This window comes from Vitis vinifera, chromosome 2, assembly GCF_030704535.1.
Source record: "Vitis vinifera cultivar Pinot Noir 40024 chromosome 2, ASM3070453v1".
Classification (NCBI taxonomy): domain Eukaryota; kingdom Viridiplantae; phylum Streptophyta; class Magnoliopsida; order Vitales; family Vitaceae; genus Vitis; species Vitis vinifera.
The window spans coordinates 9,432,979-9,505,067 of NC_081806.1; the positions used below are offsets into that span (position 1 = coordinate 9,432,979).

The 72,089-nt window shown below is 32.6% G+C and overlaps 1 protein-coding gene across 3 annotated transcripts; it reads right to left on the reverse strand.

The window, feature by feature from the left end:
* Nucleotides 1-6,876: 6,876 nt before the first annotated feature.
* On the reverse strand, nt 6,877-16,086 carry LOC100259175 (alpha,alpha-trehalose-phosphate synthase [UDP-forming] 5). 3 transcript variants are annotated; one of them, XM_010665027.3, is made up of 5 exons: nt 15,717-16,034; nt 15,358-15,420; nt 12,645-14,724; nt 10,333-10,606; nt 6,877-7,498 (listed from the first exon to the last, which is right to left on the reverse strand). In XM_010665027.3, the coding sequence occupies exons 3-5, from the start codon at nt 14,633-14,635 to the stop codon at nt 7,169-7,171; spliced, it is 2,595 nt and encodes an 864-aa protein (XP_010663329.1). In that variant the 5' UTR covers nt 14,636-14,724; nt 15,358-15,420; nt 15,717-16,034; the 3' UTR covers nt 6,877-7,168. The 3 variants fall into 3 exon arrangements, with proteins under 3 accessions (XP_010663329.1, XP_010663335.1, XP_002277503.2); XM_010665033.3 differs by lacking the exon at nt 15,358-15,420 and having other exon boundaries at nt 15,717-16,086; XM_002277467.5 differs by having other exon boundaries at nt 15,358-15,997.
* Nucleotides 16,087-72,089: the final 56,003 nt, after the last annotated feature.

Below are 72,089 nucleotides of genomic sequence, written 5' to 3' on the forward strand. Positions count from 1 at the left end.
TAAAGTCATTAGTTTTTGACAAGAGTTCTTCCATAGTTCTACTTTTACCTACTTAGCATATATTTTTTCCCTATCATGTTGCCTAAATTTTAACTTGGTAAGTTTGTTTGGCACTTATCGTCTTGTGTTTTTTTTCCTTTTTTCAGTTGAATAAATTGCTTATGTCAAAATCAAGAATGAGTTTATAGTTCTATATTTGAATTACCCTACTAAGATATCCCTAAACTTTCAAAGTTTATCTCAAATTTGAGTAGAGTTGGTTGTTGATCACATTTCCTTTGCAAGGAGTTAGGGCATCTATTAAGGAGTACGAGTTATTACACTGTAAATGTAGAAATAGAGTGCAAGTATTGGTTGGAGGAAGTCCCCTGGAATAATCTAAGGTTAAAGTATAAGTAAAATTATATATTTGCTTGTTATGACTGCTTTGCTCCATAGTTGACTAAACACATGGTTTTCATATTTATAAGGTATCTATGAAACTCTACAGGCAATTTTCCATGTACATCACATGTGTCTTAGTATGATTTTATTTTTTATTCATTATATTCTCATATTTGGATAATTTGAATAAAAACATATAATAAAAAACCATAAAAAAAAAAATGAAATTTTTGGGCTTAAACTATTGGGATAGGACCCTTAAAAAGCATGTTGTAACAAAATGAGATTTTATTATAATGATTTCAATTCCCATTATTCTATCCTTATTTATATTAATATTTATCTAAGCATTCAAGGCTACATCATTTGTCTTATACATGAATTGGGTGCATAAGGAGCTACACAAAATATTTAAGTAATGAGTTTCTTATAAGTTGATGAGTTGATCACAACCATTTTTTGGACTTAGGCTATCCATCTAAGCTTCTAGTGCATACTACTTCCTAATTGAAGGTATGACTTACCTTAGTCAATTAGATGAGTTTCCCATGATATGTGTATTAGTGTGTATGGTTACACATTAAATTGGACCTATAATGAATCATGAAATTAACTATTGAATAGTCTTAACTTCAACAAGCTACCATGTTGTATGGTTTCTCAACCTTGAAAAAATATTAAGTCAATGTTTAAGTCTTCAATGACTTTGACTTATGGTTGAGACCCTAAAGTGACTATATATTCCCTATGGATTGATTCACCATTGATTAATCCTAATCACAATAGATATTTTAAATAAAGGCACTATAATATCTCATGGAATTGAAATAATGTGTCCCCCTTGAGTGATTTTAAGAAATTTTGATCATAAAATTTATGGCATCATAGTAATCCTTAAGTGGAATTTGAGATATGTCATTTGTGAACTAGAGTATGTCAATTGATTACAAAATAAGTGATTTGAAACTTAAGGATGATAAAAGTAATCTTGAGAAAAGGTTGGTAGCTTCTAGCTCATTAGATTATTAACATTAATTCATGGGGAGTTTGCATATAGTGGATGGTTCATCTCAATGTAATTCCATGAAGTATTAGAGCGTAGTTAACTCTCTTTAGTGGAGTTTTGAGTCTCCCAATGGTCTTTGTTTGAGCTCATATTCTTTGTTGGCACAAAGTTTTCAGGTTTTGTAGAGAATTAATCATTTATGTGCATAAGGGTCTTTTGGTAGAAGCACAAGATTGCATAGGATTTTATGATGAATGAATTTTGGTTCTTCTAGATTGGGCTAATTAATTAATTGAAGCCTAGTAAGGCTAATTAATTCATTAAGACCTAATAGAGTAGATTAAATAACTCAAGCCCAACTTAAGCCAAACTCACTTAAGTCCATAATGATGTCTATATAAATCTTCTTTAGGGTTTAGGGTTACACACACACTCAACCATTAAATTCAGTTTTCCAAAAAGCCTCCATTTTTCTCTCTTTCTCTCTTTGTCTCTCCTCTCAAGGTGTGTAACCACCTACACAAGTGTCATGGATCTAAGATGGAGTTATCAAGTAGAAGATTAGAAGGATTTCAAGACACCTTCTACAAAAGGATTTGGGTTTGGGAACAATCACACCCTAGGTATGATTTCTAACACACCCTATAGGGTTCAAAGTTTTTATTTTTAATGCTTCCATTATGCTTAAGATCTTAAATGCATGCACCCCAAAGCCTAAATACCATATGCCAACATAAACAACTAGACTACATACTCATCCCACTCTTAGGTAGTTTCATAAATCAAGAACATTAAACTTTTAATTGATATCAAAGCATATTAAATTTTAAAATCAAAAAAAAAAAAATTTGGATTCATACTTGTATTCTTAATTCATATAACCATAATGAATAAGATTGTCTATTAACAATCCTCTTATTTTTACAAAAACGATTATCCTCATTGGAAAGCCCATATGAATTTTTCCTTAAAAATACAAAAATAGCATGTTTGGAATTCAGTTAAATTTAGGTGGAGACCTCTCTCAAAGGTAGATGGTGTTAGGATATGAACTAATGAACTTAAACCTAAACATAAATGGGATATACTTAATGATAAAGATAATGAAGCAAATGTCAAAGCTCTCTATAACATCTTTAATGGTGTGAGTTCTAAGGAGTTTTGAATGATGCCAACATGTAAATAAACTAAAAAGACTTAAGATATTTTTTTCATCACACATAAGAGCATTTAATTGTGAAGTTGTCTATCATCCAAATGTTAACTACCAAGTTTGAAATCATAAGGATGAAAGAAGGTGAAAACTTTCCTAACTTTTACTACAAATTTAGTGATATAGTAAATTCAAGTTTCAATCTAGATAAGAAGATCCTAGAATCTACAATAATTAGAAATATCCTTAGATTTTTCCTTTAGAGATTTTGACTTAAGGTAATTTACATAGAGGAAAACAAAGACATTGACTCTATGAGAGTTGGTGAACTTGTTGGGTCACTTCATGGAGCAACCCTAAAAGTTTCTATGAATGAAGATGTTGAGTTTAAAGAACCTAGAAGGACATGTATAACTCTCTCTAAGCATTCTTTATTTGCTAAGAAATTTAAGAAAACTATGAAAGTTTATAAAAAAATATATATATATTACAAAATCAAAATTAAATAAGGAGAAAAAAATCTTAAATAAAGCAAAGAGAGAAAGAAAGGAGCTCATTTAAAAATAAAAAATTCGGATGCTTTTAACTATGTTGAAAATGCTAACTTACCTAGTAAAATTGACTCTTTGAGTAAAAAAAATAACTTATTTGATAAAGTGAAAATTTTCAAGTATAAGTATAATAAATATCATTCATGAGAAAAATGATGTTATGACGATTAAAATAAACAAAATGATAGAAGAAATTGGTTGTGACTTATGAAATCTTTTATCTTGGGTCAAGGTTCCTAAGTGAAATGATTAGCAAAGGGAAATTAACCCTTATTAGGAGTTGAATCACCTTTTTAAAGGCCAAGGAGGTTGCTTCATCTATAAAGGGATCCTCAAGTGTCAACCTTTTTTGCATTATTTATAATATTTTTAGGCATAATTAGAGTAGCTATTATAGTAGACTATTTAATAGGTTTCAATACCACATAAATAAACTAGTTAATTAGCGCAACTTTTTTAGAAACCAAATTTTGAATTCAGAGAAGGGTAAAACTAGATCTAGGAATAGTCAAGTAGACACATCTCTGAAAGTTAAGCACATTTGGATTAGGAAAAGTAATCCTAAGTGTAATGTCATGTTCACTACACTTAAGGCTAGAACACATAGTAATTGGTACTTTAATTGTTATTGTGTAGGCACAAGATAAGGGATAAGTCATTCTTTAATACTTTGAAGAGTTCGATGGTGGTAATGTAACTTTTTGTGATAGCAATGTTGCCTTTGTTAAAATAAGAAGCACTATTTACAAACATGGTTGTTCTAAGCTTACTAAGGTACTTTATGTTGAGAACTAAAAGCAAATTTGATTAGCATTAATGAAATTTGTGAAACCAATTTTAGTGTGAAGTTTTTCATAATAGGTGCAATGTCCCAGATAAGGAAGGAAAGTGTATTTACATAGGACACAAAACCATGACTAATTGTTGTATAATTAATCTTAGTCCTAGTTCCTCTTTGGTATTCTATAGTATTAAACTTAACCCAATAAAGTTATGGCCTAGGAGGATAGGCATGTAAGTTTTAAAAATTTAATCAAAATAGCTAATAGAAAGCTAATTAATAATGCCCTTAAATTAAGTGCTTGTAGTAACTCATCAATCCACAAAAAATACTTCAAAAGGAAACAAGTTAGAGGGTCAAATAAGAGCATTTGGGAAATTAACACTTTTAGGTCACTTGACTTATTACAAATAGATCTTATGCATCTAATGCATATAGAGAGCATAGGTGATAAGAAATATGTCTTAGTTATAGTTGTTGACTTCAACATATATACCTATGTTTCCTAAGAGATAAATCTAAAGTAATTGAACACTTCAAGGCAATTTTCACTAGAATTCAAAATAAGAAAGGATATTTAATTGATTAGAAGTGATAGGTGGAGAGAATTTGATAATGTGGACTTTAATGATTTCTATGAAAGTAAAGACATCATGCATGAATTCTAAACTCTTAGAATTTCTCAATAGATTGAGATGTTTAAAATGAAGAATATAGTTCTCCAAGATATGACGTATCTTATGTTTCAGGTTCATGAATGAGTTACTAACTTTTGGGTTAAAGTGATTAAAATTGCTTCCACAATACCAATAGGGTTCTCGTTAAACCAAGAATGAAGAAAACTAGTGTCAAGCATTTCAAGGTCTTTGGGACTAAGTGTTATATCCTTACGAATGGTGAAAACATAGTAAAATTTGATGCCAAGTTTGAACCACATATTTTTAGGTTATTGTTCTAGAGAAAAGCCTATAGAGTATATAACTTGAATTGTAAAGTTGTTTGGAAATTTATAAATGTAATCATTGATGGATTAAAGAAATGTTCATAGGGATGAAAATCAAGATGATGATCCTTAAGAATTTATCAATGAGACAAATGAAGACATTCTAGAAGACTTGAAATATCTATCAAATAAATTAAAAGTCTTTAAGAGTGATGATAAAAAAAAAATAGAGGTCAAAAGAATTAAATCAAGAGTTCATAAAATCACTTTATTTAAAATATAATTAAAGATCCATATCAATTTACAGTTACTAGAAGACAAGTTAAGCTAAATAAGATAGAATTTATTTGTTATGTTTTTCAATTAGAGCCCAAAAATGTTGAGGAATCATTAAGAGATAAATCTTAGACTACCACACTAGATGAGAAGTTAAATTAGTTTATTAGAAATGATATGTGATACTTAGTTCCTTACATAAAGATCAAAATGTAGGGAACCCCGAACCCCGAATCATTAACCTATTTCTCTATAATTTTATGAAGAATTTACATGATAAGATAATATGTTTTTAATTACTCTCAGCTTTTATGATTATGATAATGTCTCTAGTATTAATGAGCTTAATGTTTGCAAGTTAACACTTTTGTGTATAGAATGCTTTGGAGAATTTATCATTGAGTTGCCAAGTGCTTCAAGGCTATAACTTTGTAAAAATAAAAAAATAAAAAATAAAATAAAATGAAATCATGTTTCAAGTGCTTAATTAGGCTTTCTAGTGCTCAGAACATGGTTTGGTTCCATGAAGGAGCAAACAACAATCACTTTGAGACAAACACTCTTTTAGTGGTATCTAGCACACAAGTGTTGGGTGCATTTGTTCTAGTGTTCATTCAAGCGCCCACACATGCAATTATTCAAATCTCAATCACTCAGGCCTTTTCAATTCATTTTTTTTGTTCTTATTATTCTCTATTTAGGTGGTTTCACACATACATTGCAATTCTCTTGGTGGGATTAGTTATTTTGTCATTATATTCTCATACTTGGATACATTTGCAATATCTAACCAACTTGGTATCATTGGTTTCTAGTTGGATTTGCGAAAGTATCCCCAATTCTATTTTCTCTTATAAGTATAGCAACTAAACATTTCCCTCATTTTCTCAAATCACCCACAACTTTTAAACAACTTTTTAAGAATTTACCATTATCACCACAATGATTCATCATACTATTGTTATCCATAATGGAAGGAGCATTTTCCTATTTATATAACAAATCGTAACATAGACCACATAAATTAAGAGAATTTGTATCTACGCAAAAAAAAATTATAATGGATCTTTTCATTAAAACAACAATACTCATCCTTCATTATTTATGATTGAGAAATGAATCTTATGATAAATATATTAAGGAACATAAATAAAAGACCCATTTATATTTACAAGAGAAAGAGAAGATAAATATTAAAATAGACCCAAAATATAGAGTCCAACACTTCTCAAATCCAAGTTTTGAAAAAATAAGAAAACATAAAAGTTTCAAAGTTTGAAACCTAATATCTAAATTACTAACCTAAGGATTGGTTGCTTGCATGCATGTTCTCTTTTACATGCCCTCCAAAGGCGAGCCTTGACAACCAAGACTACCAATAAGACTTCTTTTGATAATGATTTTAGGAAATATTTATAACTTTTTTAATATTTAAAAAAAATATCAAATGAATTATTTTCAAGCATACTACAAAGTGTTGATAACCTTTCTAATGTTTAAAAAATTTTATGCATAAGATAAATTAGAAACACTCCCCACAATCACCATTAAACAAGCTATAAGAGCAAAGCCCAATACCAATTACCAAAAGTAGTATTAAATCCTTATTTTTTTTAGTTTTGTACGAAATCACTAACTTATTTTTCTTAAAAAAGTTGTAATATAAACACTAAGGAAAAGTACTATCACCAAAAGTACTCCCAAGTTCCAAGTAGAGCAAAAACTTTAACTAGGATAAGGGCATACATAACCAGGTTTTAATCTGGTTATCCACACTGATCCTGAATGACAAGCCCTGGGGTTTCGTACTTTCATTGACCTGAATAAGATTGAACTGTCAATTGCCAGCCTATGGCACAATCAAAAAGGTGAAAGGATCTTAAAGCTTATCATATAGACAAAGCAATAGCAAACAAATTTTTGGTACAGCTAACCTACTTGAAAACAGAGACTACACATAGCTGCAACAACAGTTATCTGAAATTTTCTCTCTCTAAGCATCAACCCAACCAAAAATCCCCAAAGGGTTGAGAAAACCTTTTTGCCCAGGAGAACCCAATGTATTGTATTCTATTTACTCTCTGTCGATAATCGCCCGCGTGGAAGCTACATGGGAAGCATTTCTAGCAGCCTGCTCGGATGCAGTCACAAGGCCCTGTAACATTCTCAATATCTCAGTTGTGTCTTCTAAGTAGTACTTAGCTTTGCTGGGTTTCCTACCAACAGTGCAAGCAAACACTTCAGCAACTGGGGAGAGAGAAGGAAGCCCCTTTGCCCTTATTATCACTTCAAACATGTCCTCATCCGATCGATCATCTCCAATACATAGCACAAAATCTGGAAGCATCCCCTTCTGCCGCATTGTTACAAGGAGACGTTCCGCTACAAGACCCTTGTTGACACCCTGTTTTTTTCAGAACATAAAAGGGGAAAAAAAACATAAAAGATTAGGTATCACAAGGAAACAGAATTTAGTTGCTTGCTTCTTCATGTATCAAGAGAGAAGGAATGTTGCAAATGATTACAACCAATTGGAGAATCAGAGAGAATTAGTGGAGAGGCAATCCAGGATGCAGAGAAAGAAACAAGTTTACGGCTATGAATGTATGCATGCACCACGAAAAAGTTATGAGCATTCCTTCCAGAGTTAAATCATTGTCTCCAAGTATCCAATATCATCACGTAACATGATTGTTGCAATGGTTAGTTGGCAAACATCACACTCCACCTTTAAACCCTTGTTCCCCACTCACATAATTCATATGCAAGCTACACCTCACACGTTTCATGCTTGCACAGTTGCACCAACTAAAGTTCACTGTGAGAGTTTCAACCATAAATCATTACAAGCAAGAAATATCATGGAGATTGCTATTTGCACACCATGCAAAGCTTTGCTCAAGTTTGATAACCGATTTTACCTATTACTTCACACCTAATTAAGGATATAAAAGTCATTTAGAGAAGGAACAATTTCCATTCACACTTTTTTCTCTTGAAGTTGGTACAAGTCATTGCTTCCAAGTCACCAACACAAATATGAAGCACATGCACCCCTCTAGTATCATATAAATCTCGAAAACTATTTTAAAAATTGGATTGGAGAACATGCACAACATATTCACATCAACAAGAATTCCACATATGCCCAAAATGATAGCAATAAAACTATGCTTCCATTTGGGTGATGCTAGGTTTCTCTTGGCCACTAAGTGGAAAACGCCACTTAGTCAGAGATCCTGGCCTTCCTGAATATTCTAAAGAGGAAAAGCAGAAGGTGATTATTCTACTATTATCACATGGGTACTTATAATCTTTCAGGTTCTTGGAGGATCATCTACAAGATAAGAGAGATCTAAAGTCACTCCTCCAGAATGGAAGATGAGCTTTAATTCAAGAGACCCTAGTCAAGAGGCAGATTTCCTCGCCAGTGTTGCTACTATTGTGAGTTCAAATGGCCTAAACTCTTCCTCAAGATCATAATTCATATTTCTTCTTCACCTTTTCAGAGTCCATACCTTGACAAATGATTCACCACCCTTCAGCCAAATTTACTTAACACAATAAATGACAAACAAACTATATTCTCTTCAGTTTATAATTCAAACATAGAAGCAGAAGTTAATATACAGAAAAACAAAAAAAAACCCAAAAAACAAAAAAAAAAAAAAAAAAACATAAAAAAACCATAAAAATCTTTGATAACTTTTATATTTACAACGATCCCTTATTGAACAGAAAATGGATTCTTAACTTCCAAGTACCTCTCAATATCGAGTTTTATACTTGATATAGAACAATTAAGAAGGTGACACTAAATTCCATCCTAATTTAAATAATCAATCCAACTATATCGCAAGCAAAAACATTACAATGAAAAAAATGGTAGCCCCACAAAATTTACCCACAAAAAGCGATTATTTATGGCATATATACATCCCACACATTTGTGGAAAGAATATAGAGACCAATTTTTTCTTTTTCTTTTTTATATGCATGGACTGATGAAACTAAATTTTATAAATTGAAAGGACAAGAACACGATTAAAAATTGTATGTTCTGCAGATTCAGAGACAAGGGAAAGGACAGGAGGAGACAAGAGAGGAGAAAGCACAAATAAAATAGCCAAAAACTGGGATTCCATCCTGTTAGCTCAAGACTAAGAGAATGCTTGTTAGCCATCCAATCAACTCCTAAAGAATCTCTTTTGGTGATCCTAGTCTGATTCAATAACTCTGAGCCCATAGGCAAGGCTACACATACATCCACACTGGATTGCTCATTCAGATGTGACATCCTAACTAAGATGAGCATCCCAGTGAGTCCTAATCCTGCGATTTCCAACTAGAGTGTGTCCAATGAGTCCCTTGTAGTAATTCTACTTAGTCCAACAATTCCGAGCCCCTATGTAAGGCTTGCAGCACAAGTATTATTGGATCCAAAAGGATGCACTTCAGAGCCTTTACCATATAGGAGATTTTCTTTGAACTTTATCATTATTAGTAGTAGCAGCAGCAGCAGTATTCGAAAGTATGGAAAGCAACACAAAAGCACATAAACAAGGGACCCCATGGCCAAGGTATGCCAACTTGTTAGATACATGATTCACCAGTCAATAAATAGGTATGACTGAATTGCCTTGACTAGACTCCATTAGATCCATGGAAGATTGACCCTTTGCCACTGCAGAAGATCAAGAGCCTACTTTGACATGATAAGAAGCAAAATATCCCTAGCATCTGAGATATGAAGCTAGTGGTTTTATAAAGCAAGTATTGAAGCAACAAATATGCACCACTTGTGCAAGCAGTACCAGAGAATATAAACAGATTGTACAACCTATTAAAAGACTCACCAGGGCAAATCCTATTCTCTGATCAAATCAGAGAAGTGAATTAGATTTGAAAAAGTCTAGAAAAGAAATTGTAAAAAATTGATTTAGATCATACCCTCTAAAGAATCTTATCTTTTCTCCCCATAAAGTTCAGTTCCGCTACAATTTTGATAGGTAAGCAGTAACCATGTATTCAAAAGAGAAGCACCAAAAAGCACCCAAAGTACACCCATAATGATCAGATTCTATACCCATAATGATTAATTAGAAAGTTTGTAAAATTTAGAACATTTGAGGAAACTAGCAACAAACATGGAGGCTTAGACCATTCTTTTTATATCTGCAACTGAACACCTTGGCACCGAATGGATTGATGTTAGACAGGAAGCAAAAAGCTACTAACCTGAGGTTTAACTTCTACAATATGTTGACCACTCTTGACAGAAACTGGCTCATTGGCAAGAACACTTTCCAGGTGATCTAGAAGCTCCTTAGCCTGGCAAGAGCCAAAATCCGGATCTGCATATTGATAATTCCAAACAAGTGCACTTTCTTTGGTCTCTATGGTAGAACCATCAGTTGTTTCAGTGTATAATTTCATAACTGGCTCTGCAATCTGTTTCCAATCAAAGTCTGTCACAGGCAAGCAAGTTTCCCACTCTGCATCATGACTTAGCCTGAAAAGAATAACGGTAAACTTGGTATTATTACAATGATGAAAATAACACAAATATTATGGGTTGTTTTGGTATATTTGTGTTTTCATGATTTTGATCATAGTGACTGCGGCTGAGTATTGGAGTTGCAAGATATTGACAGTGAAGTTAATGTTGAATTAGTCTCAACTGACGTAGACATTAAACTACTTTTTTCTTTGCAAAAGAAAAACTGCAAACAGAGCAAAGGAAATAAAAAATAGCTCCCAAAGACTAATGATTTTTCTGTAAAAGTTGAAAAAAAATAGGCTTTGTTTCATCCCTTCAGAGTTATGGGGCTCATGCCAACTCATTCCAACTTTAGGTTTAGCCTTTCTCTTCAATAAGTTCATCTCATAAAAACTGTGAAAATAGCAACATGCCCAAACAATAGTTCATGCATATGCCCATTGCATCATCATCCTACAAAACCAAACCATAACAAGCAGATTTGTAGGCTTTAGGCAGTGCACACCATTGAGGATTTCCAACACTCAAAGGTCAGCACAACTCTCTCAGGAGCTCAGTTCACTGTGAACCAAGCCTCTTTCAACTTAAAAGCTCATGAAGAAAATCTCAGCTTCAAAGCTACGGCAGCAATTTGGGCATGTTGGCTCCAGTTGGAAGCCAACACAACCCCTAGACCATGTCCTCAAATTGGAAGCTTTTAACCCAAGGTCAGGTTAAGCGAATTTGGTGAAAACCTAACTCTTTTGTAAATTTGTAGGTTTTGCAATTATTATTACCTCAGTTGCATTTACAATTAATCAAGCATAATTAAAAACCATGCTTTACAAAATGATGCATTTATAAATGGAAGCAAAAATATGTGCAAGACAATATAAAAACTTATAATAAATATGGAATGAAAATAATTACAATTTTATATAATGAAAACAACTTACATCAATTTGAATTAAGGCTTCCTTGCATGTTTATAATTGTTAAAATGATTCATCCATCTTCCACTTTATCTATTTTTTTTTTTAACCAAGAAACCTTCCATGACTGAGCCATTCGGACTTGAAGTCAGCACCGGGTAATCCAGGGCATCAGAACAGTGGTAGGAATCGAATGTGGGACCATAAACCTCAACCACACATCTTAGCACTCACCCTAACCAACTGGGCACCCTGACAGGCTTTATCTACTTTGTGTTTTTAGTCATGTATTGGTTGTGACAAAAGTAAGCAAACAAAGATAGTTAATTGTTAGAAACTTCAACTGTGATAGGAAATTTCTCAAGTTTCTGCATTGTTTCTAAAAAAATAGACTATTAATTTCCTATGTTTAAAATAATAGCATATGCATGTGTTATGTCAAGCCTAGGTGCAGAGACCTCAATCTAACATTAGGTCCAGCTGGGATCAACCAACCTTGCAATTTTTAGGTTGGGTTGGATTCATTGCTGCCATACTCAAGGTACAGTCACTTGGAAACCTAAAGTGTTCATCTAGGTTTTACATCAAACATTTTCAGTGGCATCCAAAAGATCACATCATATCTTAATACTTTCGAGAATTGAGTTCTAGTCAGTGTTTGGATATCATGGAAATTGAATTGGTCAATTTTCCTACACATAACATTTGGACACAAATACTGATGTCCAGGCATGGAGACACAACAATGATTGCCAGAATACTTTAGAAACAAGATCAATTTTTTGAAAATTTTAAATGGTACCAGAACAATTAATAGATAAACAAGGTAAAACCCTTGAATTTAAATGCTATCAATATCAAAATGGACTATTTCAAATCCTACCTAAGGCACCATCTGATTCACTTTTATGACTTTTTCCGTGGACCATATGGAGCTGACCTATGGAGCTCAGGTCAGCTCCATATATTTACAGGCCTGACTACTAGCAACCTAAGTCTTAGAAAACAAACCTGCAGGAGATTAAATTACTTGTAGATATTCTTAACTGTAATCCATACCCAAAAGCGATTGCATTTTTAGCAACTGATGTTTAAAAAGCAGAAAGAAAGTTCAACGGGAGCTAAAAAGGTGAATTTACCTCAAAAAATAACCATGCTCAGCTGCAATCCCAAGCTTCTCACAAGAAGAAAACCCTTCAGTAAGAGTCTTCTTGTCCTTCCCACTAACAACGAAGACAACATTCTTGGGATCACCACACAAGTTATTCAAGATCCCTATAGCCTCTGTATTAGGAATTGTACTGATTGAACTCTGCAGCATCATGGTACCATCACAATCCAAAAGAATTGCCCGATTCTTGGTCCTCTTATAAGCTGAAACAATATGCTCAACTGAAAGCTTCCTGAAATTCGGGTCCAAAGCAATTACCCGGAACCCTAAACCAAAACCAATACCCCAGCACCTCCTCCTCACATGATCCCTACAGGCCCTTTCAAGATCCTGCAAAAAACTATGTGCCCAATAAGCAACATCATGTGTACTCACATACCTATAATGCTTCTCATGTCGCATCTGTTTCTCTGGCTCAGGGACAATTAAGGCAGACTCCATAGCTTCAGCTACAGCATCAATGTTCCATGGGTTGACTCGAATTGCCCCGCTTAGTGATGGAGAACACCCAATGAACTCAGAAACCACCAGCATGCTCTTTTTGGGTGTTGATGGATTTAGTCCCAGGGTCTCATCAAGCTTTTCATTTCCTTGACGGCATATAATATATTCATAAGGTATAAGGTTCATTCCATCCCTCACTGCTGTAACGAGACAGCACTCTGCAGTTACATAATAAGCAATCCGCTCATAGAACTGAAGGGGTGTATCAATTAAAACCACTGGATGATATCCTGGACGTCCAAATGTCTCATTAATTCTCCTTACTGTCGCATGGGTTTCAGATTGAACCTCCTGTACATCCTTTCCTCGGCCTCTGGCAGGGTTTGCAATTTGAACCAACACAACCTTGCCCCTCTTGTCAGGATGTTGTGTAAGCAATTGTTCCATTGCCAAAAGCTTCAAACTGATCCCTTTGAAGATGTCCATGTCATCAACCCCAAGCAAAACAGTCTGACCCCTAAACTGGTCCCGTAACTCTGCAACTCGAGAGTCAGTCTCTGGAAGATTCAGCACAGACCGAAGTTGTCCCATATGAATTCCAACAGGAAGAATCTTAATGCTAACGGTTCGACCATAATACTCAAGCCCTATGTAGCCTCGCTTAGATTGATAAGCAAGGCCAAGCATTCTACTACAACAAGAGAGGAAGTGCCTGGCATAATCAAAAGTATGAAAGCCAATTAGGTCAGAATTCAGAAGTGCTCTTAGAAGCTCATCTCTTACAGGAAGTGTCCGGTATATCTCTGATGATGGGAACGGACTGTGCAGGAAGAACCCAAGCTTCACCCTATTAAACCTCTTCCTCAAAAATGTTGGCAAAACCATCAAATGGTAATCATGAACCCACACAAAATCTTCATCAGGGGTAATCACTTCCATTACTTTATCTGCAAATATTTTGTTCACCGAGACATAAGCTTGCCAGAGGGACCTATCAAACCTACCACCAAGGTCTGGGGAGAGAGGAAGCATGTAATGAAACAAAGGCCACAATTGCTGTTTACAGAACCCATGATAGAATTTACTAAATAACTCAGGAGGGATGAAGGCGGGGACACATTTGAAGGTTTCAAGCAAGGTTTGAGCAACATCATCTTGTTCACTTGGGTCAATTTGTTCTCTAAGACAACCAACATAGAGTACTTCTACGTCTTCTCCAAGCCCATCTTTGAGCTGTAAGAGAAGGGAGTCCTCATCCCAGCTGAAACACCACTCTCCACTGCCATCTGAGCTCCGATGAGCCCGGAGTGGAAGCTGGTTTCCCACAATTATCATCCGATCCTGAGATACAGATGAAGGAGCATCAGAGGTCACACTATTGGAGGTCTCATCATCAAGCTCAGACAATACTCCAGCAACAGTTGCCACTCGAGATATCTTCTTCCCCCCTCGGCCAAATGTGGGGGAATCCCCAGACACGAGATCCAAGAGATTAGAATAGGACCTTGAGACCATGGTGGAAGAAGGATAAGAACTTTTGGTCTACTGAAAATAGCAGGAGGACTATTTTGATTCCTCTTTCATCCAACAATCAAAATAAAATTCTGCAAGAAAAAAAAAAAAATCTCCATGAGAAGATAGAATCAGAATATAGAAAGCAAAAACTCCTGAAATCACAGTATAAAACAAAAACACACAAATCCTTCATTACCAATTGGTCTTCTAGTAAATATAGTGTACAAGAATTCATCAAAAACCAAGAAAATTTTCTTAGATTCTAATGATTATTAAGAATTCTGAAAATCCAATCTAGCATATAATACTTTAATGCAAGAAACTTAAGTCTTTCTAAGCCCCTCATACAATATTTGTTCCGTATCAACAGACCTCCAAGTCTCCAAATATGCAACAATTGAAACGAAATCAAGAACCCATATATGAAAATAAAGATAAAAAAATAAAATAAAATAAAAAAACTACCCCAGAATGCCTTGAGCAAATCCCAGAAAAATCTAAGCAAATTGAAGAATATATAAACATTCAGGAAGTACCCAGATCCAAAAATAAGAAAATTACCCGACACTCCAATCAATACCCAATACTAAAATGAATTCTCTACGCTAGAAAACCCAGAAAAATCTAAACTAACCGACAAATAACATTGACATTTAATGGCTACCCAGAGGCTAAATCTGGCCTAATAGAATGCAAAAACAAAAATCAAATGAAAGGATTACCTCCAGACTCAAATCAACACCAAACCCAGAAAATTCAACAACACTGAAAAGGGATTCTCCACACTGCAAAACCCATTAAAACAGCTCAAGAAAAGAAAAGAAAAATGCACAGCCGAACCCTCTCTATTCACAAAATATCTGAGAGGTGCAGAGAATCAACTCATAAAGTGAAGGGAACATGCAACGAACCCAGAACATGGGCAACAAGACGAATGGGCAAGTGTGAAAAAAGTGACAGAAAGTGGCATGCAACATGGAAGAAAAGAAAAAGATAAAAAACCCATCAAAAGTTAGAAGCTTTATAGGCACTGATGAAGCAGAAGAAGAAGAAGCAGAAGCAGCAGTCTATAGCAGCCTACCTCCAAAAAGTAACAAGGGAGAGAGAGAGAGAGACTGAAAGAGAGAGTTTAGATTTTTGATATGTAGAAACGAGAGAAACAATAGATTCTTCTTCTTCTCTCTCTCTCCCACCTGAGAATTGATACAATGGGACATCCACATACCCCTTTTTCCAGTTTTTCATTTCCAATTTTTCTTTTTTAACTTTTTTTTTTTTTTTTTCAATTTTGTTGACATCCGACAAGAAAGGGGGTAGTCTTTTTACAAAGCATTTGATTCTCTCTCTCTCTCGCTCTCTCTGTCTCTCAGTGCTTGTGATGACGGGAGGAACAAACAACAGTTCTCTCCAATTTCTCTCTCTTCCCAACCATGGTTAATTTTTTTATTTTCTTGGTATCCAAGGGTTTTTTTTTTAGAGAATTATGTTTTGGGGATAGATGACCCCAAATTAACAAAAGGTCCATGTAACTCTTTAAATTGAGCCCAAGACCTAATGAAAGTATGGAAATTGAGTTGAAGGATATCATTTTTCAGTATTTCCAAAAATGTCCTTTGTTGATTTTGAGAAAAAATTAATATTTTTAATATTTTTTATTTAATTTAATATTTTAAAAAAATACTTTTATGTAATTTAATATTTTTTAAAATACTTTTATTTAATTTAATATTTTTTTAAAATAAATTTATTTAATTTAATATTTTCAAAAAATATTTAATTTAATATTTTTTTAAATACTTTAATTTAATTTAATATTTTTGAAAAAAAAAATTAATTTAATATTTTTGAAAAAAAATTATTTAATTTAATATTTTTGAAAATTACTTTTATTTAATTTAGTATTTTTAAAAAAAAAATTATTGAAAAAAAATTATTTAACTTAATTTTATAAAATATTTTATATGTGTTCTAAAAGGATATATTTGTCCGTTACTATTTCATATCCTTCAACTCAATTTGAAGAATTATATGGACATTTTGTTAATTTAGGGCCCATCTACCCTCAAAAGATAATTCTCCCTTTTTTTTTTCTCTTTTTCTTTTGATTATTCCTACGTGTCTACCTAACTCTATTTGAGGACTGTTGCTCCATTTTCGCCTCCAGCGCGTGGAATCACGGACCAATCACATGACATTCTTGGCCTTTCGGTTACCGTCACTTTCTTGATCAAACTAGTAAAAACAATTTTATTTTTTAAAACAGTAAAGAAAGTTGCACCAATTTTGGTCAACAGCATGACATGTCATCTTTCCTTTGCTAATTCAAGAAATAAAATTTTAAAAATAGAAAATTTGTCCATTTCCGCCGGAGGAATTTTTTATTCTTAAAAACCAAAAAAAAAAAATGTTTTCAAAGAATATTTTTAAAATATTTCCACCTATTTTTTTTATTATTTGTAATATTTATTTTAAAATTAAAATAAAAGATTTTTTGAAATAGAGATTTTTTTCACTTCATTTCATTTCTCCCTTTACATTTTGTTTAAAAACTAGTCAAATTTATAAGGAAAATTATAATTTACAAATAAATTTGGTCTTAAAATGTTTTAAAATGGCACTTAAATTAAACAAATTCTTTGATTTGATTTATAAACTTTTAACTCTTACTTAAGTACATTTGTTAATGATATTTTTTAAGGCAATTTAAGTTTCTTTTGTTTTGAATAATAATATTTTCATTAAAAATATTTTTAATAAAGGCGATTCAATGTTTCAATATAAATAAAAATAGTATTATTATGGTTAATTTCATTCACGTGTAGAGGTTTTAATTAAATACATTTACTTTTCGTAGTTTAAAATTTCTTTAAATACCATTTTTATTATTTTTATTTAAAATTAATAACTACCATACTTTAAAAGTATTTAAAAAATTTTACTTGAAAGTTATTAATTTAAAATTATTTTATGAAAAAGAGCTAACGATCTCTTTTACGAGATTTTATGAAGAGTTTGTAATTGAAGATAAAATTAATATTAATTTTTAATAAGTCGAAAGCAAAATATTGAATTTTGAATATTCGATAGCAAAGTGTAAAAGGTGTTAATGATATTTTTTATAGCAATTTAAGTTTCTTATGTTTTGAATAATAATATTTTCATTAAAAATATTTTTAATAAAGGCGATTCAATGTTTAAATATAAATAAAAAATAGTATTTTGATAATATTTTTATGGTTAATTTCATTCACCTTTTCAAAGGTTTACCGGTTTTAGTTAAATATATTTAGTTTTTTGGTAAATTAAAATTTTCATCAATATCATTTTTATTATTTTTATTTTTTAAAAAACATATGAAAATCATAAATAATCCTATGAACATCTATTTAAAATTAAGAACTAAAATTAATATGTACTATATTTTAAAATCATTTAAAAAATTCCACTTGTAAGTTGTTAATTCAAAATTATTCCCTCTTTTACCATTTTATGAAGAGTTTGTAATTGAAGATAAAATTAATATTAATTTTTAATAAGTCAAAAGCAAAATTTTGAATTTTGAATATTCGATAGCAAAGTGTAAAAGGTGTTAAAAGATGGAAAGGGTTAAATGTATTTGACCCAAGAGTGCTACAAATAAAAACACTTGATAGGACAAGAAATGACTCCAAATTGGAGAGGAGAAAGGGCGATTATAAAGAAATGTCTCCAAATTGGTATCTGACGTATGAAATATGTGTTTTTGGTATGTGACGTATGAAATATGGGATTTTGGCGGTGTGTGTAATTTTGATGAATTTGTATTATTAAAATTTGGGAAAGTGGGTTTGGTGTGTAGAAAAGGAGTGTGGTGAGCACGTTAAAGTGGGAGCATTGGCAGCACTCTATGATGGTATTGGGGATGTCAACATTTTCAAAATTCTAATCATAATACTCCAAGGCTGTCTCCAGCCCTCCTATTGAATTATTAATTGTCTTAGTTTCCTCACCTCTTTAAAACTTAGTAATTTAACATCCCCTTTGTGAATGAATTTAGGAAACGTTTTTAATATTTAAAAATTTTTATCATCCAAATATTAAAATCGTTTTCTAAAATTACTCTCAAACAAATTATCAGATTTTATAACACATTTACAAATATTGTAATTTGAAATAATTTTAGTAGAAGCGATTTATAATAGGTGTTTTTAATAAAATCATTTATTACGCATTTCTTTGTAAAACACTTAAGTAAATTCTTAAATTTTTTTAAAGTATTTTCTAAATCTTACTACACATGTAATTTTCTTTCAAAAACATTTTTTAAATTAAAAGTGCTTCTTAATTTATGTACGAGGTTTAAAGTTCGTATGTAATATTTTTAGAAAACATTTTCAATTTTAAAATTTTTTTTTCAAAAAAAATGTTAGGTATCTGATAAAATTTAGAAAATATTTTTAAAAAATTAAAAAAATCATTAGAAAATTGAAAATTCACTTTTACTATTTTATAATGAAAATTATTTTTAAAATATTATCAAATGCATTCTTGATATAAATATATTAAGCCATTATTAACTTCAAATTTTATCGATTAACATCTATAAACATATTTCATATGTAAAATTTATATTTTAAAAAATAAAATTTATCTTTTTATAGAATTATTAAAACCATATATATAAAATATTTGTATTTAAAATTTCTCTAAATATAGATTTTATAAACATAATAAATTTATAAAAAATATTAATTAAAGAAATTCGAAATTAACTATTGTAAGGTATATTTACACTAAATATATGTCTTTTTGGATTTTTCTTTTCTTTCCTTCTCTTTTGTTTTTACACGGCCATGCTCTCTCATGCCAGCTAAATTTCAACCCACTTTCCCCTCCTAGTCCCCACCCTCCATTCATCTTGGTCCTACTAAGGAACATTGGCATACACTAAATATTATTAATGTCTATCTTAAAATAAATAGATATAGTTAATTTCATTCCTTTTTCCTTAGTTTTTAACTAAAAACACATTATCTTAAAATCTCATCAAATATTTCCATTATTTTAATTGAGAGTGGAGGTAGATGAAAATAACGAATAAAAAATATAAATGTATTTGATGAAATTTCAAATTAAAAAGAATTAAATGTATTAGCCACAACTTAATTTTTTTTAAAAAAAAAAATTAAAATAATAATTTTAAATTTTGAAATATATATATATATATATATATATATATAATTCACTATCTTAAAATTTTAAATTTTTAAAAAAAATTATTTTTACAAATATAAGGTAAATATATATCTTTTGTATAAGAGTTTCTATTTATATATATATATATATATATGAAATTGATAACTATTTTCTCATTTTTTAAAAATAAAAAAGTGATTTTATTATTACCTTGTCTCTTTATTATTTAATTAATCACCGACTTTAGATTTTATTTATAATTATTTTGTTGTCTAACTATTATTATTATTATTATTATTATTATTATTATTATTAACCTGTTTAGCATTTCTTTTAGTGAAAGTATTTTTATTAAAAGTATTTTCTTCTGAATCACTTTTGTGAAAAATGTTTTTCAAGAATGTAGAAAAGTGATTATAATAATGTTTTTGATAATATATTATATAAGTATAAAACATTTTAAATAATAGTAAATTATTAAAAAAAAGACATTTATTAAAAAAGAAAATATTATAATAAATTGGAAACTTTTATTACAAAAATGTATGTATATAAATATTTATATTGTTAAAAAAAATATTTTTATAAAAGGGAATTGAAAGAGGAAGAGGAGAGTGATAAGGAAGCGGGGAGTGAAAGAAAAATGAAGAATAGCGAGAAATGGTATTTTATGAATATATGAAAATTGTTTAAATGTTTTTTTTAAAAACACCTCTCAAGTGCTTTTCTAAAAAACACTTGACCTTTTTTTCTAAATTTTCAAAATTAATATTGTCAAACACCTTTTTTTTTTTACCTTAAAAACAATTTTATAAAGCATTGCCTATTTCCTATTCATTAATGTGCTTTTTATGAGGAAAAAAAAAAGGATTTTATTATGATTTACATGTTGACGTAATTATCCCCATTCTTTATAATGTTTTCATTCCCAACACACCGACGAATATAACCAGTTAAACCAAATTTAGCTTAATTAAATACTTTGTTTTTTCAAAATTTAAAATTTTATTGGATTAATTTAATTTAAAACCAAAACTTTTGATTCAATTTACTGATTATCAACATTAAACCCTAACTCAATTTAACTAAATTGTGCCAACTCCTAATTTGGATTATTGATTAACTAATAAAAATTAAAAATGCGCTCTTATGGATTTGTACGGACTTACAAAAAGGAGTAACCTAATGGTTGTTTCGGGCACGTCTCTTTAATAGCTAAGTTAACTTCGAGAATTCTGAACAAAGTTTTAATATAAATGAGCGTATCTACCTTTGTTTCTGATCTCTTTAATGACTAAGTTAACTTCGAGAATTCTGAACAAAGTTTTAATATAAATGAGCGTATCTACCTTTGTTTTCGATCATGATGTCTTTTTATAGTGACGAGTCTTGTAATGTTATTCGAACATTTATGAGTGATATTTATTAATGCTCTAATACGCATTAACACTTAATCTGCAATTACTTGATCATTAAAAATGACAGATGATTGAGGCATTAGTTGTCTTAAATAGCGCATAATGGTTGCATTTATATCCTGACAGTCCAAAGGACAATTAAGGTCTTTGATCGAGTTTTACATCGGACGGACAACACAGTATGAGGAAGCCAAAGGGCTGGTAGGGCCCATATATTTTAATTTATTTTCTCTACCTAACATGAATTCTCTTCATTTCTCACATTCTACAACGCATCTTTAAAGAGAGTTGAAACAAACCCTTGTGTATGATTGGCATATGTAAATGAGGTGGTAGAGGAGTCTTATAAGGGTAGTTGACTCTCACGGTCTCCGTCTCACCTCACTATTCAAAGTCAGTCGGACCACACGCTTGCCGGCTTGTCGTGGCCTCTTTGACGGTGCCATCTACCCATGAACCGTTGCAGTTTGGAGTACCGAAACTGCCCTTAACTTTCTCACAAAATGTCCAAAATCCCATGTGAAAGTTGGCCCTCACCCCAATCGATATCGCAATCATTCAGGGGAAGGGTGGCCCCACGGGCCATTTTTTGTTGCACTCGATTTGGTAACAACTCCCCATGCTATATTTTAAATTATGATAGTTAAAAAATTTATTGTCAAATGTAGGGTATTTTTAATAATATTAATAGAAAATTATTTTTTTTAAAGGATAACTTTGGTTTAAATATTAAAAAAATATTTTTTAAAAAAGATAACTTCAAATTTTAATATTTAAATTGAAACTATTTTTTCAAAAAACAATTTCCTATTTGATTTCTTTCCATTATTTTAAATTTGAAAATATTTTTTACATTCATATTTTTAAAAAGTACTATGATTTTTTTCAAAGTCCCATAATCTATGTGCTTAAACTTCACCTACACTTTCCCTTTGGTTTTTTAAATATTCTTTTTTTTATCAAAAAAAATTCAACAAATAATTTATTGCCTTAATTTGGATTGATTTTTTTTTAGTTTTTTTTTTCTCTCTCTCTTTTATTTTTTATTTTTAAAAAATTGTTAAATAAAATAAAGAAGAATAAAAGAAAAGGTAATAGAAGAAGAGAAGACGAAGAGAAAAATGCTTCTAAATGCCTTTTTCATTAACCCTAAATTTTTTTTTAGGAGAAAAACATCAAATACATCATAGATTATCATCACTAATTGTGTTTATAGTCATCCACACCTTTCCATATTTACATCTCTTAATATCTCCTCATAATAGCATGATTATACTCTTCACTTTTGTTGCTTGAGAGAATTTTAGTGTAAAATATTATAATGTCATATCTTAACTTCTTCAATGTAATAGCTAGTGATACTTTTGTTAATAGATCAATTACATTATCATTTAACTATATTTTTTGAATAATAGTTTCATCACTCTTTCTTAAAGGTCATGAACATAAAAAAACTTGAAACAGATATGTTTAGTTCTATTAGCTTTAATATATCCCTTCCTTAATTTGTACGATGAATAAAATATTATTTTCATATAATATTATTGGTTTGTCTCTGTTAGGGTTTAACCCACATCCATTAATTCAAAGATAAAGTGCATACTATCTTTGGTGATTTGAAATGGTGTTAATCATTATTTTCTGTAGTGATTGTCATGTTGCTATGGTACTATCATATAGAAATACATATCATGCTTGAAAACAAACATTATAAGGATCTAAAAGATAACCAACATCGGCATATTTAAGCAATAATGATACTAATCTTGATGAATAAAAAAAACTCATATAGGTTGTCTTATGTAGAGATCATAGGACATATTTTACTCTATTCCAATATCTTCAAGTTAGTATAAAACTATATATTGCTAGTAAATTAATAGAAAATGCTCTGCTTGGTTGTGTATAATTTACTAGATACATTAAAATATTAGTTACATTAAGATATGGTAACTTTGAGCTAAGTAACTTTCATCATCTTTATGGAGAAGCGGGTCTTCTTTCATTTAAAGTAAACATACAACCATAAAAGAACTCAACAAGTATGATTTTTCCAAATGAAAATGTTTCCAAATTTTTTCTATATATGTAGACTAGACTAGTGGACTGATCCATTTAGAAAATATGCGATCACTAAGTTGAAGCTTAATTCTTTCTTTAAATAATTAATTTTTCTTGCGAGCTCTTCTGCATATACTAAAACAATTACAAATTTAGAATTGATCAAGCATATATATTTTATCATCATAGATTGATTTAGAATGTTATATGAGATTTTCATCAATTTCTTTAAATATCTAATCCTTCAAGAAATTATTTGTTTCATGCATTTTGAATCCTTTATGTATCTAAGTTTTTCTTTATTCCTTTGGTTTCACACTATTGGGATAATATCTTGGGTTCTATCTAAGCTTATTCATTTGTTTCTTTGGTTTCTCTTCAATAGGACATCATCCTAGGTTCTATCTAAGCTTATTCGTTTGTTCCTTTGGTTTCTCATCATTGGGACGATATCCTAGGTTCTATCTAAGAGGATGTTTGTTTTCTTTTTTTTTAGCTTTTTGTTGGAAGCAATTTGTTTTCAGACTTTGATTCATTTGTTTATTCTTCTTTTTCATGACTCATTATAAATTGTTGGTTGAATAGACAAAACTAAAATATTTAGCTTTTTCTAAATGGAAAAAGTAACATATTGTTTTTTCTTTACTTTTTAATGTTTAATAAAAATAAAATATCACAAAAGCAAATAACCTAATATTTAAAACTATTAAGTACTATATAGTTTTAAGTTCTATTTGGAACTAAGTAAAAAAAAAAAAAAGAATTAAGTAAAAAAAGAAAAAACCACCTAAGTTTATTCATTTTTTCCTTTTGTTTATATTCATTAGGATGACATTTTAGGTTTTATCTAAGCTTATTTGTTTGTTCCTTTGGTTTCTTATCATTGGGATGCCATCCTAGGTTCTATCTAATCTCATTTGTTTGTCCCTTTGGTTTGTCATCATTGGGGCGCCATCTAAGGCTCTATTTAAGTTTATTCTTTGTTCATTTGGTTTCTCATCATTGGGACGCTATTCTAGGCTCTATCTCAACTTATTCAGTTGTTCCTTTGGTTTCTCATTATTAAGACGACATCCTTGCTTCTTTCTAAATTTATTCTTTGTTCTTTTTGTTTCTCATCATTAGGCTTTAAGTTCATTTCTATCCAATAGTCTTTGTTCCTTTCTAAGTTTATGCCTTATTATTTCTTGATATAAAGACAAGTTTTTTTTTTTTTTTAAATTACTTCTTTCCACTTTGACCAATTATTTCTATGTTAACATTCTTGTACAATTCATGATTTAGGTCATTCATAATTCTTTATGATGTTAAGGGTTATGGAAAGAAGATACATTATTAATGACAACATTATTTTGATATGATCATCTTCCTCCCATCACATACATAGCTAATAGAGATCTCTTTATTTTGAAGTACCTATGCCTCTTTAGGGGCTATCTTTTTATTATTCTTTGTCTCTTATAAGGAGTTATTTGTTTTATTTATGCATTTTTTTGGGACAACTTTACCTCTTCAAGAACTATTTATCTCATCAATTCTACATTAATCATTCTTATTGTTTTTTGTATGGCTATAGCCTCTTCAAGAACACCAACCTTTGCTTGCACGTGTATTTTTTTCTTATGAGGAATATATCTTTAAATTTGACATGTTCACAAAATTTTAGGTATGTCTTTAATTCATTTGTTGTTGTACTTATTCCTTATCGTACTAAGACACCATTGTCATACTTCAGATGTGTCTTAGATATATTTGCTAAAATTTTGTCGATTATTTTGCAGTGAAATTAATGTATGATATAGATTGTTGACAAATAAATGATTCTAAAAGCATTCCAAGAGATTTCACGATTCAAAGCTTTCTAAAAAATTTCATGTCATTCTCCAATATATAACTTTCCTTTCCCTAACAATGAAAATTAGGGGTATAGATGGATCAAAATTACTAGATAAAAGAAACTTTTTGGTTTTTTTTTTAATGTATGTCCATGCAATTTCACAATGAGTTAACGCATTATGTTACAATCTTAGGAGGACAAATTGGTCATGTTAAATTCTTTTGGATCCACCAAAGTAAAAAAGAGTCATTCATATGGAAGCATGTGCCATTAGTGACATAATGCTAGCTCTTTTATAATCTTTAATAAAGTTTTCATAGCATAATATGATAGAGACATCGTCTTTATGCAATTAATGAGACAAACATCTTGTAATATATCTATTCAGTCATTGATATCATGTATAGGAAAGTAAGAATAATTAAAATTTATGCATGTATTAGAAAATATGACATATATTATGTTATTTAAAATGTCAATATTAAAGATAAATATTTTCATTCCTACTTAATTGGTCAATTCTACCACTATGATTTTTCAAGAAATTAGAACCATCCAAGGGAGTGATGTCAATTGCAACGCCTTTATCAAGAAAGTTTCATTTTTGCCTCCTTTCCTTTTCCCTTTAATAGGGCTTGGTAAATGTCAACCAAAAACTTGGGCATATAACAATTACGAACCCTATCCCTTTTATCCCAGATTTATAATAATTGTTTTCATCATAATTATTTTTAGACTTACTTTGAAAACCTTTCCCGATTTCTTTATCATTTCATCACTTTTCTTTTTATGAGAACGATGGCCACCATAGTGTTAGTTATTCTTTTATACCATGATTTAGATCACAGTCCTGTCCATGTCCATGTTCTTAATAAATTGTATATATTGTATATGCTTCAAGAATGATGTCGACCTAGTTGAATAAGACTTGTGATGTTTTATTGAAAGCTCGTTGTTCTCAACTACATTAAGTTATTGCGAGCTTTTAAGAAGATCATAATCTTTTGGTTGTCGTATCTCTCTTTCATATTATTTCATAGAATGAAAGGAACCTTTATTGTGAGATATACTTCCATAGAGAAAATAGAGAAGGAAGTCAAGGCTTTTAAGCTATTCTACAAGAATATTATATTGCATTCATAGTTATTGATTCAAGTTTCATCATAATAAGATGATTTTTCGTCTCAAGTCCATGAGATAAATTGTTTATGTAAAAACCTGCTCCTAATCATGTAGATATTGTCCGCTCTAAGCTCAAAGGGACCTTTGTGACTTTAAAACGCATCTATTTGGTTAAGAGGAGTTCATACTTGTATAGTGTTAGAAACTTTCCCCCCTATCTGATGTAAAATATCACAAACACCTTTCCATACAGACACAACGTTCTTGTTGTGCCCCATGGGATTGTAAGACCAAACAGACAAACACCTCCTATGTGGCCAAACAAACCCTCACACCGGGGTTAAGGATCGACTTTGATATCATTTGTAACCACCTGCTTCCAACCGTATAGATATTGTCCGCTTTAAGCTTAAAGGGGCTCTAACGACTTTAAAACGTGTCTCCTTTGTCAAGAGAAATTCATATTTATATAGTGTCAGAAACTTTCCCCCCCTATCTGATGTAGGATGTCACAATTTAAGTTTAGGATAAACAAATTGGACCTCAAATATTGACTTCAAGTTTTTTTAATATTTATCATTATTTAGAAACATTTGAAATATGACCAAATAATACAATCAAAATTATTTATCAACTAAATGCCTTGGAAAATAGTCTTCTAATGCATCAAACAAACATTGTACTTCAATTGTATAAAAATTATAAGTTACAATAGACTAAATAAAACCCAATGATATTAAAATTAAATATATTTGTAAAATATGAAATACTTGTGACTATACATGTTCTAAAAATAAACATTGCTTTAGAAACAAAATTTTTTTATGTAGTGTTACATTACATCATTTTCAAAGTGATTTAATTTTTTCACAATATAAAGCTTAATATTTAAGAGATTTCAATCTCTATAGGTAACACAAAGAATAGCAATAACACATTCAAATCCAAATCATTACAAATTAAGAATTCCAATGGTTAAAGAGTATATTTTTGTATAGTTTCTAAGCATGAAATGTTTACTCATAAATTTGCTTATGAGATAATATGATCCCAACATAGCTTCATAATTTCTAATTATGAGATAGTACGATACACATATTTACCTTCTAAAGATGAAATATTGACTTGTAACTTTTGGTAATAAGGTAATATTTTATCATCATATAACTTTTAGCTTTGGTAGTTGTCTTCATTCCTTTTGTCATATCTTTATGCTTTATGTTGGTACATGTAACTTTTTGGGGTTTTTGAAACTCTAACATTTTTGGATAGTTGTTTATAACTTCAGGTTATGAAAATTTCTTATCTATATACAATTCTTCGTAACTTCAAGCTATAAAAATCATAAATAAATATTGCAATGAAACAAAGTAAGTTGCAATTTATAATAATAATAAAATAAAATATATACATAAATTTTGTGATATAATTTCAAGGAATCCGTTAAGAGTAGAATGAGAGATTTAAGATAAATAGAAAGTTTCCCCAAAAATGGGAAAAAGAGAAAATAAAGAAAATGAAAACAATATGAATAAAAAAGGCACAAAAAGGCAGAGAGCCAAGAATGTTTTTAATTGCCCCTTGACTTGGCTTTGGGGAGATAAATAGAAATTATAAAGTTTGATACGATTTATCAACATGACTCGAATTGAACATGTTTTTTTTCATGGGATTGGGTTGAGTATAAATAGGTTTGGGCCAAATTTATGTTGACCTACATAATCTGTTTAATAAACAAGTAGTTTTTTTGGTCAATTTATATAATATGAATATGACCTGAATTGACACATTTAATAATTTTATTGATAAATCTAATTATATTTTTAAATTATTTAATTCATATTTAACTAATTTTAAATTTATTTTTAAATAAATTGAATGATTAATATATTTAATTAAGACATTAATCATATGGACATACACAAAACCTAACTCAACCTAATTATTAAATGATTGAAATAAGTTATACGACATGTCAATTATGCAATAGTTAGGTAGTATTTAAATTTATATTTTTTTATTAGTTAGATTTATGTTGACTTATTATACCTATGACATGTCATCTATGCACTAGTTGGTGGTATTTGAATTTATATTTTTTTATACTATTATTATTCATGTTAGATTTATGTTGACTTATTATACCGAGGATTTGACACAAGAATACCACATAATAACATGAATTGCCACCCCAAGAGATATGCGTTAAATATATTAGAAATTATCATCTCTAATCATGTGTGGTCATTCACACTTTTCCATGGATATAATGTAATTAAAAAAAAAATATATATATATATATATAAATTAATTAATATAATAATTTCAAAATAATAAAATACAAAAGACATGCTAATAAAATTAAATATTATATATATTTTTCATTTTAAAAATGTCTTTATATTTAAATATTATAAATATTCTATTTAATAAAATTTAAAATATTAATATATTTATATTTCTCTTCATCATTTAATTTGATATGTCAAATATAAAAATGAAATATTATTAAAATTTTTAATTATATATAATTTTAATTTCTTATAATTATTTAAAATTTTATATAATATATGAATTATTATTTATAATATCAACTATGATTCGACCATCGGTCCAACCAATGAATATTGAATCGATAACTTTTTCGATTCAATCACTGATTTTGTTCTTAAAATTTATAAATTAATTAATATAATAATTTCAAAATAATAAAATACAAAAGACATGCTAATAAAATTAAATATTATATATTTTTCATTTTAGAAATGTCTTTATATTTAAATATTATAAATATTCTATTTAATAAAATTTAAAATATTAATATATTTATATTTCTCTTCGTCATTTAATTTGATATGTCAAATATAAAAATGAAATATTATTAAAATTTTTAATTATATATAATTTTAATTTCTTATAATTATTTAAAATTTTATATAATATATAAATTGTTATTTATAATATCAACTATAACCCAACCATCGGTCCAACCAGTGAACATTGAATCGATAACTTTTTTGATTCAATCACCGATTTTGTTCTAAAAACATTAATAAATATAGTGGCAATAATAACATTTCTTACTACAATATTCATATTCCTCTAGATAATGGGTCAATGGAGGTGTTTCAAATAATATTTGAGTGTCTTTTTGGATAAAATTTTTGTTTTTTATTTTTAAATATTTTTTTTTATATAAAACTAAAACATCTTGTAAAAAAAAATTATATTTATTTCTTTAAAAATTATTTCTAGAAATTTTAAAATTTGAGATAGTAAAACTTTTTAATACATTATATATATATAAGTCTTTAAAAATTCTTGTAATTTATACAAAAGTTATTATTTTATATGCAAATCTAAAAAGAGTTTTCAACTTTTAAAAATATTTTCATATCTAAGGGTATTTTCACATTCTCACCTTTTTTAAACTTGAGATTTTGAAAAATGAAAATATGACTTAACATGATTTAAACATCTTCAAAGGCTTCTTGCTTTTTGTTTTTGTTTCAGTCTTTTATTTTTTAAATTAAAAATAAAAAAATTAGACAATTTAGATAAAATACACTTAATATTATAAATCAAAATATAGATAACTTAACATTATTAATCACATTGATAATAGGATTAATTGATTAAAAATGTTGAAAAGATCCCAAATTTGTCAAACTAACTTCACCCATTCTTTACATAAATACCCTTTCACATTTTTATTATTTACATGTCTTTTAAAAGAAAAGATTATTTTTGCAAAAAAAAAAGTGAGGGTATTCTTGTCTAAAATAGGTATTTTTTTTTTTTTTGGTAAAAACGTGCGAGGTTAGATTAGCAATTCCATATTTATTTTGTCCTTTTTATCCACTGTCCCATTAATAATAATTTGAGATTTATACTTTATTTCAAAGCTATACATTCAACCACTAATTTTGAAACATTATGTTCTATTTTTTGAATGGTTTTTAAATATGAGAAAATATATGAATATTTTTATTATTATATATTTATTAATATTGTTAATAAAATAATTTCATTGGACATAGTCATATAATAAATTAAAATAAGAAAAATTACTCAATTTCATATTCTCAAAACTCTAATGCAGAAACTTTTCAAGAAAATTATTCCAAAAAAAAAAAGTTTCATTTTGTTAAAAGCTAATTAATTCCCTTTTAATTAAATTAATTCAGAATAAATTCACAAGCACATGACTTTTTTATTTTATTATATTGGAATGGTCCTAACCTTCAAGTTTGGCAGGTTGCCATCAAAGACTTCAAAAGTGTTGGTCTGCCAATGGGGGCATGGTAGAATTGGTGCATGAGACCAACGGTCCATTTTAATCAATTAATCTAATGATGTGAAAGGAATGATTATTAATTAATGCTTTTCACATAAAAAGTGATATCTCAACCTACTAAATCAGATCAATAATTAAAACCCACCATTTTCTTTTTATTTTTTTTGTCATTTCCCACCAAACTATGTCTGAAAGGCATTTAAAAAAGGGTCTTCTAATAATTTTTTCCATGGGCCAAGCTTCAATTTTCCTCCTCTCAGAATTCCAACATAATCATTTAGCTAACAAGAAAAATGCTTTTAAATTACAACAAGTGCAAATGTCTTTAAGTTGTTTCCAAGCTATTTTTTTTTCCACTCTATTAATAAAATACTTTATTTATTTTTTATTAAAGAAAAAAAATATTTTTGAAAAATATTTTTTAGAACTATTTTTGAAAATTATTCTCTAATTTTTGTAGAACAAAAGTTTATTTGGAAATCTAAAATATTTTTAAACTGTTTTTAATAATTTTAAAAATAATTTTTACATCTAATGTTTTATTTTTAATTATTCTATTGTGGACCCCACATTTCGGCTCATGCGTTTCCCACTCGATGGTGAGCTCGATTTTAATTTGAAAAATTGATCTTTATTGATTAAAAAAAATTGACTTGGAGTCGCCACTTATTTTTGTTTTATTTTTAAAGGGTAAACAAAATAAGAAAGAAAAACCCTAAGTGTGACTCCTTGTTTTGGAAAAAGTGGTCTGTGAAAAACCAGATCGGGTTCGGGGGTCAGGTTACTTATCGGGAAGGTACGGTAGAGACCGTAGCACCCCTCTAAGTCCCTAAATTCGGGTCTCTACTAATGAAGTGAAACTGACATGGCAATCGAATAAGAAAGTCAATGGATACTCACATCAATCATGCATATATGAGAATCAGAATATGTATAGTGAATGATCAGAATGAGTGAATGCATACCTGGGCAGCACACAGCAATGCGCTATCATGGAATGAGGTTAGTGAATAAACGCAAAATGATTATATGTATATCAAGGAACAGAGTAAATCGATCACACATGGCAAATGAATCGATCAATCAGTCAATCAATCATGAAATCTCATATGTGGGCCCCCCCACCAAAGCCCATTCTATTTTGCATGAATTAGTCCCACAAATTCCATTATTCTGGAATTATGAAAATAGCATTCGTGCTTATATAAAATCAAGAGAAACCGAAGATTATTTGAAACCCGAAGAGAATTAAAACTGTTAGAGAGAAAATTGGATTTTTGAAATTTATTTGAAAATTGGAGTATTGGGAATTAAATTTAAGAGTTGGAATTTTAGGATGTCAAACTTGAAAGAAATTAGAATTTTAGAAATCGGAAATTAAGTTCGGAAATTGGGATTCAAAAAAATGTTTAAAAATGGAATTTTGAAATAAATAAATGGAATAATAATAATAAGGACGAAAATAATGATTAAATAAATGAATGGGAATGCTGGAATTTTTGAAATTGGAAATTAGATTTGAAGGTCGAAAAATTGAAGAAATGTTTAAAATAGAATTTTAGAATGAATAAATAAACTATTAGTGATAAATTAATATGAATGTGAGAATTCTTCGGGATTAGGAATTTAATTCGAAAATCAGAAGTTTGAAAAAAATTTGTTTAAAGATAGAAATTTTAAAATAAATAAATAAATGGGATAATAATTATAACGGAAATAATAATATTAAGAGAATAAATGCGGGAATTTGGAGATTGAATTTGTGAATTTGGCAATTTGAAAAATCAATTAAGGATTTAATTTTAAATAAATGAATAAATAAGCAAGTAAGCAAATTGGATGATAATTATAATGGAAATAATAATAATTAAGTGAATAAATGCGGGAATTTGGAGATTGAATTTGTGAATTTGGCAATTTGAAAAATTAATTAAGGATTGAATTTTAAATAAATGAATAAATAAGCAAGTAAGCAAATTGGATGATAATCATAATGGAAATAATAATAATTAAGTGAATAAATGCGGGAATTTAGAGATTTGGAAAATTATTGGGTAATGGAATTTAGGACCTAAAACTTTTTAAGGATGGAGAGTAGTGGAATTAAATTAACTTGGGAGTTAGATTTCTTTTTTAGGATAAACAATTCTTTAAACTTGTGGGCTTTTGAAAAGGGGCCAAGGATGGCAACCTGACAGCACAAAAAAAACTCCCACATGTGCACGCATGAAAATAGGTAACTAAAAGAAACTAAAAAAAAAGAGTAAGTGGGCTTTGGAAATGGGCACGGGATGCCGAACATGCAAACTGGAACTGTTCACACGGGCCCGATTGCACTCAACCTCTTTCAAATGACACCCCCTCCATTGGATTGCATAAGGGTTAGATAGCCGTCCTCCGCGTAAGCCAAATGACCCATTTTCTGATTAGAATAACCCAACAAAATAAATTTTCTGAACTCTACCGGGCCTTCGTTCATGGCCTTTAATGATACCACCATGCATGGAGATGTACTCCTCAAGCTTCTGGGCTGGGGGTCAACGAACTCCATATCCTATGCTCCAAACTGTACCTCAACGAACCTGGCCGTGCCCGCGGGAGCTCGCCAACTGATCTGCATGCGCGGCATCCTAATGACTCTGAAGACCTATCATTGATGACGCCGCTTCAAGATCTTGTTCGTCCTCGTCAAAGCTGCAACCGGAAGCGGCATGGGAGCTTCTGAAGGCAGGAACGGCGGAGGTGTCGACGGCTTGACGGGGCATTGACTGTCACCAAGTGTGCCTTCACGCTCAGCTCTTGGAGGACCATGGAGCGGCAGCCATGGAGTGGTCATCACCAGAGACCAGGTCGGCGTCGGTTAGAGCTTTGGCTTGAGGAAATGGGCAGAACGTGGGGGGGGGGGGGGGGGGGGGGGGCGCTTGGCAAGGGATTCGAAAATGGTGGGAAATGGATTTTATAGGAAGGCTTGGGGAGAGTGCTAGCAGGCCGTGTGCATGAACCGCATGCACATGGGAAGATATGGGATGGATGAATGGAGGATAAATGGGAAAGGTGGTGGATGCGGTAATGAGAGAGAATGGGTATGGCTGCGGTGTAGAGAGAGAAGTGGTGCGTGGGGGGTATTTCGAGTGGGAGTATGAAGTATGTGAATGATGGCCAGGTTTGCATGGTTCCCATGCACGCGAATGAGTGCAGTTGGGACCTTAATGAAGGCTAGGGATGAATTTTGGGGGCCATGCGTGGTGCAAGAAACGGGCTATGGGTTGGTGGAATGAGTGGTGAAGGCTTATGAGGGGAAATGGGTGGTAACGGGTGTGATGAGTGGTGACTATGTGCATGGGGTTGGTGGAATAGGTCTCATGGGTATTTAAAGAGCGGGTATGTGGTGTAGAGAGATAAGTGAACATGGAGGGCATGAAACGAGTGGATTAGTGAGAAGTGAGGGTGGCCGTGTGCATGGGCATGAGGAAAACGGGTATGGAATGGAGGTGGCCATGTATTGGGGCTTCACGCGTGCATGTATGAAATGGACGAGGGGGTTAGGGAGAGAAATGAACACTATAATGGACATGATGACGGGTTTTGACAGGTATGAAGTAATGAAGGTAGAGTAGTGAGGAATAGAAATGGCCATGCATAGGTGAGAATGACTACATCAAATACAACTATTGGCATGACTGTGGAATATTTCATAGTAAAAGCATGGCATAGTAAGATTAACAACCTCAAAAACATGAGTTTAGGATCACATCTTCAACAGACAATAGGTGGCCTTCATTATCCACCCCAAGCAAACGAATATCCAAACATCAACAAGAGATATGGAAGAGAGGTAACAGCTAAAAACATCAATAAGTCTGCAGTAACCATACCTGAGGAAGTTTTTTTTTTTTCTCCAGCAAAAACCAACAGGACTCCAAGCTTCTTCCTCTAACTCCCAGAACCTCACCTGGACCCCTCTCCACAGTAGCCTAGAAAAAAAAACCCCGAACCCCTCTTCAACCTCTCTTCTTGCTTTTAAACCTCACCTCTTCTTGTCTCTGGAGTAAGCCACCGAAATATCTCCTCTGTCCCCCCTGCAGCCCCAACTCCTCTGTCTCCTTTGGGCTGCTCAAGAACAGCTCACCCATCATCATCTTTGGCTGCCAGCCTCCTTTTGCTGCCCGAGAAACGGCTCCTGACCATCATGTCGAGCGGCTCCGGAAGAAAGGTGGGAAAAGGAAAAGAAAAAATAAATCAAAATAAAAAATCTCTGCCTCCCGGGGGGGGGGGGTCTACATCTTTTTGTATAATTATTTCTTAAAACGGTTTTTAGAAAACAAGAGAAAATAACAAAAAAAAAAAATAACTAAATGATATTATTTGAAAACACTACATTTTATGTTCTTAAGAATAAAAAATAGAAAATAGTTTTTAGTTGTCAAATGTATTTTTTATTCTAAAGAACAAAAAACTATTTTAAAAAATAGTTGCCCAATATATTCTTAATTTTTTTTTATCAGGTAATGTTATGATTCACTCTTTTTTTCAATTCTTTTTTTTTTTTTCCTTTTTCCTACATATCAAATATAATATATATATATATATATATATATATATATATATAATTTCAAGATGATATTTTGAATCAAGAATTTTTATTAAGAGTGGATTGCAAATCTGCAAAATCAGTTTTACAAAAGGATGTTAAAAATATAGCCTCTAAACATATTTTTGCTAGATGACAAGCTATTTTAGAACTTTATGATGAAGTTAGGCAGTATAGAAAGGAAATTAAGGAGTTAAGACAATTCATAGGTTTTAGGTATCTTTGATCTCCAAGAACAAATCAATAGAATTGTCAACCAAGGAAACCTTATGGATATTCTAGAATCTTCTCATGTTAATGATATGGGCTTTTTGGTGGAATTCGGTGGAAAAGTGAATTTTACTATTCACTATTCACTATTCATGCACGAGATTACTATTCATGGCAGTTAGTCAAAAAATAAACAGTGCTTTGTCTCTTCTTTTTGGCTATTTAAGGAGGTTTGATCCTTAATTGTAAGCACCTAGAATTTCAACAACACCCAGGACAAGGTCATATGCAATAAAAACAAGAATTATGTCATGATTCAAAACAAAGAAGAGGGTTAGAAATCAAACAAGATAAATAACCAAAGAAATTTATATATATATATATATATATATTATAGCCACTTATGAATATTATGGATAAAATACAATCTTTTATATTTTTTGCTCCAGTAACATCTATGATGTCCAAGAAATTTTAAATATTAAAGCTTCTCTAAAGGAAATTCTTATTCTTAATTCTCCAAAAAAAAATCAAAATTTAATCATGCCACCTATTAGTTAAAATTGGTGCCTCTTTTTTTTAATCTTTAGCGGCAACGGTCCTGTAACATCAAGTGTGGTCCAAAATTCAGAAAGGTCCAGTTGTGACGAACATTGTATTCCATCTAGTGTGGTCCAACCTCGAAGGACTATGCTGACACAAACGTAGGAGATGTACTACAATTTTATGGACAGGAAATTGAATATGTACATAAGAAGTAGCATATTTACTTCTTTGAAAGGGTGAGCATTCTGTCCAAAGGAAAATGAGATCTTCCATTGTGACTAGGTATTGTTCCTCACCTTAAGCAAAAGCCCAACCTTTGTTTTAATAAGATTTGTGCTCTATCTATGGTCTTCCCCTTATTATCTCATAAAAATATGCAATATAAGACATGTAATAAAATAAAAGTTGTCAAATCACATTGTGACATGTGTCATATGGGTCCCACATGAAAGGAAGACAAATTATTTTTTAATTAAATAAAAAAATTAAGAATTTTTAAAATTAAAATATAATTAACAAAATAGATAAAAATGGTGAATTTGATAAGTAAGAATGTAAAATTAGAAAACATCCAATTATGCTTTGCCAAGTTTCCTCTATATCAAATTTTAATTAAAGGATAATATTTTAAGGGTCAAGACTATCCCAATATGTCTCAAGATCTCCATAATTATTAATTTTAATTAATGAATAATATTTGTAATGAATAAGGAAAACTATTCAAGTATGTCTCTTTTTACTCCTACATAAATAGGGGGATGTCTCATTAGCAATAAATAATGAAGACTTCCATAATTGAGAAAAGTGGAAGAAAGGTTACTTCAAGTTCTTCAAAACCGTCAAAAATTCAAAGATTAAGGTTGAAGATTCAAAAATCAAACTCAAAGATTTAAGGATCATACTTGAAGCTTTGAAGCCTAAGTGTGAAGATTCAAAGATCTAATTTGAGGCTTCTTCAATATGAGATCGAACATTGGTGACCTTGGTAAACATGGTCCAATCAAGTCTAAGACCAAGCCCAAAACACATTGAAGTCTAAGCCTAAGTTCAAGACATGTCAAAGTCCAAGCCCAAGCTCAAGACAAGTTCCTCATAAGAACAATTAGATGACTAAATAGAGATTGTACTCCATCTTTTAAATTAATCAAATTCAATTTGGCTACATATCTTTCGTTAAGAGAAATCTATGAGTCCAAATTTTTGGTATGCTTGATGAGACAATCTCTACTTCTCATCTTTTCTTTACAAGTCAAAAATCTTTATATGAAGTCTAAGAAAAGTTATGGCTCATAACTTCAAGCAAGGTGAAAGCAACATTTTAACAACAAACTAAAATTGTTTATTCCTCTTATCAAGATACAAATTATGAAGTAGCTTCTCTTAAGGACCCACTCATCTCATTAACCTTGCAAAAGGCAAAGAAGAAAAACATGGTTGAGTAAGTGATACCACACTTGTTAGCCCAAGGGTTCTTCTAATCATTTTTTGATGATAGCAAACCATGGTTAAGTTACTAATTGGTTTGAATTATAAAGATTTTCAGCAGTTAGTTTGGAAATTCATCAAAGAACCTAATGGATGCAAGATCAAGACTTTTGAAAGACCTTTAATCATAGGAAACATATGTAAGATGAATGCATGGGTGCACTTAGGATTTACATATCATCTCATACATCTTTGAAAAACTTAGTTTATGCTTTAAAGTTACATTTCCATCAAAATCCGAGATCTATCAAATGAACCTTAGGCAAAACATTTAAAACTTGACATATAATTTTACCTAAAGGCCTTACTTAAGTGCTAGAAGCAAAAAGACCAGAAAAAGATAGGTTTTCAAGCAAAAAATGGTGAACCGATTGAGGCACTGGCCAAACTGACTCAACCGCCTAGGGTACCGGTCGATCAGTTACCCCTTCCCGGTCGAGGTCCGATCGAGAGATGCAAAAAACTCTCTCTTTTCTAGTAGTCTTTCTTTCCTGGTTGAGAGATTTGCCTTCTTGGTTGAGATCTAGTCAAGGTTCAGTCAAGAGTAATGGTCACCTGTGATAAGTCAATTTAGAGCGACTTATTATCTATGATTTAACTTGATATTTCATTAGTTTAAGAGTAATTCTATCTCAACAATCATTATTTTTATTGTTTTAGGTCTCAAATAGCCAAGAGTGTGAAAAATGAGCAATATAAGGCAAAATTGGAAGAAAAATATGAAGTTGGGGAAAATATGAAAACTGCCACGACGAGAGCTCTCAAGCGCCGCGACGACCTCTTACGTGACAATTTGCATAACTCACCCGAGAGGAAAGCGCTGTTGCGGGAAGGACTTAAGCGTCGTGACGTAAGAATGTGGAAAATCATAGTTGGGGACCCGAGACAAAACCATTGCGGCTGGAGGAGCTTGTCCGCCGCGACGCTCGAAGGAATTTCAGAAATATTGGGAACCCAAGACTAAAGCGCCGCGACGGGAGACACTAAGTGCTGCGACTTGATATTTAAAATTTGAAAATTATTTGTCCTTATCTCATTCTGTTTAGATCCGAATTAGGTGGGACGCCAGTTTATGATACTGGGGCTATAAATAGATGAAAGTAGGGTTTATTTGGGGATCTTGGAGACCTGGGAGAAGGAGTATCTTAAAGACCTAGGAGAAGAGAGAGCTTAGAGAACAAAAAGAGGATTTGCAGATTTTCTTCTATTTTTCTGGTTTATTCTTCCATTTTCTTTATGATTGTAATTCAAGTTGTTTTGTCACGCCCCAAGACCCACTCCAAGGGCGTGACGGTCATTTTACACCTCAAACCCGAAGGCTTAAAGTGTAACCTGACCCAAACAATCATATTGTAACTGGAAGTAACCAATTACCAAAAACCTGTTCAGGAACAAAATTCTAAAATCTTCAAACTTAACTTTAAAACTAAGCATCCATCAACCAAAATCCATTATCCAAATAGATTGCAAACTCAAATAAATCAAGTGCTAACAAATTTTCATAATCTCCAAATCTCAACTTCAAACTTATAAAAAAAATATATTTAAAAACTCAATATCTAAATAGAACCAAATAATCCAAAGGAACATAAACTCATAAGCTAACAATGTCCAAATAACATCTTAAGCAAAATCCTAATGATGACCATTCCCCGACCTAGCCATCACTCCTCGCCCGAACTAAGGGTGCCTGAAAAGTAATCAAAAAATAGGAATGAGCTCAAAGCCCAATAAGGAACATTAATTCAGTCCATGTATCAAACATTTCAAAGTCACTTGCAAAATAGGAGACATTATAACTAATTATTCTCATAAACCTTTGAGTCAGTTTTGTCAATACATTCAAAACTTTTAACTGTACACTTTCAATTCTGATTCAAACATTTTCATATCAAATTCAATCAAAACATTCAAAACATTTATTTACTCTGGTCATCAAACATCAAATAGTGCCCAATTAGGTGAGACTTTTCAAATAGGTGGCTAGCCTCAAATTGTTCCTTTAAGGTGGACAGAACCAAACACTACTAGTACTAGTAACCTCTAACCAAACCCCTAGAGGCTAGGATCCAAATCAATTACATTCCCCACCAAGAAATGTAAAGGTCAACTATTATATCCCGTTGACAAGGGTCAAAAGGTCAAAAGTCAACTATTATATCCCATTAACAATGACCAAACAAACCAGAGTCAAACACTTATTTCAAATTATTCAAATTTGCAAAACATAATATCTCCACCTTTCTCTGTTGTAAATAAAATATGGTTCTAACATACTTTTCATGCAAAACATATTTGATCCATGCATAAAACGAATAATAACTCAAAATGTTTCCAAATGATGTATATAAAAATTTATTTCTAAAAATAATAATAACTGCATTAATTTCCCTTACCTCAAAAGAAGTCCTCAAAAACTTTGGAGAAAAATAATCTTGAAAATCTACTCTTCACCTAACAAAATATAAGAGAAATAACTATTACTATTTATCTAAAATTATAGGTTTGTCAATCCTAAAATTTTAGGTATTCAAATTAATGTTTTTAATTGTGAAAGATAATTTAATCTATTCATATTTTTAAAAAATTAATAAATTTTTAATTCATATAAAACTTAATTTATTTTTAATTTATTTCTTGGGACACAACTTAATTTAATTAAACTATAATTTATTTCACTAATTAATTTCTATATTATTTATTAACTTACACTCATCATTAGTATAATTATAATACCAAAAACTTTACTTTCTTTTATTTAAAACTTCTATTTTCTCACTTTTTTTTTTCAAACATAAACTTTATCACTAACAATTTTCCATTATTGCCAACATAATAATATATATATATATACATTAACTACCAAACACCATCCATCCGTACACATATTCTCTTATTATTTATATTACTATTTATATATAATTTTTTTTTTTTTACCATTCTCCAACTTTCTCTAGTGTGCACATGCATGCCTTCCTTTTTTTTTTTTTTTAATATTTCTAATCCCTTAAACCACAAATAACAATATATTTATTTACTCTCATTTTTTTTTAAATATTAACCCTAGCCTAAATCGAAATCTTCCAAATAATTTTTTTTTTCATCTAAAAACTTAAGATTTCCCAATTTCCAACAATAAATCAAAATCTTAAATTTTCACTATTTTGTCATTAAAACAAATTAAAAAAAAAAAAAAAAAACTAGCCCTAATCTAGATTTGGGTTTTCCAAAAAATATCTAATGTGCTTAAAATTAATTAATGAATCTAAAATATTAATTTAGGGGTTAAAATCTTACCTATAGAGATTTGTTCTTCAAACCCTGAAATCCGACTCCAATCTTACGTTCTTTGGAACTCTCTACGAACATGAACGCGTTTCAGAAAAGAACATGAAGAATGGAATCCTAATTTATACCTAGGGTATTATTCGTAAAATTACCTTTTCACCCATCTTCCATTTTATTAAAATAATTAATTAATTAATTAATTTAATATTATTAATATTTTCCTAAATTGACCCTAAAAAAAAATTGGGCGTTACATGTTTGTTTTTCATCTTAAGATGAACTAATTTCCTTTGTCTAGGGCTGAGATGTAGCTCAATCACGATTTATGTTTTTGATTGGTTTAAATTAATTCTCTGTTTTGCATCAATTTATTTGAGTATCTATTTTGCGCTTAATGCTCTCAATTCTTAAGGGCCCAAGTTTTGATTGATTTTATGATTTAGGTTGATAACGAGAGTTAGAATCTAAATTAGATCCATAGAATATATTACGTTAGAATGAATGAATAGTAGAGATACATTACCATGTTCTAAGAGATTAATAGTTAAATCTATAATAATTCCATAGATCTTAATTACTCCTTTAGACTTAAATTCACATAGAGATATGTTGGGTTAGTAATTTAAGGAGCAATCTGATATATTTCGAGAGAAAATATTGGTTGGCTTAAGAAATTAAATCTCCAAATAAAACATAATAGGAATTAGGTTAAGCAATCAATTGCATGAAAAGTGTTTGTAGTGAAATAAAATCAAAAGCCCTAGATCGTTTAAATCATAAGAGTTTGAATTTATTTTCTTTAATTGTTTAAGTTGCTTTCTTCTACAACTTTAAATATTCGGTTGATCAAATAGTAGTAGAAATAATAAATTTTAGTAATTAGTAACATAGTCCTTATGGGTTCAATATCTGTACTTAGGTACAATCAAGGAAGAAAATGTCGCGATATTTTGGAATAAATCGCGAGAAATCGTCGATTTCTCGCGATATATCACATGGCTAACGTGGGTCAACGAAGTCAAACACGCTACAGTGTAGTCACCCCGCTACAGTACACCTCCCATTTGATGCCGAGGGGATTTGAACCCCAAACCTTTTGGTTTGGGGTTCAACCACTTACCATCTGGGCTAACTAGCCCCTTGATATATAATGTGCAAAAAATATATATATACTTAAACTCAGTATGAAAATATTAAAAGAATATTTTAAAGAGCAAATTAATTATAATTATTTTATAATTAAATGCAAGATCTTTTAATTAATTACCAAAAATATAAAAATTATATAATTTTCTTCATAATGTTTTTAATATCATTAATAATTAATTAAATATTAAAAAAATTATATATATGTCATAATTTATTTTATATTGTTTAATAGAATTGAATTAAATGGATCATATTTTAATATTAATAAATATTTTAAAATTAGACATATTATAATCAAATATCATAATATTAGGTGTAATTTAATAATAAATGTACATTTATAAAATTCATATTTTTATCGATGCATACGATATTATTATCAAATATGATAAATCATGATATACATATATCAAAATTTTCAATAAAATAACTTTAAAATGTCTATTATACTTCTAATTATATTATTATGAGGTTTTCCTTACATTTTCATGAGTTTTTAATAATTTTAAGCTTACAGATATTTTTTTCCAAAATATTCGCCGATATATCTCCGATATATCCGTAAAATCGAAGTACCGATATATCTGTGATTACCGATATTTTCATCCTTGGGTACAATTACATTACTTAAACGATTCGTATACTTGTATTAAATGCTCCAACAGCTAGTGAACCGGTTGACCCCCAACTCAATTAGTCGAGGCTGCTTTTTGATTTTTTGGCTCCCGATGTTAGAAACTTATAAATAGAGATCTCCGCTTCTTTTATGAGTAAGATAATACTTGCATTTATTTTCTTGGTGCATTAAATCTCCATTTGTATATTCTTTAGTGCGCCTTTGTGATTCATCCTAGCCTTAAGTTGTATTTGAGTCATTGTTAAGCTAGGTTGAGAGACTTAAACTTATTATTTGAGTGATGAAGGCTTCAAGTGAGTTGAGACTTGAAGAGATTGTGTAAGAGGCCATTGGAGCCGGAATCCAAGTGTAAAGGTGATTAGAAGCTTAGTTGAAGCTTCAAGTTAGTGGAATTCTTACTCGGTTAGGAGCTTGAGGAGAGTGGACGTAGGCAAGGAAATGTCGAACCACTATAAAATTTGAGTTTGATTTCTCAAATATTATATGTTTATATTTGTTCCTCTTGTGCTTAAATTTGTTGTGTTTAAAAAGATTTTTTAAATCCCAATTCACCCTTCCCCCCTCTTGGGTGTTTTCTCTTTTAAGATTAACCTTTATTTTCTCAATTGGTATTAGAGCTAGGCCTTTTATTTAAGACTTAATCGTCTAAGAGGAAATGACTAATCCATCAAGCTCATCTCACATTGAAAGTTTTTCAACCAATAGACCTCCATTTTTTGCAAGAATCGATTATTCCTATTGGAAAACTAAAATGACTTGGTTTTTACAATCAACTGATTTAGACGAATGAGAGGTCATTGAAGAAGACCCAACTTTTCCTTCAAAACTAGTTGATGGAGTCATGGTTCCAAAACCCAAGCAAGAATGGGATGAGCGTGATAAAAGAAATTTTCAATTAAATGCTAAGACCGTTTATACTTTGCAATGCTTTATGGATAGAAATGAATATAATAGAATATGTCAATGCAAATCAGCTAAAGAAATTTGGAGATTACTTGAAATAACTCATGAAGGAACAAATCAAGTTAAAGAATCAAAATTCAATTTACTTGTTCATAGCTATGAATTGTTTTTTATGAAAGATAATGAAACTATTGTTGAGATGATCACTAGGTTCACCGACATTGTCAATGGTCTTAAAGCCTGGGGAAAGACCCACAAGGAATCTGAAAATGTGATGAAGATCTTGAGGTCACTTCCATCAAAGTGGCATGCAAAGGTCACCGCAATTCAAAAAGCTAAAGACTTGACCAAGCTACCTTTGGAGGAGCTCATAGGGTCATTGATGATATATGAGATCAATTTGGCAAAGAAGCAACAAGAAGGTGAAGACAAAAGGAAGAAGAGCATAGCTCTCAAAGCTACAACTAAGGAAAAAGAAGAAGTTGAAGAAGAAAAACAAAGTGAAGAAGAATGCATCAAAAGAAAATTCAAAAAATTCATGTGGAATGAAAGGTTTAGAGGAAGATGGTTCACTTCTAGAATAAACTTTTCTAAAAAGGAATCTTCATCTCATGGTGACAAGGAGAGATGGAAAGAGAAAAGAGACTTGGTGTGTTTCAAGAGCAAGAAACCAGGACACATTAAATATGATTGTCCTCTTTATAAGAGTGAAGCCAAGAAGAGAAAAAAGAAGGCAATGATGGCCACTTGAAGTGAAAGTGAAGATGAATCCTCTAAAAAAGAAAATGAGAAAGAAGTGGCAAACATGTGCTTCATGGCAATAGATGAACTTGATGAGGTAAACTCTAACCTTAGTGATGAAGATATACATGATGCATTTGAAGAATTGTATGAGGATTTTAAAAAACTTAGTTTGAAAAATATTTCTCTTAAAATGAAAGTTCAACAACTTGAAAAATAACTATGATAAGTAAAAGAAAAATTTTCAAATGTTGAAGTTTCTAAAACTCATCTTGAAAAAGTGAATGAGATTCTAAGAAAAAAAAAATGAATGGTTGACCTCCTCTCTTTTAATCTTTTCTTGTGGAATTTTTTTTTTGAAATGATTCTAGCTAGCCAAAAATGTGTTTTTGACAAATAAGGGCTAAGATTCAAATCTTCAAAAAATCAAAAGTATTTTAAAAACTATTTTGTAAAGGAATCCACAAGTACAAGTCCTTTCACTACTTGCAACTTTTTTAGAAGAGGAGGGCACATTAGTAGTACATGCCCTTTAAGAAATGGTTCTCAAAAGAATTCAAATGCAAAAGCTAAAAAGATTGGATTGAAAAATCCAAGGTCACTAACCCTCAAGGACCCAAAAAAATATGGGTACCTAAATCAACTTGAATTTTATGTTGTAAGGTTCAAAGAAGGATAAGTGGTTCTTGGATAGTGGATGCTCAAGACACATGACCGGAGATGAATCCAAGTTTGCTTTTCTTACAAAGAAAAATTGAGGATATGTTACTGTGGACCCGCATTTTTCACGTGCGTCCCCACTCGATCGGCGAGACTCGCTTTCTTATTTGTGAAAAATTAATTTTTGGAAAAAAGTTGGAGTCGCCACTTATTTTATTTTTATTTTAAAGGGAAAATAAAACAAGAAAGAAAAACCCTAAAAAATGACTCCATAATTTTTGGAAAAAGCATGTCTTTGAAAAACCAAGTCTCGGTCCGGGGATCAGGTTACCTATTGGGAAGGTACCTTTAAAAGGTAGCACCCCTCTAAGCCCTCTAAAGGTCTCTACTGACAAAGTTAAGGGAAGTGTGACCATTAATCAGTTAATTATGGATACCTAAGTAGGCTAGGTGATTTCAAATATTGCATGCCTAATAAGAAAACCAACCATAAGAGAGAGTCGAAGTGCGTACCTGAACGGCTTCTCAAGAGCTATCATAAAACATAGGAGATTAGTTTGGAAATATGACACATTACATGTATTTTATCAAAGATGATCAAACAAGCATCAACACAATCAAATGTGGCATCAAACATGGTCATGGTTCATGATAACATACATATTCATAGAATTTTAGAGTTGAAGGGTAGAAAGAGTGTACCTGGTTAGCGAGCATCCACACGTCTATGGGAAGCAAGGATATCTCAACAATAAATACAAAACAAATTCATGTATATCATCAAGGGGAGTCAAAAATCAATCAAATATCAAGAAAACAATATGGAAGAGGATATCATGAATGTCGGGCCCCCACCAAGGCCCTAATTAATTTCGCATGAGTTGATCCCATAAATTCCATGATTTGGAATTATGAAGTTTATTCATGCTTGAGAAAATCGAGAAAAATCAAGAAAATCGATTGAAAATCAAATAAAATAGTGAAAACGCGTGCTGGAAGGAAAATAGCAGCGAGAGTGTGTTAGAATCTGGATTTTATACCTAGAAAGAATCTAAGATGAATTTTTCAAAGCCGGGAATGTTTAGTTGAACAAGGGTTCAAAAATTCAATTTAAAACAGTAAGTTCCCAATCAAAGAAGCAAATAGAGGAGGAGGTGTGTGTAGCAAGGTTGCCATGAAGTGAAGCTGGGAAATTCTAGATAGAAGAGACTGATTCACTACAAAAGTGTTCAACTGTCAAATGCTTCAACTTAAAAGACATCTTGATTTGTAAGCTCAACTGGATTCTCTTCAACAAAAGTCAAATACTGAATAAAAGGTTCGGAATTTCCAATTTTCTGTATTGGGAGGTTCCCTGTATCATGCTAGTTTTCAATTGATTAAGCCTTTTAACTTTTACCTCAATTTGCCATAATATAGTGTTGAGAGAGAGAGAAAGAAGAAAAACCTTAATTCTTATTCATATGTTTACTTACAATTGAGCAATATATATATACAAGGCTAGGAGTCCTAACTACCATACATGTGACCTATATTAACAAGGAAAGATTATATACTATAAATACATTATATTCAACACTCCCCCTCAAGCTGGAGCATATACGTCATATGCACCAAGCTTGTTACAAATATATTTAATCCTAGGACCTCTGAGAGATTTAGTGAAGATGTCTGCTAGTTGATCATTTGAATTAACAAAACTTGTAGCAACACATCTTGATGCGATCTTCTCTCTAATGAAATGACAGTCAACTTCAATATGCTTGGTCCTTTCATGAAAGACTGGATTGGATGCAATATGTAATGCGGCCTGGTTATCACAGATGAGTTTCATCTGTTCATCCTTTCCAAATCTCAACTCTCGAAGAAGATGTCTCAACCATATGAGTTCACATGTTGCCAAAGCCATAGCTCGATACTCGGCTTCAGCGCTAGATCTGGCCACTACATCTTGTTTCTTACTCTTCCAAGATATTAGATTACCTCCAATAAAAACACAGTACCCTGAAGTGGAACGTCAATCTGTGGGTGAGCCAGCCCAATCTGCATCTGTGTAACCAACAACCTGAGTATGACCTCTGTTCTCGTACAACACACCTTGGCCTGGTGTACTTTTGATATATCGAAGAATGAGGATTACGGCATCCCAATGGCTATCACATGGTGACTGTAGGAATTTACTAACAACACTCACAGGAAAAGAAATGTCTGGACGAGTAATGGTGAGATAGTTCAATTTACCTACGAGTCGTCGATATCTCCCGGGGTCTCCTAAAGGCTCCCCCTGTCCTAGTACAAGTTTGACATTCAGATCCATAGAAGTCTACCGGTTTACAGTCTAACATACCGGTTTCTTCCAGGATGTCTAAAGCATACTTCCTTTGGGAAAGGACCACACCAGAACTGGATTGAGCTATCTCAATTCCCAAGAAATACTTGAGTTTCCCCAAGTCTTTGGTTTGAAAGTGGGTAAAAAGATGTTGCTTTAGTTTCTGAATACCATCCTGATCACTACCTGTAATGACGATGTCGTCCACATAAACAACCAGATAAATACACTACCCCAAGGAGTTATGATGATAGAAAACTGAATGGTCTGATGTATTGCGAAGCATGCCAAACTCTTGAACAAGAGAACTAAAACGGCCAAACCATGCTCGAGGAGATTGTTTCAAGCCATATAGAGAACGGCGTAACCTGCACACTAAACCAGACTCCACCTGAGCAACAAAACCAGGAGGTTGCTCCATATAAACTTCCTCGGCAAGATCACCATGAAGGAAGACATTTTTAATATCCAACTGATAAAGAGGCTAAGAACACATAGCAGCCATGGAGAGAAGCAAACGGACAGAAGCAATCTTGGCAACAGGGGAGAATGTGTCACCATAATCAGAACCATAAACCTGAGTATAGCCTTTAGCAACTAAGCGGGCCTTAAGGCGATCAACCTGACCATCAGGACCAACCTTAACTGCGTAGACCCAACGACAGCCAACGATAGATTTACCAAAGGGTAAAACAACAAGATCCCAAGTGCCATTAGAGTGTAGAGTAGCCATTTCATCCACCATTGCCTGTCGCCAGCCTGGATGGGAAAGAGCTTCATGGGTGCTCTTTGGAAGAGAAACAGAGGATATAGCAGAAACAAAAACAGAATAGGGTGAAGATAATCGATGATAACTCAAAAAATTGTAAATAGGATGAGGATTACGAGTAGAGCGAGCACCTTTCCGAACAGCAATGGGTAAGTCATTAGGAGAAGGTAGAGCCGGGGCAGGTGAAGCCGAAGGGATAGGAAGTGAGTCAGCAGGTGCCTCAGCAAAAGGGAGAAGAGCAACGACACGAGGACGACGATGATAAACCTGAAGTGGTCGAGGAGGCATAGCATCAGGTGGGGAGACAATGGGAATGGGCAAGACTTCAGAAACAGGAAGAGACTCAGAAGTGGTGGAAAAGAATGGTGAGTCCTCAAAGAAGGTGACATCAGCGGAGATAAAGTATCAATGAGTCTCAAGGGAATAACAACGACAACCTTTTTGAAGTCTAGAATATCCCAAGAAGAGGCACTTCATGGCTTTGGCGGAAAGCTTGTCCTGTCCAGGAGTGAGAAAATGAACAAAGCAAGTACAACCAAAGACACGAGGAGGAAGGAAATAAAGTGGTTGGTTAGGGAAGACAAGGGAGTGAGGAATCTAATTGTGTAAGACAGAGGAGGGCATACGATTAATCAAATAACAAGCGGTAAGAACAGCGCCCCCCAAAAACGAAAAGGAACATTACTATGGAGGAAGATAGTACGAGCTGTCTCAACAAGATGTCGATTCTTGCGTTCAGCTATCCCATTTTGTTGAGAAGTATGAGCACAAGAAGACTGATGAAGAATCCCATGATGAGACATAAACAAAGTAAATGGGGCTGAAAAATATTCCCTGGCATTGTCACTGCGTAACACACGAATAGAAATATTGAACTGGATTTGGATTTTAGCATAAAATTTCTAGAAAATAGAGAATAACTCAGCTCGATTTTTCATTAAAAATAACCAAGTACATTGAGAATAGTCATCAATGAAAGTGACAAAATACTGAAATCCTAAAGTAGACGCAGTCCGACAAGGACCCCAAACATCAGTGTGGACAAGCTCAAAAGGAGACTTTGCCCGATTATTCAAATGCTTTGGGAACGAGACATGAGTATGTTTCCCAAGCTGACATGACTCACACGGAAGCGACGACAAAGTGGAAAAACGAGGGACCATCTTCTGGAACTTGGAGAGACTAGGGTGGCCCAGACGATTGTGAATGAGGAAATGAGCATCAGTGGAAATGCAAACTACAAGAGATGAATCCGAGGTGAGGTGATAGAGGCCTTGAGACTCACGTCCTATGCCAATCGTCTTCCTCGTACTCCGGTCCTGCAAGGTCACAAATTTATCAGAAAAGGTAATAGAGCAATTAAGAGTACGAGTGATTTTGTTGATGGAAATAAGATTAAAAGGACATTTAGGAGTATAAAGGACAAAAGTGAGAGGTAGAGAAGGTAGAGGAAGGGCCAAACCAATACCTTTAGCCACTGTTTGAGAACCATTAGCTAAGGTAACATTAGGTAAAGCAGAGGTAGTAGTAATAGAGGAAAAAAGATCCTTATTACCAGATAGGTGATCAGAAGCTCCAGAATCTAGAATCCAGGGTCCAAGAGAAGATGTGTGGGTAAGGCAGGTAGAGGCATTACCAGGCTGGGCAACAGAGGCAACAGAAGCCTGAGATGCGGAAGAGCTCGGAGGCTGAGGCAGCGGAGAATCAGAGGACTGGGCCACATGGGCAGTGCGAGGAGGCCGTCCATGTAACTGATAGCAACGATCGTGAGTGTGGCCAAGTTTAATAGCATTCTTCCAGATCGGGAAGAGGATCTTTGCGTAGAATCTCTCCTCGAACTTGCTCAAAGTCACCACCCAATCCAGCAAGAAAGATGTGCACCCGTTGTCGTTCAATGGATTTCCGGTATGCTGCAATGTCTTCAGGGTATTTCATAACTACCTTATCCCGATGATCCAATTCGCAAAAAAGTTCAGTTAACTCTCCATAATATTCAGAAAGAGACCTGCTGTTTTGTTTGGCAGTGAAGGCTTTTTTATTCAAAGTGAAAACTTGTAATTCATCACTTCCATCATAGAAGGCCTTTGATAATGCACTCCAAATTTCTTAAGTGGTGGGTAAGCGTAAGTAACGCTTCATAATTTTTGGACTCATGGACATTAACAACCATCTCTTCACCTTTTGATTCTCAGCATACCATTTTTCATATCTATCTTCTGACTCTTTTGGTAGATTTGTCTTACCTCGGATGTAGGAAAGTTTTTCTCGTTCGGCAATATGCATCTCCATGAGTTGTGACCAAACGTCATAGTTTGATTCAGTCAAAATAATTCCTGGATTGAAAGTACCTTCAGATTGAAAAACAATAGGACTTTTTTCACTCATTTTTTTTTTCTCTCGCAAAGGAGGGGCAATTGTTGGCCTTACGACAAAATATCCAGGATTTCAGTTCCCTGGCTCTGATACCATGTTCAAATTGATGAATGGTAGTTTTTCATTCATACTTGCTTTCGTTCATGTACAGAGTATATATAGAGGATAATCACCATTCTAAGAATGGGAAAGGATGATACAAGGAAAGAACTACCTCGGGTACCACTGCGGCCTCCTCGAGAGCTAGTTTGAGAAACTAACACAGAAGAATCTGAAGTGCTATCAAATGGAAAAGTTTGAATGGAGGAGATACGGAGGAGGCGAGCAAACACATCATCCAAGGATGGAATTGATGAACTACCAAGAATCTGATCGCGGACAGGCTCAAGATCCGGACGGAGGCTAATAAGAGTAAGAACCATGAAGAACTTGTCAAGCTGTGTTTGTTGAGCCCCAACATCAGGAGTAAGAGGCATCATAGTCAAGAACTCCTCCTTAAGAGAGGCAATCTGACCAATATAAGTAGATAGATCCAAGTCCTGTTGGCTGATATGGACAATAGCAGAAGCCACCTTATAAAGACGCTGGATATCATTCGTGTATAATCCTTTGGCCTGAGTCCAAAATTTAAAACAAGTTTTGTAGGCCCAAAGATGAAGAAGAATCTTGGGATCAACCGATTGCCATAATACACTACATAACTGTGCATCTATCTTCCTCCACTGTACGCGGTCAACCTCAAGGATATCTGCCTCTTGGGTAACCAAGTGATCCTCATATCCTTGACCTACGCGGTCAACCTCAAGGATATCTGCCTCTTGGGTAACCAAGTGATCCTCATATCCTTGACCCATTAACCAAAGTTCAACAGAGGCAGACCAGGAAAGATAATTTTCATTGCCAACCAATTTCTCCGAAGTAATCATAGGAGATCCAGATATGACAGAGGAAAAAATGGAAGTTTTAGTAGCCATATCCACTTATCTGGAGAATGAAGTATGTTTGGATCGAAGAGAGCCCTAATACGGCTTCAGATTGCGGCGTGACACCACCGAAAAAGGGAGACGGCCTCAGATCGCGGCGTGGTAACACCAGAAAGGTAGAAGAACACTTCCCAAGGCACGTGCAGGGATTGGGGTGGAGAAAAAGTAGCCGGACTTTCGCTGAAAGACTGTTTAGAGGGCTGACGGAGACAAAAATCCTCAAAAGAGGTACGTGCAGGGCTTGGATAGGAGAACCAGGGAGGTAGGGATGCTGGTCGGCGGCAGGCGAGGCTGGAGGAGGAGGCGCGTTGCCGGAAAAAGCCTCACGCGCCCTCACGCGCACGGCGCGTGAGACGCAGTCGCCGGCCGAAAAATTGCGCGTGGATGGTCTTTTAGTCCCGGTGCCTTCACAAAAGTTGGAGATCTCCTCCAGGCGCTCCTTCTGGTATGGTCGGTGTCAGAAAAAGACGTCGCCGGAAATTCGCCGGAAAATTTTACCGGCGGTGAGTGTTTTCTGACGACGATCCGATTGACCGGAAAGTATTGGGAGATGGAGAAGGTGACCGGAATGAAACACAGTCACCGGAAGGTTTCCCGGAGTTGATGACATGGGAAACAGGAAAGAATTAGGTTTTCTCCCTTGGCTCTAATACCATGTTGAGAGAGAGAGAGAAGAAAAACCTTAATTCTTATTCATATGTTTACTTACAATTGAGCAATATATATATACAAGGCTAGGAGTCCTAACTACCATACATGTGACCTATATTAACAAGGAAAGATTATATACTATAAATACATTATATTCAACATATAGTTCGATTCATGTGGCCTGTGGTCAAATAAACCATTTTTTGCATACTTAAGCTTCCTGTGTGAAGACTTCATTACTTGGAGAGACATCCTGACTACTTCGAATACATGATTCAAATTCTACTGTTTGCTGAGGAATTCCAATAGAGAGCAAGAATGTTTAGATACCGTTCTTAACTTCTGTCACACACGGAGACTATTTTCTTTCTGTCTTAAACAATCTGTACTGAACTTGGTTTTCATCTTTAATGATGGTGTTTGATCTGTATTTCTATTAAAAGCTCTACCAATTCCATAACAGTTCCAGAATTCTGTATCAATTGGTCTTTTAGCTGGACAAACGAATAAAGTCTGTATGTGCTTCCTATTTATTCATCAAGAGCAAACTAAGGATACCCTTGATGTGATAGGCAGCTAGATCAGTTTCAATCTCCACAGGTACAGAGTCCTTTTGCTGTCCTGAACCCCATTGCTTTGAGGTCAAATTCCATATCTGAAGGTAGAACTTTCTGTTCCTGTTGCAATTGAGACTACGAATTATGCAACTTCTGGGGAGTCATCTCAGTTCGAAAGAATTGCAGGTGTTCATTATGTGCAAGGGTTTGAAGTTGTTGCAATCCTTCCCACTTCCTGACAAGCTCGACAGTGTTGAAGGAATTCTTGAGAATCTGGAACATATCTGTGAGTGATCTTGGGAACAATTGGACAATCTGTAGGCTCTTCACTTGCTCTCTTCGCTGAGTTACCCCATTCTCTGATACCTAGACCTGCCACCTCTTATTTGCTTGGAGATCATCAACAAAAGGACAATCAAGGTAAAGTGAGCCAACTGATTCGTATTCATGTTGGTCAGATGCTAACTTGCTGGTGTATTCTTTCAAACTAAGCGAGCTTGTTGGTGTGTTCTATTGAACCGGGCGATGCTATATTTACTCTCAAATTTAGATCTTTTAACCTGAGTTCAAAATTAGTAGCGTCATTGGAAAGAGTAGAAGGCGACTCATCATCAACTGAAAATAGTAGGGAATGTAGACAGGAGGAATTCCATAGAACCTGAAGAAACCTTTCTCTAGGTTGACCCAACAAGTTGACAGGAACATCTCGAATGTGTTCCTCCTTTTAAGACATATTCTTTATGAGAAAACAGGCGTGAACAGAAAGAGTAGATTCTCTGATCTCAACTTCATTTCCGGTATCAGATATTCGATCCTCCAGTCATGGTACTGTTGTTTCAACAATTCACAAGCAAATAACAATATGCTACGACTCTTCAATTGTCGAATAACCAGTAGATTTGCCTGACATTTTATCAATGGTGGAATCAGGTTCCTTCTCATGGGCATCAGAAGCCAACTTGTTTTCTGCAACTGGTGGGATGAACAAAGAAGCATGCTCTTAGGTTGAGTCAGGTACAAATCCTACTGCATTTCCTTCCATAGTTTCAGAAGAAAATCTAGAATGGGACTTTTATACTTTGTCAACTGGTCCATTTCGAATGATTCCCTTCAGAACCTTGCTTTCTCTGTTCTGTCTCCTTTTCTGTTCCGGCTCAAAATTTCAACTGTACGATGGTGTGATGCATTTGATTCTCATCTGAAGGAAAGAAAAGAATTTGTATGTGATTCTATTCATTTATCAAGAACAAGCTGATGGTCAATCTTGAAACCCAACCATTCTCAGATAATTCAAACTCTACTACAAGTTGATCGTTCCCTTTTTCGATTGGAAGTTATCCTCAGATACCTTTCATTTTCATGAGTAGTTTATGCACCAAAATTATCGATGACAGTGTTCAGGAAGTAAGGCTCATCATGGGAAGTCTTTCTCTTGTAAGGCTTAATTATTCTCTAGTTGCAGCTTCGTCCAGAGCATCAGTAACCCTTTTCTTGACAAAGATCACCATCCCCATTGTTACCTCTTTCACTGCATATCTCATTTAATAATTGGTGTCGTCATCTTTCTGAACAAAACCAGAAATGATGGTAGTTCAGGAAACTACATTGCAGATTGGCATTCACAAAAATTCCTTCACAGCTTGATCATTATCCCTGCACTTAGCATACAAATCAATGGTGGCAGCCCCCACAAAAGAAAGTCTTCTTTTCAGTCCCAAACCAATCATCCTCTGTATTCTGGCCATATAGGAAGCCTTTCCGATTGTAAATCTCAAACAGCATCACTCATAACCTCCAGTTCTGAACTCTCGGGGTACAACCTCTTCATTAAGCATTTGTTGTTTCCTTCCCCCACTAGAAGTTTTTTTTTTAGTGCAGATTAATGCCAACTGCATGAACACCACAACAAAATGAATCTTCATGACTTTAGAATTTGATTTTTGTTCAAATTCACCAATCTCAGCAGAAGTTTTACTGTATTCTTCAAAAATCAGATCAGCCTTAACGGTCAGTTTTCCTTGCTCAAGTAATCAAGCAAATTGCCCCACATGAATAGAAGATGCCACAAGTTTAGCAGTGCCATTCTTATTAGCACAACTTTCTCCAACAGCTGGTGGAGTTTGAATGTGGAAGTGAAACTAATATATCAGCCCCAAACAACTTACTACCATCAGATACACAAGGATTTCCATTATCTACTGGATAAGGAAAGTGATGTTTACTTAAAAGAACATATGAAACTGATAAATTACAATTACCACCGAGTCGTACCATATCTGGTTGCTTTGGGACATCCGGGCAATTAACCTTTTTCTTTCTTGTAAACTGACAAAAGGTCTCATCCACATTTCCAGTTGCTTTACTATCACAGCTATAAGATACTTGCTGCAACCCAGTTACATGCTCATCGGACATGGTATCAAGATTCAAATCAATATAGAAACTCTACCCCACTTTACTTTAATAGCCCTTAGTTAGACCTTCTTTATTCAAATTTTCACATTCTTGAACAGCATCAAGAGCATCCCCTACTTTATTGAGTGATCTTGCAATATTTAATGATATGTCCTTTGAATGGGATTTCAATATGGAGCTTAAAAAGGTGTTGATTGCGCAGAGTGTTTCTTGAAGCTGCTGTAGCTGAATTTTCTCTCCAGTTTCTGGTGTGGGTTTGGTGCTTATGTGAACCCTTAATTCATCGAGAAGCTGCCCGTACAGCTCTTGCAAAGCTTCATAGAGATCCCTACTTTCTCCTCTTCAATTGTTTCTTCAAAAATCACTTCATTATTCTTTTTTTGAGTGAAATGGGAGAGAACTCTTCCATGCTTTGTCTTCTCCCTGTTATATCTAAAAGCCTCAACGTGAGTGGGGGACACCTAGCAATCGCGAACCAATAAGGAGTGTACACTCTAATAATTTCCTCCAGAAGCAATTGCTCTTTTTCATGGTTTTGTTCTATAATGATTTGAACAATCCTTCTAGAAATTGAACTTCTTAAGCGCATCGTTTTACTTGGAGCTCTGCTAGAATGGGATATAAGAACGGCTTCATGTATTGGTAGCCATCGTCTTTGTGGGAACAGTGAAAAGTACAAGGGATTTCTAATGTCAGCATCATAAACTCTTACAGTTTTTTCCCGGGCCAAATATTCCTCTGGAGCATGCAATATAATGTCCACTTGCTTGCATTTCAAAAACAAAAAATTCTGCTGCCATGAGAAGGAAATTGGTCATTGACAGTGGTGATTTGACCACAAGAGTCCAATCTTGAATAGGATCAGAGTGAATGTCTTTTGCAATCTCTGTCGCTTGTATGCCCAAGCAAAGCATCCTCAAATGTTGTCTTCAACTCAAAAGACTTGAGACCCCGAGCAAGCTGTTCTGCATTTAGTCCCTCATGTGCACTGCCTTGTGACTACAATGGATTGTGAAGGAGCTCCAGCTCTTATTTTTCAAAGATTTCAACAAATCTGTGATATCCAACTTTTAGCTGGGAACGGTGGTACTATTCTGATCACAAGCTAAGGTAGTTGCTACAATACTTACAGCAGCATCTTCACGGAGATTAGACTCGCATAGCCGCCCGGACCTACCTAGACTGTACCAATCTGTTGAGCAGATACTAAGCCTCTCAAAGTAGAAGAACTCTTCTATGCTAGGTAATGGATCCCAATATATGAAATGAAACAAAGCCTTAAAAACTGAAGCTTCCAAGTATACAGATTCAGAATCTTCTTGCTTGTAAGTGCCTCTATGAAAGCCTCTGTCACAATTTCGTTCTCTTGAAAGCCCACATGATCTAGTAATTCTGAAGCAAAGGATAACATGGGTTCTTGCTCTGAAAAAAAGATTACGTCTTTTATGACCATTATGAAATCAGCAACAGGTAAGAACTCTACTTGATGTGTAACATAAATCACTACTTTCGAACCCAAGAGACACAGCAAATATTCTTTAAAGAAATTGGTTCCTGCGCGAGCATCCACAACACTATAACTGTCTGATCACCAAATGAGAGAACCTCCAGATTCTTTTTCAAGGAATATGCATCAAGAACCCTTTCATACCTTTCTCTGTCCATCTTCTTATTAAACAAGATGTTCTCTTCTATTTTACCATTCTGTATCTAAGGAGATTGAGTAATACAGGCCTTCCCAATGTATCATAGTCTTCCCCAGATGCTCCTAGAACAACATATGAGTAGACACCATAACTAAAAGGATATTTCCCTCAGTTTGTCACTACTGAAGCAACTGGATCAGGTACTGAAGTCTCCCCAAAAAGTTTACGGAGGACTGACAAGGCATGGTTTACATGATCAGAAGAGCTTGAATCCTGATGATCTATAGCTGCCTTACCAATCAACTTAAGGCTATAAGAATAGGAACCTCAACTGTTTTCTTGACATTCCAGAATATAAAACACTGCCCCCTCCATTGTCAGTCCCTGAAACCATATTTAGAGAGGAATCAAACTTCCTTCTTGTTCTTAAAGGCTGGTTAGTATCTTCGACTAAGTGACTTTGAGGAAAACTTTGCTCATGTATTAGAATCTCCCAGTCAGCATCCCCACCATAAGCCACGTCCCTCTGCCTATGCTTCTTAGGCTTGCGCAATGTGCACTAAGCTGATGATGACAAAGTGAGAAGAAGGACTAGAAGGCACAGTAAGGGATGAAATTACAGAGAAGCAGAGGGGGACGGATGGGGCAGAAATCTTGGCCTCCTCTCTCTCTGCTCTGCTTCTTCCCGAGAATATTTTTCTCCCTTAACACCAGCCCTAGATTACAGGCCTCTCTTTAAATACGAGGCAGAGATCTCTGTAGCTTACTCTGTTCCTTTATAATTTAAACGATGAGCATTATCGAACAACATCAAAGTACACATCTGATGTATGTAAATGCTCAGTTTATGCTTCTGACCTCTACCAAAAGTTGCTCTCAAATCAGCCATACCCATATTCGGTTGCCAAGACAAATCTCCTCCCAACGTGGGTCCTGAGGAGATAATCTCTAAATTTGTCACATCTTTCCCGGATTTCTACTGGAGGAGCTGCACATATCACTTGACTGAATTGGCCAAGACCTCGCGGTAAGAATCTGGGCAACAAGTGAGGGTTGTCCCCTGTTTCAGCAGATGAACTCGCATAGAAGCCCCGCATCTTCTTTCTGTCTCATCCTTCCAAGTTCGAATCCCTCACTCCAGCAGTTCTTAGAAGAATCTCATAAGCAAGCATCGGAAAGAGAGAATGGTAACCGAAAACAGAGTACCAAAGGAGAAGAAGAAAGAAAAGAATAAAATAAAATAAAATAAAATAAGAACGGAACTAGGAAGAGCCACGTTTCATATTTCGAATCAACGGGCTTTGAAAAGGTGAGGCAAGCATAAAAAAAAGAGATATTTGATCAACAAACACCAGACTCAAGAATGAATCCGGCTGCTCAAAAGGGGGAAGAAAAATCAAAACGATCAAATTCAGCAAACAAACAGGTTAGTGATCGTGGCATTCATACTGATACAAATGATGTTTTGGAATCAGCAAGAGAATCAAGGAGAACAAAATGCGAATGAGAGTATAGTAAATATCAGGAACCGACCTCAACACAACAATTTTGTATCCCTGGACAGCCTTGATTGCAATTGGTCTTTTCCCGCTTCTTCTGTGCTTCTCCAAAAAAAAAAAAAAAATCCTCCAAGGAGAGTCTCACCTTCCTTAAACTCCAATAGTAAGTTTCCTTGCAAAAACATGAAATTTTTGAAGTTAAATAATTGAATAAATAGATAAGCAAGTAAATAAATTAGGAAACGGTAAAAATAAATAAATAAATAAACAAAAATAAATAATAAATAAATAAATAAGTTAAGGAAAATAATATAAAGAGGAAGATAACCAATAAAAAGTGAATGATAATCATAAAACTAAAACTAAAAAATAAAATAAAATAAAATAAAAATAAACCAATAAACAAAATCTGAGCCTAAAAGCCATGTAACCATGCAAGTCATACAAGTCACACTAAAAATGTCCAAATGGGCCAAGTGTGCCTAAACGACCTATGATGAGACTAAGTGGGCCTAGGGTGGTGCCTAATGGGCCAAGTGTATCTAAAAGCTATCCTAAAAAAACAAGAAAAGCCTATGTCTAAGTTAGGGTTGCAAAGGGTCACAATAAGGGATCAAATAATCCCTCAACCAAAGTCTCCGAGGTGACTCAGAAAAAGGTAAGTAGTACGAGTAGTAATGGGCCACCAAGGAACTACTATGGAGCACCAGAAGTTAATTTAAAGGCATGTGCTAAAGGGACAAAATTGAGGGTCTACAGTTACATTTGGAGACAATGTAAAAGGAAGGATAATTGGTCAAGGCAACATTGGTAATGACACATCCTTTCTCATTGAAAATATTTTATTAGTAGATGGTTTAAAACATAACATTTTAAGCATTAGTCAACTTTGTGACAAAGGTTTTAAAATGATTTTTGAAGCATCTCATTGTATTATCAAGGATATTCAAAATGATAAAACCATCTTCATAGGTCATAGATGTGATAATGTTTACGCTATAAATATTTCAAAATATGATGGCCATGATAAATGTTTTTCAAGCATGCATGATCAAAGTTGGTTGTGGCATAGGAGGTTGGGACATGCTAACATGGACCTCATTTCCTAACTCAACAAAGATGAACTTGTTAGAGGCCTTCCCACAATAAATTTTTAGAAAAATAAAATTTGTGAAGCTTGTCAAGTGGGAAAGCAAATAAAAAACTCTTTTAAAAACAAAAACTTCATTTCCACATCTAGGCCACCTGAGTTATTGTATATGGATTTATTTGGTCCCTCTAGGACACCAAGTCTTGGAGGAAAGTCTTATGCATATGTTATTGTGGACGACTTTTCTAGATGCACATGAGTCTTTTTTTAAGTCAAAATAATGAAGTCTTTTATGAGTTTTCAAAGTTTTGCAATAAGGTTCAAAATGAAAAAGGTTTTGCAATTACTTGTATATGAAGTGATCATGGGAGAGAATTTGAAAATATCGATTTTGAAGATTATTGCATTGAGCAAGGAATTAACCACAAATTTTCAGCTCCTAGAACTCATCAACAAAATGGGGTAGGTGAAAGGAAAAATAGAACCCTTCAAGAGATGATAAGAACCATGCTAAATGAAAACAACTTACCAAAATATTTTTGGGTCGAAGCAGTTAACACATCTTGTTATATTTTAAATAGAGTATTATTGAGGCCCATACTTAAGAAAACTCCCTATGAGCTTTGGAAAAACAAGAAACCCGACATTAGCTATTTCAAAGTCTTTGGATGCAAATGTTTCATATTAAACACCAAAGACAACTTTTGAAAATTTGATGCAAAATCAGATGTTGGAATTTTTCTTGGTTACTCATCTTCAAGTAAAGCCTTTAGAGTTTTCAACAAAAGAACCATGGTTGTAGAGGAGTCCATCCATGTTATTTTTGATGAATCTAACAATTTTCTCCAAGAAAGAGAAAGTGTTAATGATGGTTTAGGTTTGGAGACCTACATAGGAAGATTGCAAATTGAAGATAGAAGACAACAAGAAGAAAATGGAGAGGATCCCAAGAAAGAAGAATCTCCATTGGCACTACCTTTTCCTCAACAAGTGCAAGGTGAATCAAGCCAAGACCTTTCTAAAGAATGGAAGTTCGTCATCAATCACCCACAAGATCAAATCATAGGTAATCCATCTAGTGGGTTAAGAACTAGATCCTCTCTTAGAAACATTTGCAATAATCTAGCTTTTATCTCTCAAATTGAGCCTAAAAATATAAATAGTGCTTTAGATGATGAAAATTGGATGATTTCTATGCAAGAAGAGTTAAATTAATTTTAAAGAAGTGAAATATGAGAATTACTACCATGACCTTCAAATCAAATTATTATTGGAACTAGATGGGTCTTTAGAAATAAAATGGATGAAAATGACATAATTGTTAGAAACAAAGCAAGGTTGGTAACCCAAGGTTTTAATAAAGAAGAAGAGATATATTATTAAGAAACCTTTGCCCCCGTAGCTAGGTTGGAAGCCATTAGGATGCTACTTGTCTTTGCATGTTTTAAAGACTTTGTTTTATATGAAATGGATGTGAAAAATGCTTTTTTAAATGGTTTTATAAATGAAGAATTATATGTTGAACAACCACCTGATTTTCAAAGTTTCAATTTTCCTAACCATGTTTTAATCTTAAAAAGGCACTTTATGGTTTGAAACAAGCACCTAGTGCATGGTATGAAAGATTAAGTAAATTTCTTTTGGAAAATGGTTTTAAAATGGGAAAAATTGATGCAACTATTTTCATAAAAACCAAAGAAAAGGCTATGCTCTTAGTTCAAATATATGTTGATGATATCATTTTTAGTGCTACTAATGTCTCTCTTTGTAAGGAATTTACTAAGTGCATGCATAGTAAGTTTGAAATGAGCATGATAGGAGAACTCAACTTCTTCCTTGGACTTCAAATCAAGCAACCAAAGGAAAGAACCTTCATCAATCAAGCAAAGTATATAAGAGATCTTCTCAAAAGGTTCAACATGGAAGAAGCCAAAACAATGAAGACTCCAATGAGCTCATCCATCAAGCTTGATAAGGATGAGAAAGGTAAATCCATTGACTCTACTATGTATAGAGGCATGATAAGTTCTTTGCTATACTTGACTGCTAGTAGACCTGAAATTATGTATAGTGTATGCTTGTGTGCTAGATTTCAATCTTGTCTTAAAGAATCTCACTTAAGTACTGTAAAAAGAATCTTTAAATATTTGAAAGAGACAATGGACATAGACTTATGGTATCCTAAGGATGATAACTTTGAATTAATTGGTTTTTCGAATGTTGATTTTTCCGTTTGTAAGGTTGAAAGAAAAAGCACTAGTGACACTTGTCATTTCTTAGGACACTCACTTGTATCATGGCATAGTAAGAAGCAAAATTTGACAGCTTTGTCAACGGTGGAAGCCGAATACATAGCAGTCGATTTATGTTGTGCACAAATCCTTTGGATGAAACAAACACTTAGTGATTTTGATTTATCTTTTGAGCATGCGCCTATTAAATGCGATAATACTAGTGCCATAAGTATATCAAAAAATCCCGTGCAACACTCTAGGACTAAGCATATAGAGATTAGACATCATTTTCTTATAGACCATGCACAAAAGGGTGACATAACACTTGAATTTGTAAGCACTAAAGATCAATTTTCCGATATATTTACAAAACCTTTAAGTGAAGAACAATTTGTTGATATTAGAAGACAACTAAGGTTGATTTCATTATAATCTAATGTTTGCTTAATGAATTCTTGATGAATATACCTTCTGATTGCATAAATTTCATGTCATATGTATCATATAGACATATTCTTAGATAATGGTCAATTTTTGACCAAAAATCAAAATTCCCTTGACATTGGGCATAAGAAATTGGGGAATTCAATTGAAAAAGGCAGGGGGAGAATCAAAAAAATGAAAAAGTGTGCAAAAATTGGAAAGTCAAAATCGTTGACTGTATTGACCAAGCGGTCGACCGATCATTAGGCGGTCGATTGGTCCTCAATCGGTCAACTGGTTCGTCGGGACTGAGACCTTTAAGAATCTCTCGCGCTTCATTTTCTACACCGTTTCCTCTGGTTCTTCAAGGGCTTCGCCGATTTAGTGGTCAAAGAGAGATTTTTAGTGTCATTGCAGTAAATTGAAGCCTTTGGATTAGATTTTAGGAGATTGAAGGCTAAGGTTTCGAATTTGGGCTGCTTTCTTTTCCTTTCATGTGTCACAGTCGGCTTGTCGATCCCTCTCCATTTTCGCACACCTAGGGTTTCAGGTGTGAGCCTCTCTCTCTTTCTACTAGCCACTACTCCTTTCTTTGCTTGAGTTTCATATTCTACATGGCTCCTAAACGAGAGTTTGCTGCTTCTAGGGCATAGGACAAGCGCCTAGCTGAGCTGTCTCAGCCAGAGGCATGCCGAAAGGCGCTGTTTGATACTACCTTATTCAATTATGTGGAGGACTACCAGCTGTACAAACAACACTTTGCTCAGAGACAAGTAGTTCTTGAGATAAATATTAATTTTTCCCAACTTCAGTACTTCAGATTCAAGGGTCTATTTGCTAGAATGGGCTAGTTGTCTGTGGTTACTGTTTCTGAGCCAATTTTCCTGACTTTGGTGCGAGCTTTTTACTCAACGGCGACTTACGACATGTGTGGCCCGATTATTTCTATTGTTAAAGGAATTGAGATTCGTTTGGACCCGAAAAGCATCTATCGTATCTTTGATATTGCTCCGGTTGGACTTAGAGTATACGAGTCAAAGATGTGGCCCACTATGCCAGGATTGGAGCCTAGAGAGGCTATAAAGAGGATTTGTGGACTTCTAGATGCCTACAAGATGGGCAAACCCTTAGTATACATCTTGATGGTCATCAATAGAGTACTACACTATATGCTATGCTTTATCTTTTTACCATGGGGTGGACATCGAGATGTGGTCTCTTATTATGAAGCATTCCTTATAGACTCCATTTTGATTGGGAGACAGATCCATTTGGGGTATTTGATGATGATGCACATGATTGCATATTGCGAGAGCACGACTCGTGTACTCTCCTATGACTGCTTCCTTATCAGAGTATTCAAGGATGTCGGCGTCAACCTGAGTAGAGAGACAGATTTTGAAGCCCCCAGCACATATGATACTTATGATGATCAGTCCATGGAGAGGATGAAATTTGAGAAGGCCCTAGAAGGTTCTTGGGCATTTGTTATGTGGTTTAAAGTGAGCTAGGTAAAGTGAGATTGTGGGCCAGTGCAACTTTCAGCTTACACGAATTTGTGGTGTTCATAGCATTAATATAATGAGTAAGGTCTTAAACAAAGGGTTAAAGCAAGCCAAAAAAAAAAAACACAAAAGAAAAAAAAAGTCAACAAAGTACAATTTGATTGTACACTACCTATTGTAAAATATAAGGCCTCTGCATACACCATTAACATTTGGTGGGCCTATTTTCTTTTTTTATTAAATGCCCTCATATCTTTTTTAATTCTCAATTCACGTTTTTAAATATTAATTTTCAAAACTTAGGTTTTTAAATCTAATTTCCAAAATCTCAATTCTCAAATAATTTTTCAAAAGATTCCAAAATGTTCTCAATTAATTTTCAAAACTCCAATTTCTTTCAAAAATTAATTTTTAAAATCCCATTTCCTAAATTTAATTTCCAAAATTCTAATTTCTTTCAAATTTAATTTTTAAAATTCAAATTCTTAAATTTAATTTCCAAAATTCCAATTCTAAAATTTAATTTCCAAAATTCCATTTTCGGAATTTAATTTTTAAAACTCCAATTTCTTTCAAATTTAATTTAAAAAATTCAAATTCTTAAATTTAATTTCCAAAATTTAATTTCTTTCAAATTTAGTTTCCAAAAGTCTGATTTCTTTTAAATTTAATATCCAAAATTCCAATTCTTAAATTTACTTTTCAAAACTCCGATTTTCAAGTAATCTTCAACACTCCAATTTTCAAATAAATTTCAAAAATCCAATTTTCTCTCGAACAATTTTAATTCCATTCTGGTTTTCAAATAATCTTCTCTCTCTCTTGATTTTATATAAGCAAGAATGAATTTTTCATAGTTCCAAAATAATGGAATTTGTGATATTAATTCATGCAAAATAAATCGGGCTTTGGTGGGGGTCCAACATATGTGATTTTATGATTGACTGATTTAATTTGATTGCTATACATGATTGATTCATTATGTTATGTGATATGCACATGATTACTCTGAGTTTGTTCACTAACCTTTGCTTCCCATGAAATAAATCAGTTCATCACTCAGGTACGTTCTTTGCCTCTCATATTCATTCAAGTATTCTGTTGTGATTTTCATTTAGTATTCATTGATTTACTTATCAATCGCCGTACTTGCCTCATTTTATTAGTAGAGACCCATTTTTAGGGAGTTAGAGGGGTGTTACGGTCTTTACCGTACTTTCCCAATAAGTAACCTGACCCCTGAACCCAATCTGGTTTTTTTTTTTTGTAGACTACCTTTTCTAAAATAAGGAGTCATATTTAGGGTTTTCTTTCTTATTTTGTTTTCCCTTAAAAAAAAAATAATAATAAGTGGCAACTCCAAGTCATTTTTCTAAAAAAATAAAAATAAATCATTTTTCAAATAAAAGTGAGCTCGCCATCGAGTGGAAGCGCATGAGCCGAAATGCGGGGTCCACAGATATATTAACAATTTTTTTTTATATTCCGATCCACTGATTTTTCCCGTAGTCGACTATGGATGGCCGATTTGACCACCACTGATAACTGATTTTTCGTCGATATTTCAATGATAAAAACCAATTTTTCAAACCTTGGTTTTATGCTTTTGTATGAAGAAGACCAATACTATGGTTCTCGCATACTTTCATGCTTTTTTTTTTTCTTTTGTCTTATGCATTCATAATTTAGATTTATTTTTATGCTTTCACATGAAGAACATGATAAACCTATTTGTATAATTAATATAATCCAAATTTGAATTTTTTAATAGAATAAAAGTTAAAAACAAAATAAATGATTTTAATTTAAAATTTTAATTCTTTTATAATTATATATTATTTTATTATTAATTATTAAGGATAGTTTAGAATATTGACACTAAAATCAAGTACCTTTAGATAAAGGCATACCGTGGTACCTTTTATGGGATTTAAAAGATTAGGTAAATAATAGATACTTATACTATTATAGAATTTACTAAAAGTTTTATAAAAGTTTTTATAAATGATTAATTTTTACAGATATAAATTTATTGTCTTATTTTGTCATGCTCCAAAACCTACTCCATGGGCATGATGGTCATTTCACACCTCAAGCCCGAAGGCTCAAAGTGTCAATTACCAATTACCAAATTCATGTTCATAGTAAAATAAATAAATTTTATAATCCCCAATTCTCAAACTTTAAAAATGAAAACATCAACAAAATGTTATTGTCCAAATAACTCCAAACTCAAATAATTCAAACAAGAATTAAATTTTAATTTCTAAACAATGTTCATAATAAAGTTTGAACCAAAATCTTAACAAAGAAAAATTCCCTAGCCTAGCCATTACTCATCACTTAAACTGAGAGTACTTAAAAAATTATCAACGAAGGGGCATGAATTCAAAGTACAATAAGGAACATTAATACAATTTTATGGATCAAATAATTTCAATCATGCTTACAAATAGGAGATTTAATGTAAAATCATTTTCATAAAAACATTTAAGTACATATATAATACATTTTAAAGTGTTTATTTCCCTATAATTATCTAAAACTAAAAAAATAACAACTAACTAGTCCACCATTATATATATATATATATATATATATATATATATATATATATATATATATATATAAATTTTTTGACAAAGTATCACCAAGGCAACAAACTAATGACTTCTGGATCAAACAAACTAACAAAATATCAATCAAAAACTAACATCTAGAATTCATAAACCACATGAACTAAGATAAAATTAATTGATGGCAAGTATCAATGAATTTTAAAACAAAACTAATAACATATGATCAATTATATTTATGGACTAAAATAATAAAAGCAGTTAAACTAACTAAATGAATCAAACTGAATTAAATAAAAAAAAATCAACTTTTTCACATGGGATCAATTAAACCGATTAACAAACTTAAAAACATGAAAATAATAACATGAGATCAACTAATTAAATTAATTAACCAAATTTTTTGAAAAACACATGAACTTTAATAGGGCCAATCGGGAATTAAAATTAACAAAATTAAAACATGAGAATAATAACACACTAAACTAATTAGCTAAAAATTAAAGGATCAATATAAACTAACGTGGGTCATTAAAATAAACAAACTAAAAACTCGGGGATATGCATAAATTAACATGGATCAACCAAAATAAAAATTAATGATTCTAAAAAAATAGTTAACATGGATCATCATATTAATAATAAATGATTCATCAAAATTTCAAACTAATGATTCTAAATAAAATAGTTAACACAGATTATCAAATTTTAAAATAAATGATTAAAAAAGCTATTTTTATAATAAAAATATAGTTTTAGATTTTTTTTGTTATTATTTACAAAATAATTCAATTTAATTTTACTTGCAAAAGAGTGATTTTATTGATTTGTTGTTAGAAAAATAATGATTTATATAAAATAAATGCAACAAAAGATTACAGGGTTTGAGTTTAATATTAAATTACAACTTACAAAACTAAAACTCAGTATTTGATCAGAGTCAAAGATCTAAGCCTAGAGCTAATTATAAAATATTATTCGAGCCTACACCCCATATAAAATCAAGCTAAATAAAGCAATGACCCTTATACTCCACATGAAAATTGTCATAAAGCCCGAATTAAAAATAAGTCAACTTCAAAAACCCATGTTCGGATGTATCAACGCAAAAAAAAAAAAAAAAAAAATAATAATAATAATACATATAACACGTTACAACCCATTTTGACTAAAATACACTTTGAGAAAGCTTATCAATTTTTTGTTTTAAATAATCACCTTAAATCTAGCACACAAAAGCCCCATTTGACCATAAAGCAAAGGCCTTGTTACTTGATATATTATAATGCAATTCATACATGAAACTGCCACTACCACCATACAAGAACAATTATTAAAAAGTATGATAATATAATAATTAAAAGTATAATCTAATACAACGACTATTATTAATGGACTTTGGGATATAATATAATAATGAAAACTAACTCATACCTTAAAGAATTGGCAATTATATATGTTATCTGTTGCATTAGAAATTTGATTAATGATTGTCGTGGGGAAGATGGAAAGAGGTTGTTGATGGTGTGTCGGTCCTTTCAATTCTGGTGGTGCACTCTAGGACGACGGCTCTTCATCGAAAATTTTGATTTTTATCCCCAAAGTTCTTGACGAAAAATACTGATTTTTATCTCCTAATCTCTCCATTAAAAATTTTGATTTTCATTTCCTAAGCTTTCAACCAAAAATTCTGATTTTTATTTCTCAAAGTCAAAAATCTGATGGTTCTCTACATTTTCTCTCACCGAATCTGGTATCATCCCATCCAGAAAACTATCTCACCAAATGCCCACAACTTTTCATTCAATTATCTTCCTCTTCACTTCATATCTTTACTTCAAACCAATGCACTCATTTCCAACAAACAAAAAAAACTAATTTTATATTCCATTCCTCCATCAAGCCTCGCACTCACATTTACTTAAGTCTAAAGGTCTTCTTATCATCCCACTTTCAACCATTCAAAAAAACGAATTCACAAATTCATTCTTCCACAAAAAATCACACACCCTCCTTTCCAATCCATCATTCAGCGGCTATTTCTCATTACCATATGTGTGCATGCTTGCCGTTTGTGGGTGCAACCCATGAAAAAAAAAAATTGTGTGTGGAGCTCTTTAGTGTGCACAACTTATTTAAAAAATTCTAGGGTTTCCTCAAGAGAGTGAACTGTGTGGGTGTTGAAACAATTTTCAATGGATGCAGTTGTGTTCTAGATGACTTTCCATACCACTCTCACGCTGAAGGGCGTGTGCTATGCCTTTCTTTTGAAAACCTCTTCTTCCCTCTCAACATTAACAAGAAATTGAACAATAGACAGAAAAATGCAAAAAACATCAACGAAGCAAGTAAAAAAAAACATAAAAGATAGTTCCATTCATTGATTCTCAACGAGCTTTGAACGGGTGAAACCAATAAGAAGCTAAAGGTGCTCTCAAGGTACAATTTTAAAATAACCCATGCATAAAATATATAAGGAGAGGTTAGAAAAAAAAAATAGTAAAACCCAAAACAAAGCATGTGCATACATAATCATATTCCACAAGATAAACTTCAAGTAATGCCTAATAGAGCAATGAATGTATCAACAACAATAATCATGCAAACACACCAAAGATTTGCAAAGCTCAACATGCATCCTCTATTACCCATAACCAAATAGACAAATAATGTCCAAGTAACAGGTAAAACAGTGGTAATGAGGAATAATAATAATAAATAAAAAAACTGCACAGAAAACATACCTAAAGGTGTTCTTTTGTTCTTCCCCCAGATTGGCTAGTTTTTCTCGTTCATTCCTTCCCCTTCAAGATAATCTTTTTATGTCTCCTTTTTGTTTCTCTTTCTATATCTCTCACAACTTTCTCTTCTCCTTTTTTTCAATGTCCCCTCAATCCTTTCTTATATATTTTTTTCACTATTTTCCAAGTTTTTTTTTCAATCCCCCAATTCCTTAGAGAATCAGTCATTTCCCTAGCAGCTACTAGTTGTCATGGTGTCTTTCTCCTCATTTCATCTTCTCTTGCTTCCCTAGTAAGTCTTCTTCTAGAATCATTTTTCTTTTTTCTTTTTTTCTTTTTTTCTTTTTTTAAATAAATAAGTAAATAAAATAAAATAGATGAAATAATAATAAATGGAAAATAACATATAATAAAAGGTGATAATAATAAAAATAATAGAAACAATAATAATAAAAAAAATCTTAATAGTGATAATAACAAAAAATAATAAAAATAACAAAAATAAATAATGACTAAAAAAAGTACATAAGAAAATGAATAAATAAATAAATATAAGTACGTGATATATATTAATAAAGAAGATCATGCAAGTTGCATAAGCCATACATGTCATGCAAGTTATGTAAACTACATGAGCCATGCAAATGATTTAGGGGTGTTAGGGCAAGCCTAAGAGGACTAGGTATACTTAGATGGGCCAAGTGTGCCTAATGGGCCTAAATATGTCTATGCAAACTGTCACAAAAGTGTATCTAGTATCTAGAGTGGCTCAAAGAGGTAAGCTATATGGGTAGCAATGGGTCAAGAAGAACTATTGTGGAATACTGAAAGAGTACTTAATAAGGGCATATGCCAATTAGACAAAATGGAAGGTCTACACCTAGATGGGTTGCACGCCTCAAAGGAGGCAAAACATTTTTGTTGATATGTAAAAATCGTGTTTTTATCTCAGAATGATTTGTGAACTCCAATTCTTTGGAGTATAGGATTTTGTTGCAAAAATATGTTTTTAATCACTCTTTGTAACCCTTAGGAAGTATGAAATTAATTCAAGACATCACAAATTCATTGTGTAGTACCTTATCGAAAAAGAGAAGTTTTTGCAAAAAAAACCATTGAAAAAACTTGAGAACTAGCTCTCGAGTTTTGGAAATTTACAACTCTCAAGCAGTAGGATTAGTGCTCAAGTGCCTCAAGCAATCAAGCATTGGAGTTAAGCGCCAGAAGCTTCATTTAAATCCTCAAGCACTTGAGTGGTACATCCAATAGTGATAAGTTGCATTTAACAATGATGTCATATCTAGTGTGCCATAAATTCTTAAAACGCCTTTGAAAAATTTTGGGTGTTTACCAGTAAGGGTAGTTTTTGAAGATTTTTTCCAAATTACTAACTCTATTTTGTTCCAAGATTAGTTTGATATTTTGGATTTTGGAATAAAAATTTTTGGGTTACCAAATAAGCAACAAGATCCATAAGGCCTTAGGATTCAATTTACAGTTTTATTATTTCATTTTATTCTTATATTTTATATATTGCATGTGTTAGGAAATATTTAGAAAATATTTTGTAATGTTTTCAAAATGGTAATTTTGGATTTTCTTAAAAGAATAAATTTCATGCAATATTTTTCCATCATTATTTATTTAAGGAATTGGTTGTTGCCATTTGGTATTTCAAATTCTATTTGAAACTTTCCTTTATTTGGGATAGGTGGTTCTTCACGCTCTTCTCCCTATAAAGAAGAAGAACAACACCTAAATTGGTCCTCGAGGCTCTAATTCAAGAGGATAAAGAATATGAAAGTTATCCTTCTTTGGCATATGAGTTCTAATTCAAGTAATAAATAAAAGTCTTGAAAATTCACATGATGGATAATTTATTTTAAGACGGTTACGAAAATTATCTCAAAGTCTCTCATCCAAAATATTAAGTGGGAGTAAGCCATAGACAATTCCACATGCTCTAAGATCGAGCCCATCTTGATTTTGGGTCCATCACCATCCTAAAAATAGGGTGACCCAAGGAATCAAGGGATATGGACTATCCTAAAAGGACAAGACTATACATGTTTATAATGGGAGTGACCAATTCTAAAGATGAAACTTTTCACTTGGTAACATTGATGTCAAGGATCTTGGTTATACACTCAACTTAGACATAAAGTGGTGTCACTTGCATGTGCTAAGAGCTAAACACAAAGGTAAGTTAATTAATGCCTTAGGATAACCTTTTAAGGTTTAAGGTATGTTGATTAATTAGAAAAGGTTTCTACCTAGTAATAAGAATCATGACTTGCCTAAAGTAAACTTGATTCTTATGATACTAAGATACTTTGCATTGATAAATGTAGTTTGAGAGCATTGCATTTTTGCTAAATTAATTACCATATTTGCCTTAAGTGCTTAGTTTCTTTATTAATACATGGATTTTTTTTTTTAATATTATTATAAGAATCATGTCTTTTAATCCTATTACCCATATTCTTACTGATAATAAGTTGACTAAACCTAATTATGTTGATTGAAAAGAAACCTTAATATAATGCTCACAATAGAACAACTGAAATGGCTAACTCAGGAAGTCGTTCCACCCATTCCCAATAAGCATTCCACATAAGAAAAGAATGATACTCATTCCTAATGGCAAATGACAGATGAAAAGACTTGTTGTATTATACTTGGGTTTCTTAGTAATGTGTTGCAACAACAACAAATGGGCATTGACACTACTTATGAGATTTTCTTAAGCCTGCAATAGATGTTTGGTGATAAGGGTAGGCTAGCTAGGCAAACTGCTTTAAGAACCATCATGAGCACCAAAATGATAAAATAAACTCTTGTTAGAGATCATATGATTCGTATGATCGCACTCTTTAATGAGATGAGGATCCTTGGAGCTAAAATCAATGGGAAAACCCAAGTCGATATGATCCTAAAGACCTTAGTAGATTCCTTCAAGCAGTTTAGGCTCAATTATAATATGAATAAGTTAATGGTAAGCTTGGAAAAATTGATGAAAAGACTTCCGATGATAAAAGGGATTCTCAAGGATCCTAAGGGTGTTCACATGATAGTAAAAGATTATTTAGGTTCTTCTCATAATAAGAAGAAGAATTCTTTCAAGAAATCCAAATAGGAAAAGAACAAGGCTGGGAAAGGAAAGAGCAAGGGTAAGGTCAAGTGTTTCATCTATGGCAAGAACAGTCATTGGAAGAAAAAATACCCTAATTTCTTCAAGAAAAAATAAAGTATGTCTCATTTACTTTTAGTTGAATTGTGTTTAGTAGAGGATTCCACCAATTTTTGGTGAATAGATTTTAAGACTACTAATCATATTTGTAATTCTTTAGAGGTTTCAACTAAGGAGAAGGTTAAATGAGAGAGAGATGTACTTGATTCTAGTATTTGCTGCGAGAATAGTTGTGCAAGTAGTGAGAGATGTTACCTTAATATTAAAGAATAATGAATATCTAGAACTCAAGGATTGTATTTATGTACCTAAGTCTAAAAAGAATTTGATTTTGGTTTCTAGTTTAACTAAAT

What these genes read in the sequence shown, in the direction of transcription:
- LOC100259175 (XM_010665033.3), bottom strand. Translation starts at nt 14,635, where the DNA reads ATGGTCTCAAGGTCCTATTCTAATCTCTTGGATCTCGTGTCTGGGGAT. An exon ending in GAGCATGGTTATTTTTTGAG is followed by an intron (nt 10,607 to 12,644) that starts GTAAATTCACCT and finishes TATTCTTTTCAG; the next exon opens with GCTAAGTCATGATGCAGAGT. An exon ending in TTGTAGAAGTTAAACCTCAG is followed by an intron (nt 7,499 to 10,332) that starts GTTAGTAGCTTT and finishes TGAAAAAAACAG; the next exon opens with GGTGTCAACAAGGGTCTTGT.